Source organism: Cervus canadensis, chromosome 4 (assembly GCF_019320065.1).
Source record: "Cervus canadensis isolate Bull #8, Minnesota chromosome 4, ASM1932006v1, whole genome shotgun sequence".
Taxonomy (NCBI): Eukaryota; Metazoa; Chordata; class Mammalia; order Artiodactyla; family Cervidae; genus Cervus; species Cervus canadensis.
Window position 1 is genome coordinate 100429927 of NC_057389.1, and position 72089 is coordinate 100502015.

Here is a 72089-nt window from a genome sequence, read left to right on the forward strand (position 1 = left end):
AGTAAAAATGAACAATATTAACATGGATCACTAATTCAAAATCAAATTGCCAAAGATTTGGAAGTGAAACAATATAACAAAAGAACATTTGCAATGTGAGGAAGGAGCGGTATCTAAGTTATAATTTTATCTTATATGTAGAGAGAGGAAGTCAAATATGGCTATAGAATGTAAGTCAAATAGTAAAGAATTATGGTCAGAGGTGATGCAGCTTTTAAGAAAAGATTTAATCAGAAGGCCAAAAGGAATAAAAATGAAAACAGATGAGAAACTCTTAATAGAAATAAATATGTATAAGAAATTATCTATCAGCACTAAGGGTGTTAAAGACCCCCACTTTCCTTTCTTGCTTACATCAAGATTTGACACATTAAGAGTATTAAAGTGACAACTAAAGTATTATGGTGAGAAAAATAACAATAAAGAGCAATGAGCTGTATGCACTAGGCAGCATGGTGACTATAGTCCATAACACATTTTTTAGAATAATTTTAAGTTGCTAAGAGACAGTATGTCCTAAAAGTTCTCCCCACAAGAAATAAATTGTAACTATGTGTGGTAACATGTTAAGGAGATTAGCTGTGGTGATCATTTAGCAGTATAAACAAATATTGAAGCATTATGCTGTGCACCTGTAACTCATATATTGTCAAAGATCAGTTATACCCAAATTCTTTTGGAAAAGCAATGGAGAGAATGTTGGCAGATTTGACCAACAAAATTTATCAATTCTTATACAATCCCACAAATAAATCTATGCATATACAAAGAGCTAAATCACAAATGTAAATTTTTTTGTTAAAAAATAGTCCTTCCTATCAAAGAATGCAATTTTAAAAAGGAATAACAGCACTCTGATGCCACTATGTAAAACAAAATTGTCATAGAGACATTTTTTAAATAGAGAAACACTGCATGACTAACAAATCCACAGATCTATTTAGCCTCACAGATAATAAAACAGTTGGAAAGTAAACCTCCCTAGCATACATCTTTTCACTTATATAACTAAGTTTAATTTTTCTCTTAAGTGAACACAAGAGTGAGAGAAGATACTATAATGTGTATCTTGCCTACACAGCTATTGAAAGTGTGTATTTGCAAACAGTCCTCAGTTTAGATCTTTCTCTTCTATGTGGAGGCACAGTCTAACATGCCCCATCTTACAATGAAATGAAATGCCCTCACCTCACTATTGGACCCTCTACAGTTAATACCCTATATGTCTATTCCTGTTAATTAACAAGAACCTTAGACTCATGTTCCAATTTTACTGGATGCAGTTTGCCCCTCCTATTTGTTCTTCTGTGGGGCTTCCACTAGCATGATTTAATTGTCAACACTGACAATCTCATTTTTGAGTTCACTGTTACTTTTCAACATCATAAATAAATACATCTTCAGGAAACCCAGCAAGCAGCCACGGTGACCTCTGCCTCTGGGCTATGCTAGATTGGTCCTCAGATGACCTCAGGTACATTCCTGGTTTCCATCCTTCTGATCCTCTCCTGCAGTGTCTGTGGAGCTCTCAGACTCACCTGTTTGGGAGGTTGGTCTCACTTTGTCTGGGAGGTTTCCCTGTGAAAGTCAAACTTCCCCCTTAAGTAGCTGGTGATGCAGACCCATGTTCTGTCTCTGCACAGGACAGCTAAGAGATCAAGCATTGGTCTCCCATTCAGATGTAGGACCACAAAAGCAATGAACACATACTGCCCAAGCAAAATGGATCAGGCCAAGGGACTGCAGCAGAGGAGATATTTACATCCTCCATGTCAGCTCATTAAACACATTTTCCCTTTGTTACCCCAACATTTAAGCTCGTTATTTCCCTTGATGACACTGGTCTGGACAGAATGCAATTTTTCTTCTGATTCTTTGTTCCTAAGAGACTCCATTACAAGTTAGGTAAATTCAGTTTCCTCACTCCTTTGCCTTTACCTCTCCTGCTTCCAAAGCTCTAAGGCTCCTGGCACCTCATCACATCCCTGAGTTCAAGTTTTCTCAAAAGTATAATATTGACAATTGGTCTTGACTAGGTCCTTTGGGTCTTCAATGATCTGATCTGTTGCAGGAACGCAACCCAAGAAATCTCTGAATATGACCATTACCCTTTTCAAAACAGGGGATAACTTTGCTCCTTTAAAATAAAACTTGGGTATTATAATCCTTGGTTACACGCAAGTTTTGTAAAGCCTAAATTGACTTCCTACTTACAGCAGAAATTAAACAGCTCACTTGCCAATGCAGGAAATGTAAGAGACACAGGTTGGATCCCTGGATCAGGAAGATCCCCTGGAGAAGGCCATGGCAATCCACTCCAGTGTTCTTTCCTGCAGAATCCCGTGGATAGAGAAGCCTGGCAGGCTACAGTCCATGGGGCCGCAAAGAGTCGGACAAGACTGCAGTGACTTAGCACAGAACAGCATACATACTGCTCCTAGGAGTTGAGTTTAACCCTTTGGAGTCAATCAGTGAGCTTCCGTTATATAACATCATTTTATGTTACACTCTGATTTTTAATAGGAGAAAATTTTAGTCATTCTGGAGAGATTTCGCCCCCATAGCTGGTAGAGAGAATTTCACTTTGTCTAAATGTGGATCTGACTCTGAGGCCTTTGGAATTTAAGATAGGAAAAGTAAGTCATTATTAAAATTCAGGTCACACATTCTACCTTAATCTGTGTATTAACATTTCTACATTTTCTTTAATTTATGTTCATTCAAGTGTTTATTTTTTTACTTCTATCCTTCCAACTTTCTCTCATGTTTTCTTTCAGTACAATGGATGGAATTACAAATGCAGCAGTGCATTTAAATCTATGTGTGTTTATTTCAGAGAAAGTGTATACAGATACAGACACATATACATATTCCTAAACTTGAACAATGTTTGGGGACTCAGAGAAGTATTTACATACATTTTATGGCTTCATCACAACCTCCAAGTAAAGTTAGGATTGATCATCTCACATTTCCTTCTGAAAGATAAAACTTAGGCTCAGGGCAATTTCATTATTAACAATAACATTACAAAGAAATTAAAATTTATTGTGGACCTTTTAAAATTATACACAAATGGAACCATGTAGTATATTGCTGGTTTTTGAAATTTATAAAATTGTGTGTTTTAAAAATGTGTAGTTTATTATATTTAATTACACTCTAATGAATTAGTTAAGAATTAAAACTTTCTGTTTGCACATTGTTAAGGGTAGTATGTTCAGTTCAGTTCAGTCACTCAGTCATGTCCGATTCTTTGCAACCCCATGGACTGCAGCATGCCAGGCCTCCCTGTCCATCACCAACTCCTGGACTTTACTCAAACTCATGTCCATTGAGTCGGTGATGCCATCCAACCATCTCATCCTCTGTCATCCCCTTCTCCTCCTGCCTTCAATCTTTTCCAGCATCAGGGTCTTTTCCAAGGGTAGTATATTAATCACACTAATACTGGTGAAAGATAGCTCCTCTAACTGGGAAGAAAGCAAAGTGGCATATATGGATTTAGGAACAGTGAAATTTAAATATAGCATTTAACATTTGAGAAATAAAGGTTTGGTGTTTTTTGTTGTTGTTGTTTGTTTGTTTTTCTTATTAACTAAAAGACTGTTGTTCAATCTCTAAGTCATGTCTGACTCTTTGCAACCCCATGCATGCAGCATGCCAGTCTTCCCTGTCCTTCACCATCTCCCAGAGCTAGCTCAAATTCATGTCCATTGAGTCAATGATGCAATCCAACCATCTCATCCTCTGCCACCTCCTTCTCCTTTTACCTTCAAACTTTCCCAACTTCAGGGTCTTTTCCAGTGAGTCAGTTCTTCGCATCAGGTGGCCAACATATTGGCACTTCAGCTTCAGCATCAGTTCTTCCAATGAATATTCAGGGTTGATCTCCTGTAGGGTTGACAAGTTTGATTTCCTTGCAGACCAAGGGACTCTCAACAGTTTTCTCCAACACCACAGTTGGAAAGCATCAATTCTTTGATGCTCAGCCTTCTTTATGGCCCAACTCTCATGCAGTCACCATCCTCAATAAACTAAAGACTAACTTACTTACATAAAAGGAAAAAAATTGACATCAAGTGGTTCAAGACAGAAGACCACTACAGCTGAACACACCATTGTGGAGGAGCCTTTAAAACACAAAATAGAGTCTGACAGCTGACAGTGGATCCATGAGGAAATAATCATAACTCAGATCAACTCTCAATCATAGAAACTCATTATGTAAAAAATTCATTATACTAAATCATTTGCTTTTAGGATGACTTGTTATGTAGAAACAGCTAACTGATATACACTAATCCAAGTGAACAGAACTGAGAGAATTATAATAATGTGTTGCTTTATTTCTAGGCAATTGTTATGATATCTAAATAGCATTCAAGACATCTCTATTATTCAAGTTTATGTCATACAATTTTATTAAAAAAGGATTCCATTTAGTTTTCCTTGTAGGTCAGCAAGAAAGGTTAAAAAGATATGCCTATTTGTGAGAAACGTATACCTTTATCACAGGAAAGTGAAAATGTGAAAGCCGCTCAGTCTGACTCTGTGACACCATGGACTGTACAATCCATGGAATTCTCCAGACCAGAATGCTGGAGTGGTAGCCTTTCCCTTCTCCAGGGGATCTTCCCAACCCAGGTCTCCCACTTTGCAGGTGGATTCTTTACCAGCTGAGCCATAAAGGAAGCCCAAGAACACTGGAGTGGGTAGCCTGTCCCTTCTACAGTGAGTCTTCCTGACCCAGGAATCAAACTGGGGTCTCCTGCATTGTGGGCAGATTCTTTACCAAATTAGCTATCAGGAAAGCCCATTTATCACAGGACTAGAAGGGAATTTAAGGTCTAATGAGCCATAATGTGGATATATATATAATATTACACATATCGTGCATATCATATAAATATGATATTTAAATTATTCATTCATTCTTTCATTGATTATAGCAGAAATGAAATCGGGGAAATATTTCATCTAGATCAATGGAAGGAGCAATTATTTGTAGGCAACAATGGAAGTTTTCAAGCAGAAGGATATAATTATTCCAAAAACTCCTTCACCCCAACAATAAACCCCTTTACACACAGATACTAAATCACATATGTCAATATGTAAATGGACACCATGAAAAAATCATTTGCAAAGATATAATCTGACACAACTTTTTGTTGCATCATACTTAAGGTCTCTCTGACTCTAGGGCTTATTATGTCAAAGTCCTTATTGAAATTTCTGTTTCACATAGATGTCAGTTAGAGACATACATTTGATGATCAGCTTTACCAGTAACTCCTATAGAGAATGTAGACACTAGGTTAAATAGAAGATTGTACCCTGGGGGGAGGAGCTAAAATGGCAGAGGAATAGGATGGGGAGACCACTTTCTCCCCTACAAATTCATCAAAAGAACATTTGAATGCTGAACAAACCACGAAACAACTTCTGATTGCTAGCAGAGGACATCAGGCGCCCAGAAAAGCAGCCCATTGTCTTTGAAAGGAGGTAGGACAAAATATAAAAGATAAAAAGAGAGACAAAAGAGCTAGGGATGGAGACCTGTCCCGGGAAGGGAGTCGTAATAGAGGAAGTTTTCAAACACCAGGAAACCCTCTCAAGGGCGGGTCTGGGGGAAGTTTGTGAATCTGGGAGGGCAACCTAACTGGGAGGAAAAATAAATAAAACCCACAGATTACTTGCCTGAAAGCAACTCCCAGCAGAAAATTACCCCAGACACTCGCATCCGCCACCAGCAAGTGGGGGCTGAATGGAGATGAGCAGGCGGCATTGCTCAGGAACAAAGGAAGGCCTGAGCAATTCCAGAAAAGAGCTAGCGGGTGGCAGACTGTCCCATCCCCTGCTGGAGGCAGGAGGCAGGGGGGAGTGGAAAGGGGCAAACTCTGCCCCAGAGATGGCATCCCCTACCAAACTGCAAACAGGCTTCCAATTTCTAACCAAAGACTTCCTGAGATTCTGGATGGTTGACATCCGCCGGGAGGGTCGAGGCTAGAGACCAGCTCCCCAGAACAGACACAAGGCGCACCAGACCAGCGCGCAAGGAAACTGAGGCTGGGACCGCGGAGGGGATAAGGTGCATCGCACCCGGGGAGAGTGCTCCTCCGCTGCCTGAACTGTTTGGGCCTGGGAAGGCGAAAAACGCAGGCCCAACCGAGTCTGCGCTTTTGTGGAGTACCCGAAAACTGGAACCACATGCAACTCAGGGCCCGTTCCCTAAAGAGCAGCCTGGAGCCTGAGCAACGTAGACGGGGAAAGCACAAGCGCCGCTAGCGGGGACAAACCCAGTGTGGCCGGAACACTGCGAGTGCTCCCCACACATGCCAGTGATATTTGTCTGCAGTGCCCCTCCCTCCCCACAGCACTGACTGAGCAAGCGAATCTAAACAACAGACCACCTCCGCCCACTTGTGTCAGGGCAGAAATTAGACACTGAAGAGACCTGCAAACAGAAGCCAAATAAACAAAGGGAACCACTTCAGAAGTGACTGGTGCAACAGATTAAAATCCCTGTAGTTAACACCAACTACACAGCGAGGGACCTATAGATATCGAGAAATGTAAGCTGGAACAAGGAACTATCTGAAACTGAACAGAACACACACTGCCCACAACAGCTCTGAGAAATTCCTAGATATATTCTTACTATTTTTAATTAAAAAATTTTTTTTTTATTTTTCTATTTTTTATTTTTTTCTTTTATTTTCTTTTAAAATTCCCTATTACTCCTCTATTACTCCTTAATTTTCATTTTCTTTTATTTTAAAGTCCTCTATTACCCCTTAATTTTCATTTTCATTTCACTATAACTTCGCAAAAAAAAAAAAACCAACCTATTTTTAAAGCGAATTTCATATATATTTCTAATTTTTTGTGTGTTTTTGTTTTTAATATTGTATTTTTAAGAGTCTAACCTCTACTCTAGATTTTTAATCTTTGTTTTTCAGTATTTGATATCAATTTTGGACATTTAAGAATCCAATCTTCAGTACCGATTTTTACTCCGGAGTGTGATGATTACTCTCTCCCTCTTTTGACTCTCCTTTTTCTCCCCCAGATCACCTCTGTTTCCTCCCACCCTCTTCTCTTCTCAGTCCAATTCTGTGAATCTCTGTGGGTGTTCTGGGCTACAGAGAACACTTAGAGAACAGAGTACTGCCTAGATCTGTCTCTCTCTTCTTGAGTCCCCCTTTTTTCTTCTGCTCATCTCCATCTCCTTCCTCCCTCTCCTCTTCTTCATGTAACTCTGTGAACCTCTCTGGGTGTCAGTCACTGTGGAGAATCTTTTCACCATTAACCTAGAAGTGTTATTATCAGTGCTGTATAGTTGGAGAAGTCTTGAGGCTACTAGAAGAATAAGACTGAAATCCAGAGGCAGGAGACTTAAGCCCAAAACCTAAGAACACCAGAGAACTCCTGACTACAGGGAACATTAATTAATAAGAGATCATCCAAAAGCCTCCATACCTACACTGAAACCAGCCACCACCCAAGAGCCAATAAGTTCCAGAGCAAGACATACCACGCAAATTCTCCAGCAGTGCAGGAACATAGCCCTGAACATCAACACACAGGCTGCCCAAAGTCACACCAAACCCATAGACCCACCTCAAAACTCACTACTGGACACTCCATTGCACTCCAGAGAGAAGAAATCCAGCTCCACACACCAGAACACCGAAGCAAGCTTCCCTAACCAGGAAACCTTGACAAGCCAGTCGTCCAAGCCCACCCACTGGGCGAAATCTCCACAATAAAAAGGAACCACAGACCACCAGAATACAGAAAGGCCATTCCAAACACAGCAATTTAAACAAGATGAAAAGGCAAAGAAATACCCAGCAGGTAAAGGAACATGAAAAATGCCCACCAAGCCAAACAAAAGAGGAGAAGATAGGGGATCTACCTGGAAAAGAATTTAGAATAATGATAATAAAAGTGATCCAAAATCTTGAAAACAAAATGGAGTTACAGATAAATAGCCTGGAGTCAAGGATTGAGAAGATGCAAGAAATGTTTAACAAGGACCTAGAAGAAATAAAAAGGAGTCAATTAGAAATTAATAATGCAGAATAACTTCTGATCGCTAGCTGAGGTCATCAGGCACTCAGAAAAGCAGCCCATTGTCTTCGAAAGGAGGTAGGACAAAATATAAAAGATAAAAAGTGAGACAAAAGAGCTAAAGACGGAGATCCATCCCGGGAAGGGAGTCTTAATAGAGGACGTTTCCAGACACCAGGAAATCCTCGCACTGGCGGGCCTGGGGGAAGTGTTTGAATCTCGGAGGGCAACCTGACTGGGAGGGAAACAATAAATAAAACCCACAGATTACGAGCCTAAAAGCAACTCCCAGCAGAAAAATACCCCAGACACCCGCATCTGTCACCAGCAAGTGAGTGCGGAACGGAGAGGAGCGGGTGGCATTGCTTGGGGTAGGGTCTGGGCCTGAGTGCCCTGAGGACAATCGGAGGGAGCTTTTGTGAGTTGCCAACTTGAACTGTGGGAGAGCAAAAGAGAGAGAGAAAATTAACTGGCCCGAACACACTGTCGGCCGTTCACAGAACAAAGGGACCGAGAAAGTCCAGAGAAGAGCTCGCAGGTTGCGGACCGGCCCAGCCCCGCCGGAGGCAGGAGGCAGCGCGGAGGGGAAGGGGGCAGGCTCGGCCCCAAGGACCGCATCCCCTGCCGCACTGCAAACAGGCCTCCAATTTCTAATCAAAGACCTCCTGAGATTCTGGATGGTCGACATCCGCCGGGAGGGTCGTGGCGAGACACAGGGCACAGGCACCCGACCGGCGCCTGCGGGGACTGGGGCTGGGGACAGCGGAGGGCAGAAGGCGCACGCACCCGCCTGGCGCAGGAGGAAACTCACACTGGGACCGCGGAAGGCAGTGGGCGCACTGCACCCGGGGAGAGTGCGCCCGTCAAGCCCCTGGCTGCCTGGACCGCTCTGACAGGGAAGGCACAAAGAACAGGCGCAGCTTTTTGTTTCGCGCTTTTGTGGAACACCAGAGGGCTGGAACCGCGCGCAGCGCGGGGCGCGCTCCATATAGAGCAGCCGGGAGCCTGAGCAGCGCAGACGGAGAAAGCAGCGCCAGCCCCTCTCCGCAGCGCGAGGGCACTAGCTACCTGAATAAGAGTCCACCTCCGCCCGCCTGTGTCAGGGCAGAAATGAGGCTCTGAAGAGACCGGCAAACAGAAGCCAAATAAACAAAGGGAACCGCTTCAGAAGGGACCGGTGCAACAGATTAAAACCCCTGTAGAAAACACCTACTACACCGGAAGGGGCCTGTAGATATCGAGAAGTGTAAGCTGGAACGAGGAGCTATCTGAAACTGAGCCGAACCCACACTGACCGCAAGAGCTCCAGAGAAATTCCTAGATATATTTTTACTTTTTTTTTTTTTTAAGTAAGAAAAAAAAAATTTTTTTTATTTTTTCTTTTTTATTTTTTCTCTTTTATTTTCCTTTAAAATTGCCTATTACTCCCCCATTACTCCTTAACTTTCATTTTCATAGATGTTTATGATTTTTTTAATTAGGGAAAATTTTTTTTTCTTTCTGTTTTTTTCTTCTTTTTTTTCCTTTTTCTCTTCTATTTTCTATTTTTATTTTTCACTTATTTCTTTTAAAGTCCTCTAATACTCCTCTACTACTCCTTAATTTTCATTTTCAATACACTATAACCTTACAAAAAAAAATAAAGAAGAGAAGCCCTATTTTTAAACTGAACTTCATGTATATTTCTAAAATTTTTTGTGTGTGTTTTGGTTTTTGTTTTTAATATAGTATTTTTAAGAGTCTAACCTCTACTCTAGATTTTTAATTTTTGTTTTTCAGTATATGATATAAATTGTGAACATTTAAGAATCCAATATTCAGTTCCCATTTTTATTCAGGAATGTGTTGATTATTCTCTCCCAATCTTGACTCTCTGTTTTCTACCTCAGAACACCTCTATTTCCTCCTTTCCCCTTCTCTTCCCAATCCAATTCTGTGAATCTTTGTGGGTGTCTGGGCTATGGAGAACACTCTGGGAACAGACAACTGCGTAGATCTGTCTCTCTCCTCTTGAGTCCCCCTTTTTCTCCTCCTGCTCATCTCTATCTCCCTCCTCCCTCTCCTCTTCTTCATGTAACTCTGTGAACCTCTCTGGGTGTCCCTCATGGTGGAGAATCTTTTCACCATTAACCTAGAAGTTTTATTATCAGTGCTGTATAGTTGGAGAAGTCCTTGAGACTACAGGAAGAATAAAACTGAAATCCAGAGGCAGGAAACTTAAGCCCAAAACCTGAGAACACCAGAAAACTCCTGACTACATGGAACTTTAAGTAATAAGTGACCGTCCAAAAGCCTCCATACCTACACTGAAACCAACCACCACCCAAGAGCCAATAAGTTTAGAGCAAGACATACCACACAAATTCTCCAGCAACGCAGGAACATAGCCCTGAACGTCAACATACAGGCTGCCCAAGGTCACACCTAACACATAGACCCATCTCAAAACTCATTACTGGGCACCCCATTGCTCTCCAAAGAGAAGAAATCAAGTTCCACGCACCAGAACACTGACGCAAGCTTCCCTAACCAGGAAACCTTGACAAGCAAATTGTCTAACCCCACCCACTGGGTAAAACCTCCACAAAAAAAAAAAAAAAAAAAAGGAACCACAGACCTCCAGAATACAGAAAGCCCACTTCAGACACAGCAATCTAAACAAGATGAAAAGGCAAAAGAAATACCCAACAGGTAAAGGAACATGAAAAATGCCCACCAGGTCAAACAAAAGAGGAGGAAATAGGGAATCTACCTGAAAAAGAATTTAGAATAATGATAATAAAAATGATCCAAAATCTTGAAAACAAAATGGAGTTACAGATAAATAGCCTGGAGTCAAGGATTGAGAAGATGCAAGAAATGTTTAATAAAGACCTAGAAGAAATAAAAAAGAGTCAATTAAAAATGAATAATGCAATGAATGAGATCAGAAACACTCTGGAGGGAACCAAGAGTAGAATAACAGAGACAGAAGATAGTATAAGGGAGGTAGAAGATAAAATGGTGGAAATAAATGAAGCAGAGAGGAAAAAAGAAAAAAAGATCAAAGGAAATGAGGACAAACTCAGGGACCTCTGGGACAATGTGAAAAGCCCCAACATTCGAATCATAGGAGTCCCATAAGAAGAAGACAAAAAGAAAGGCCATGAGAAAATACTCAAGGAGATAATAGCTGAAAACTTCCCTAAAATGGGGAAGGAAATAGCCACCCAAGTCCAAGAAACCCAGAGAGTCCCAAACAGGATAAACCCAAGGCGAAACACCCCAAGACACATATTAATCAAGTTAACAAAGATCAAACACAAAGAACAAATATTAAAAGCAGCAAGGGAGAAACAACAAATAACACACAAAGGGATTCCCATAAGGATAACAGCTGATCTATCAATAGAAACCCTCCAGGCCAGAAGGGAATGGCAGGACGTCCTGAAAGTAATGAAAGAGAATAACCTACAACCTAGATTACTGTATCCAGCAAGAATCTCATTCAGATATGAAGGAGAATTCAAAAGCTTTACAGATAAGCAAAAGCTGAGAGAATTCAGCACCACCAAACCAGCTCTTCAACAAATGCTAAAGGATCTTCTCTAGACAGGAAACACAGAAAGGTTGTATAAATGCAACCCAAAACAAGCAAAGTAAATGGCAACGGGACCATACCTATCAATAATTACCTTAAATGTAAATGGGTTGAATGCCCCAACCAAAAGACAAAGACTGGCTGAATGGATACAAAAACAAGACCCCTATATATGCTGTCTACAAGAGACTCACCTCAAAACAAGAGACACATACAGACTAAAAGTGAAGGGCTGGAAAAAAATATTTCATGCAAACGGAGACCAAAAGAAAGCAGGAGTCGCAATACTCATATCAGATAAAACAGACTTTCAAATAAAGGATGTGAAAAGAGACAAAGAAGGACACTACATAATGATCAAAGGATCAATCCAAGAAGAGGATATAACAATTATAAATATATATGCACCCAACATAGGAGCACCACAATATGTACGGCAAACGCTAACGAGTATGAAAGAGGAAATTAATAGTAACACAATAATAGTGGAAGACTTTCATACCCCACTCACAACTATGGATAGATCAACTAAACAGAAAATTAACAAGGAAACACAAACCTTAAATGTCACAATGGACCAGCTAGACCTAATTGATATCTATAGGACATTTCACCCCAAAACAATCAAAAACACCTTTTTCTCAAGTGCACACGGAACCTTCTCCAGAATAGATCACATCCTGGGCCATAAATCTGGTCTTGGAAAATTCAAAAAAATTGAAATCATTCCAGTCATCTTTTCTGACCACAGTGCAGTAAGATTAGATCTCAATTACAGGAAAAAAATTGTTAAAAATTCAAATATATGGAAGCTAAATAACACGCTTCTGAATAACCAACAAATCATAGAAGAAATCAAAAAAGAAATCAAAATATGTATAGAAATGAGTGAAAATGAAAACACAACAACCCAAAACCTATGGGACACTGTAAAAGCAGTGCTAAGGGGAAGGTTCATAGCATTACAGGCTTACCTCAAGAAATAAGAAAAAAGCCAAATAAATAACCTAACTCTACACCTAAAGCAATTAGAGAAGGAAGAAATGAAGAACCCCAGGGTGAGTAGAAGGAAAGAAATCTTAAAAATTAGGGCAGAAATAAATGCAAAAGAAACTAAAGAGACCATAGCAAAAATCAACAAAGCTAAAAGCTGGTTTTTTGAAAAAATAAACAAAATTGACAAACCATTAGCAAGACTCATTAAGAAACAAAGAGAGAAGAACCAAATTAACAAAATTAGAAATGAAAATGGAGAGATCACAACAGACAACACTGAAATACAAAGGATCAAAAGAGACTACTACCAGCAGCTCTATGCCAATAAAATGGACAACTTGGAAGAAATGGACAAATTCTTAGAAAAGTATAACTTTCCAAAACTGAACCAGGAAGAAATAGAAGATCTTAACAGACCAATCACAAGCAAGGAAATCGAAACTGTAATCAAAAATCTTCCAGCAAACAAAAGCCCAGGACCAGACGGCTTCACAGCTGAAGTCTACCAAAAATTTAGAGAAGAGCTAACACCTATCTTACTCAAACTCTTCCAGAAAATTGCAGAAGAAGGTAAACTTCCAAACTCATTCTGTGAGGCCACCATCACCCTAATTCCAAAACCAGACAAAGATGCCACAAAAAAAGAAAACTACAGGCCAATATCACTGATGAACATAGATGCAAAAATCCTTAACAAAATTCTAGCAAACAGAATCCAACAACATATTAAAAAAAATCATACACCATGACCAAGTGGGCTTTATCCCAGGAATGCAAGGATTCTTTAATATCCGCAAATCAATCAATGTAATACACCACATTAACAAATTGAAAGATAAAAACCATATGATATCTCAATAGATGCAGAGAAAGCCTTTGACAAAATTCAACACTCATTTATGATTAAAACTCTCCAGAAAGCAGGAATAGAAGGAACATACCTCAACATAATAAAAGCTATATATGACAAACCCACAGCAAGCATCACCCTCAATGGTGAAGAATTCAAAGCATTTCCCCTGAAATCAGGAACAAGACAAGGGTGCCCACTCTCACCACTACTATTCAACATAGTTTTGGAAGTTTTGGCCACAGCAATCAGAGAAGAAAAGGAAGTAAAAGGAATCCAAATAGGAAAAGAAGAAGTGAAACTCTCGCTGTTTGCAGATGACATGATCCTCTACATAGAACCCTAAAGACTCTTCCAGAAAATTACTAGAGCTAATCAATGAATATAGTAAAGTTGCAGGATATAATATTAACACACAGAAATCCCTTGCATTCCTATATACTAACAGTGAAAAAACAGAAAGAGAAATTAAGGAAACAATACCATTCACCATTGCAACAAAAAGAATAAAGTACTTAGGAGTATATCTACCTAAAGAAACAAAAGACCTATACATAGAAAATTATAAAACACTGATGAAAGAAATCAAAGAGGACACAAATAGATGGAGAAACATACCATGTTCATGGATTGGAAGAATCAATATTGTCAAAATGGCTATTCTACCCACTGCAATCTATAGATTCAGTGCAATCCCTATCAAGCTACCAACGGTATTTTTCACAGAACTAGAACAAATAATTTCACAATTTGTATGGAAATACAAAAAACTTCGAATAGCCAAAGTAATCTTGAGAAAGAAGAATGGAACTGAAGGAATCAACCTGCCTGACTTCAGACTCTACTACAAAGCCACAGTCACCAAGACAGTATGGTACTGTCACAAAGACAGAAATATAGATCAATGGAACAGAATAGAAAGCCCAGAGATAAATCCACGAACCTATGGACACCTTATCTTTGACAAAGGAGGCAAGGATATACAATGGAAAAAAGACAACCTCTTTAACAAGTGGTGCTGGGAAAACTGGTCAACCACCTATAAAAGAATGAAATTAGAACACCTTCTAGCACCACACACAAAAATAAACTCAAAATGGATTAAAGATCTTAATGTAAGACCAGAAACTATAAAACTCCTACAGGAGAACATAGGCAAAACACTCTCTGACATAAATCACAGCAGGATCCTCTATGACCCACCTCCCAGAATATTGGAAATAAAAGCAAAAATACAGAAATGGGACCTAATGAAACTTAAAAGCTTTTGCACAACAAAGGAAACTATAAGCAAGGTGAAAAGACAGCCTTCAGAATGGGAGAAAATAATAGCAAATGAAGCAACAGACAAAGGATTAATCTCAAAAATATACAAGCAGCTTCTGCAGCTCAATTCCAGAAAAATAATGGAATTATTGACCCATCAAATAAATGACCTAATCAAAAAATGGGCCAAAGAACTAAACAGACATTTCTCCATAAGAAGACATACAGATGGCTAACAAACACATGAAAAGATGCTCAACATCACTCTTTATCAGAGAAATGCAAATCAAAACCACAATGAGATACCATTACACACCTGTCAGGATGGCTGCTATCCAAAAGTCTACAAGCAATAAATGCTGGAGAGGGTGTGGAGAAAAGGGAACCCTCTTACACTGTTGGTGAGATTGCAAACTAGTACAGCCACTATGGAGAACAGTGTAGAGATTCCTTAAAAAACTGGAAATAGAACTGCCATATGACCCAGCAATCCCATTCCTGGGCATACACACCAAGGAAACCAGATCTGAAAGAGACACGTGCACCCCAATGTTCATTGCAGCACTGTTTATAACAGCCAGGACATGGAAGCAACCTAGATGCCCACCAGCAGATGAATGGATAAGAAAGCTGTGGTACATATACACAATGGGATATTACTCAGCCATTAAAAAGAATACATTTGAATCAGTTCTAATGAGATGGATAAAACTGGAGCCCATTATACAGAGTGAAGTAAGTCAGAAAGATAAACACCAATACAGTATACTAACACATATATATGGAATTTAGAAAGATGGTAACATAAACCCTATATGGAAGACAGAAAAAGAGATACAGATGTACAGAACAGAATTTTGGACTCTATGGGAGAAGGCGAGGGTGGGATGATCTGAGAGAACAACATTGAAACATATATATTACAAAGTGTGAAACAGATCACCAGTCCAGGCTGGATGCATGAGACAAGTGCTCGGGGCTAGTGCACTGGGATGACCCAGAGAGATGGGATGGGGAGGAATGTGGGAGAGGGGTTCAGGATGGGGAACACATGTAAATCCATGGCTGATTCATGTCAATGTATGGCAAAAACCACTACAATAAAAAATTTAAAAAAAGAAGATTGTCCACTTTGAGGGAGTAAAATCAGACAACCATTTATGAAATACACTATCTGTTAACATCTACATTTTCAGAAAAAGCAATTATGGTAGTGATGCTCTAAGTTATGAAAAACTAAAGCATGATAAACTGTAGTTTCATATTTTACCCTCCTATGAAATTATGTAATTGGTTTGGTTTCCAAGTTAGTTTTTTTCCCACAGAAGTAGCACAATTCATGATTATTCTTTTAGCAAAAAGAAAGGAAAATTACTCAGTATAAAGTATATCATTTCAGAATAATTTATTCTTAAGAAATGTGTGAAGTATCATGAGATAAATAGGAATTTACATATGTTTCACACACAGTTTTGAATCAATTTGAGAGGGTAGAAAAATAATAAGGGAAAAATCTTAGAGGATAGGGATCAGAAAAGTTAAGAAGGATGCTTTTAAAATTGTATAGAGAAGTTGAAATCGAAGAAATGGAAATACCAGGCTATAAACTGAAGAAGCAATTGCTATTATCACAGTCTAATCAAAGAATCACATATCCCGCATGAGGCTTTGACCCTACTATCATGGGTAGTTCTTCAGCCCAAGGGCAAATGTCCCTTTAACAAACATTTCCATCCCAAAGAATCTTTTTAGAGCCCTCTTTATGTCTTTGTTTCTCAGACTGTAGATGAAGGGGTTCAGCATGGGTGTGACCACAGTGTACATCACCGATACCATAGCACTCATGTGTGAGCTGTAGGTAGAAGTGAAGCTAAGATATACTCCTAAGGCTGAACAATAAAATAATGAGACAACTGAGAGGTGAGATGCGCAGGTGGAGAATGCTTTATACTTCCCATGAGCAGATGAGATTCCACAGATAGAGGACACTATCTTAGAGTAAGAGTAAAGAATACCAGCCAGGGGAGCACCCCCGAGAATTCCAGATCCGAAATATACCGCCATGTTATTGAGAAAGGGGTCAGAACAGGCCAGTCTGATCAGCCATGTTATTTCACAGAAAAAGTGGTGGATTTCCAAGTCTGAGCAGAAGGACAGTTGCAAAACCATTAAGCTGTGTAACAGGGGAAAGAGGGCACTCACGATCCAGGACCCCAGAACCAGCAGTGCACAGAGCTGGGGGTTCATGATGACCGTGTAGCGCAGGGGGTGACAGATGGCCACGAAGCGATCATAGGCCATCACGGTCAGGAGAAAGTCATCTAATGCTGCAAAGAGTAAGTAAAAATACACCTGGATGATGCAGCCTTCATAAGTGATGACTTTGCTCTGTGTCTGGATGTTCCATAGCATCTTTGGGATGATGCTGGACGTAAAACAGATGTCTACAAAGGACAGGTTGGAGAGGAAGAAGTACATGGGTGTGTGGAGGTGGGGGTCTGAGCAGACAGCCAGGATGATGAGCAGGTTTCCAATCACAGTGATCAGATACATGAAGAGGAAAAGCCCAAATATAAGGGGCTGCAATGCCGGCTCCTCTGAAAGTCCCAGAAGGAGAAATGCTGATATTTGCGTCTTGTTCCCTGATGCCATGTGATGGAAGTGACTACTGGGAAAAAAGAAAATAGCATGAATAATTTTCAAACAGGTGTAACTCACATAGCTGAACTTCTGTAATTTCTATTTTGCTGGCAAGAAATTGATGTTAATAAGTTGTACATAGATAAATTCTCCTTGAAGGTATACTCCATTTTACCTCTAATTAGATACTTTTGTCTCATTCTCAGCATATTTCCAAGGATTTCATGCATTTACAGTTTTAATGAGAAAGTCTTGTATGCACTTGAGAAGCATTATGCTGACAGTCAACATGTTCCAAATACATATAGGGGATAAATAGAGACACTTAAAAACAAATCTCTCACAATCCAAGGGTGGTGAAAGATGATACTCAAATAAATATAGAATATGTTAGAAGGTGACAGGTGTTATGAAGAAAACAAAAACATGTATAAAAGAGAATTTAGTAGAAATATTATTCTGTACCAAGTATTCAGGCAAGGCTTACAAACAAGGGGTTCCATGAAGAGACATCAAGAAAAAGAGAGGACGTCCTAGCGTGATACCAGCAGAAGTGTGTGCCTGGCAGAGGGCACGGCCACTGCAGAGTAACCAAAGGAAGAAGCTGGTCACATGTTCAAATGCAAACAAGGAAGCCGGTGGGATGGAGGAATAAGCAGGAGGGGGAGTGGTTAGAGATGGTGTCAAGGATGCTGAGGAACAAGGTGGCTTCCCTGCTACAGCCGAACCTTCAGTCCATAGAGAATCCCTCCTTCCATGTTGTTCCCAGAACTTATGGATTTAGTTGCAAAGGAATCCTGCAAATTATATCAGATCGTCTTCTTAGCACCATCTCTGATGGAGTTTTGGCCTCTGTCACCTTATTACGCCACCTTAATATGTGAGTGCAGGTGCCTTTGCTTTAACAACTGCTCTCACTCCACAAGGCACAAGTGTACACACACACCGTAGCCTCCTGGGCTGTGTTATTGTCATGAATTTCTCACCCAGCACCACCTTCTTTAAGCCATGGGTGGTGACACCTCAAGCTGGCCAGATCAGATTAATTTTCTCCTAAAGAATGTTTAAATAGTACCCAGAAATTCCAGTTCACAAGCTACTGAGCGAATAATACAGTTGAGGTTCCTTTTAGCTACAATGACTTTCTGCCCTATATTTAAATAAATATAAAAAGCATGGGAGAGAGAGAGATAAAGTGAAGGGGAAAAATCAAACAAGCTCAAACGGCCCCTGAGACAATGGGATGAAGAAAAGCGTTCTTGGTTTGGCAACATTTCAACTTCAGCTATATGCCTTGATACCCAGGAAAGATCAGAAAGAAAAATACCTCTTTTCCAAAGACAGAAGCAGTGCTATCTGGAGGGTGTGAAAAACCATACCCATTTGCCCTGTCTCTGTTTTTTTGTTTGTTTGTTTGTTTGCTTGTTTGTTTGTTTAATGTGGACCATTTTTAAAGTCTTTATTGAAAGTGTTACAATATTGCACCTGTTTTATGTTCTAGGTCTTTAGCTGTGAGACATGTGGGATCTTAGCTTCCCAACCAGGGATCGGCCCACACCCCCTGCACTGGAAGGCAAAGTCCTAACCACTGGGCAGCCAGGGAAGTGCCCTTATCTCTGTTTTCTTATGAGATATATTTTATTTGTCATTATTGGGCTTAATGTTTTTCATTTTTTTCATAAATCCACTGGGAACATCCTAATTCCAGTTCTGATTTTGGACAGCATACAAAGACCTTTGCAGACCATACTCTGTGAGTCCGTGAGGTCATGAAATTTCATTCTCTTATTCTGGATAAATTTCTTCACATGATTTAATTCTAAGGACACTGTTTTATTTCAGTATACTGTGACACTGTCACTATAATGCAAGATCCTAAGCATCAGTGATTTCAGCTCCCTTGTTTACTTCTTATTTTCCCATACATACATGAATACATGTGCATTTATTTTAAAAACACAGTTAAGAAAATTATAAATTGTGAATAGAAAGAATGGCAAAAATGTTAAACCAGTTAAGAGTGATTTCATATAAGTGCATTAAACAAAACTGAATGGAACATCAAAACCATTATGTTTCAATCAATTTTTGATGTTCCATTCAGTTTTTAGCAGTAACAGAACAATCACAACAATAATTAATAATGATTAATGATTCATCATTAATAACTAATTTAGAAAAAACCTTGACTCAAGATAATCTAATATATAATCTACCCAGGAATTTCTAGCAAGTAGCAGATGTATTGCTAATATTTGTTGAATGATTAGGAATTAGATCCCCTTAGATATGAACACTACCATATGGAAAGGTTGTACTTCAATTTGATTGAAAGACTGGATTGTTGAATAAAAGTCAGAATAAATGACCATCTATCTGGAAGGAAATGAAGTGGTTTCCTATTTAATGCATCTTTTTAAAAGAGACAAAAGTACCTGTAATAGCGAACAGTCCATTTCAGATGATCATATAAAACCACACACAAAATCTACAGGTGAGAAAAGGTTATTATCAAGGGGAGAAAATCAGAAGTAAGTAGAAAAACAAATTTAACTATGTAAAAATTTTAAATATTTTATGGTCAAAAATACCCACCCCAAAATCAATCACAGAACAGTATTTTGTAAAAATCATTGGAAATGCAATTAACTGTTGAGAAGAAGGCATAAAGTATATTTAGACATATAATAATAATAAGAAATGGCTTGCTGATTGAATCTATGAATCTTGGCTCAAAGTGGGTACTGGTTTAATAAACAGGAAGATATCTAATTCACGACCTTCAGCCAGGGAAAAAACTTAATGTTGATTGAGGTTGAAACTTTTAAACAAGTATTACAAACATAAGGGGAACTCTCTAATTTCACTGGCAGACATATGAAGTGGAGAACATTGTGGAAACTACCTAAGACAGCTATTGATAATAGAAACACAAATATTCTTTAACTCAGGGTTCCTCCATCTCTGCACTACTGGATAGTCTCTGCCAGGTCCTTCTCTGTGGTGGGGTCTGTCTTGTACATTGTAGGATGTTTAGAAGCATCCTTGCCCACCACCTGCCTTTCATCCGTGTGACAGCAAAAAATGTCTACTGATATTGCTCAATGTCCCCTGAGGGACAGTTACCCTTGGCTTAGAAGTGCAATGTTAAATTAACAATATCAAATTTTGTAGCAGTGATATGATAGTCCTTATTGCTAAATAATGATACAGACCATTGAATGTATGAGTCACACAGCCACACCATGGAATTTATACAGACATTGAAATAATGAGCCAGCATTATTACTAGTTGTTTAGCAGCAAGTCCCTGAGTTGTTGCTGAGAAATAAACAAAAGTGGATAAATTGTAGAAAAACATTAAACATAATGGCCATTTATCAGTAAAACATAAAGAAAATTTAATGAGGTATTTAGGATTATATTTATACCTTTGTATAAAAGTATGTGAATATGTATAAGTTCAGATTTTAGAAGAGTGTTTTTAAAGGAAACTAAAAACTTAAGGAATAAAAAATACTTATTCCATAAATAAAAACTTATGGAATAATAAATATACTTAACCTTATGAAGCAAAATAAGGTAAAATACATTGCTTCCTGAGCAACTGTAGGTAAAAAATTGAATGAAAATCTACCATTAACTAATAAAAACACATAAAGAAGTAAGAATTTAATGATACTAGCATTGGTCACTAATTCAAGTTGAAATTGCCAAAACGGGGAAATGAAAGAATATAACAGGACACTTACAGTGAGGAGACGGGACAGTACCAAAGTTGCAATTTCATCTCATATTGAGATAGTTGGACTGAAATACACTTACAGAATATGAAGGCAATGTTTAATATGGTATAGAAGAATGTCTTCCAAATTATGACCAGAGCTGATCCAACTTTTGCAAATAGATTTAATTAGAAGGCTAAAAGGAACAATAAGAAATAACAGTTGTTAAACTAGAAGTAAATATGTACAAAGTGCTATTTATTATTAATATCACTAAGGATGCTGCAGAACTCTCACTTTCCTTCTTGGTTTACAACAAGGATTGAAACATCAAGAATATTAAAGTGATAACTGAATTCATTCAGTAAGAAAAGTGACAATGCAAAAGCAATAAATGGGGTGTACTGTACACAGTGGTGACTATATATAGTTCATAGTGCTTTATAGCATAAACTGACTGAAAGATTTGACACAAAAACTGGCCAAAAATTTGACCAAAAGAATGAATTATTATACAATCCCCAGGCTTCCCTGGTGGCTCAGCATAAAATATGAACCTGCCAATGCAGAAGACCTGGGTTAGATCCCTGGGTCAGGAAGATCCCCTGGAGGAGGGCATGGCAAACCACTCCAGTATTCTTACTTGGGAAATCCCATGGACAGAGGAGCCTGGCGGGCTATATTTCATGGGGTCACAAACAGTTGGACACGACTTAGCGACCAAACAACAACATACAATCCCCACAAATGTATCTATATACAAAGAATGACTTGACATTCAATTTTTGTAAAAAAAAAAAAGAAGAAGAAGAAGAAAGAAAAAAGAAAGAAAAGCAATTTCCTCTTTCAAAGGATTCAATTAAAAAATAAAAAATAAGCAGCAGCACTGACACCACTATATAAAACAGAAGAATTGTAGAGACATTTTTAAACAGAAAAACACTGAATGGCTAACAAATCGTCAACTGTATTCAACCTCACAGATAATATAATAATTACAAACTTAACCTCATTACCGTACATCTTTTCACCTATGTAACTAAGCTTTTTTTTTTTTTCCTTACGTGAATACCTAGCTTGGGAGAAGGTACTCTAATGTGTGTGTCTACTGCACAACTATTGCAAGGGTGCCTTTGCAAACAGTCCTGGGTACAGATCTTTCTCCTGCATGTGGAAACAGAGTCTAACATGCCCCATCTTACAATAAAAAGAAATGCTGTCACTTCACTGTGTGTCCCACCACAGGTAATATCCTGTGTCTCCCATTTCCTCTTCCATTGGGCTTCCAGCAGATTTGTCAAAACTGACATCCTTGTTTCCAAGTGCAATGGTCACTTTTTCTACATCATAAATAAATGCATTATTATGAAAAGAAGCGAACAAACACAGAGATCTCTGCATCTGGGCTATGCTCGATTGGTCCTCAGGTAACCTCAGGCACGCGTTCCTAGCTTCCATCCTCTCTGATCCTCCCCTCCAGTGTCTGTGGGGCTCTCAGACTCACCTGCTTGGGAACTCTGGGGGGATGATTTCTCTGCAAAGGTCAAAATTTCTCCCTAATTAATTGACAAGGCAGATCAAAATTTTGCCCTCAAACAGTAAAACAGGAATGGATAAAAATCAAGCATTAGTCAGGTCCCAGCCAGATGTAGGACTGCAAAAGTAAATAACCACATCCTATACAATCAAAGAGCCACAGGCTGAGGGACTGTAGCAGAGGAAATGTTTACAGCTTCCTGTGTCAGTTCGTTAGGCATGTTTTCCTCTTGTTAATTCAGCTTCTAAGTACATGATTTCCCTTAGAGACACTGGTCTGGATAGAATGAGTTTTGTTTTGTTTTGTTTTTTCCTGCTGATTCTCTGTTCCTAGGAGACTGCATTATCAGTGAGGTGAATTCGGCTTTATAGCTCCTTTGACTTTACCTCTCCTACTTCCAAATCTCTAAGCCTCCCAACACCTCATCACATCCCTGAGTTCAAATTATCTCAATAATATAATATGGACAATTTGTCTCAACTAGGTCCCCAGGGCCTTCAAAGCTTTGGTTTTTGTTGGGAACACAACCCCTGAAACCTCTGAAAGTGACTATTCCCTTCTTCAAAAGGGGATAACTTTTCTCCTTTAATATAAAACTTGGATATTATAATCCTTGGTTTCATGAAAGCTTTTGCAAAGCCGAAAAGGATTCCCTACTCATATTAGAAGTTAAGAGCTGTCATTTAAGAGTCCTCAGTATAAAATATTTGTAACTATGGAAGACATATGTAGATACCATTATGCACTGCTAGCTTAGCTGACTGTCAACTGTAATTTCTCCAACAATGTATTCTATGAAGCAATACTTGACGAACTCCACTCTTCAGTGTAGAAATGGGATTCAGAGGGACTCAATGTTCTGCTTACAAGTGTAAACAAAGCAAGAGATGGAGTCTTGATCGGAATGTGTCTCGGTGCCTCCAGTTCTCAAGCTCTGAGCAGTGATTCTCAGCCAAGGAGATTTTGCCACTGGGGATATTTGGTAATGTCTAGAAAGATAGTACTAATCTCCTACATCCCATAAGACAGAACCTAATAGAAGTAATGTTCCTGCCCCAAATGCCAACAGTAAGAAAACCTATTCTAGACCAGAGCTCCAAGAAGCTCATTGTGCATACAAATCATCAAGGTTTGTGGTTGAAATACAAATTATGATTCTTTGGGTCTCTAGCAGACACAGGAACTGCCTTTCAAACAAGCTCTTAGGTATTGTTGAAGGTGTAGGTCTTGGTCTGTGGATCACAGTTTGACTATCAAGACAGTAATCCTGTGTTAGAGTCAAGTATACACAGTTTCAGTCTCCTCCACCAAGGATCTTTATGTAACTTTGAAAGATATGTTTTTTTTTCATTCACTTTATAAGTCATGATAAATTATGTATTAGATTGTTGAAATACAATAGCTCCTGAGTAACGTGAAATAAAATATATATTAAAAAGGCTTTGTGGTAGGCAGAATGTGAGTGAGTGAAAGTCACTCAGTCATGTCCGATTCTTTGCGATTTAGGCCAAAATACTGGAGTCGGTAGCCTTTTCCTTCACCAGGGGATCTTCCCAAACCAGGGATCAAACCCAGGTCTCCAACATTGCAGGTGAATTCTTTACCAGCTGAGCTACCAGGGAAGCCCCATAAGATATCTCTAATTAAATGCCAAAGAATTTGTTCCACAACTTGAGAAAAGATAGTTGCTTTTCAAAAAATGGGTTTAATCACAAACATAAAATAATGCAAACTAGGATAGTTGGATATGAAATAAGATAGCAATATGCATAATATCTATTCCTTACTACTAAAGGTGCAGAACATTCCATGTTTAAAAGTAATAAGGGGAACACAATGTGACTAACTGATAGATTTGACTAAACAGTTTATAAACTCTCACACAACCCCATTAATGGAGCTACACCTACATAGAAGAATTAAATGGCAAACTACAAACTTGATGAAAAAAGTCTTAATTTTTGAAAGAATGCAAGAAAAAAAAAAAAAAGACACTCAGATTCCAAAACACAAAGCAAAATTCTCGCAAAGACAATTTGCATATAGAAAGTGAATGGCTAATAAACCAAACAGGTGTTTTGGTGATGTTGTTCTGTTGCTAAGTCATGTCCAACTCTTTTGCAACTCCATGGACTATAGCCCACCAGGCTCCTCTGTCCATGGGATTCTCCAGGCAAGAACACTGGAGTGTGTTGCCATTCCATTCTCCAAGGGATCTTCCTGGACCAAGGATCGAACCCACATCTCCTGCATTGGCAAGTGAATTTTTTACCACTGCGCCACCAGGGAAGCCTTAGCCATCCTGTAATGAAATAATTACCAAGTAATACTCCTTGGCATACCTCTCCATGCATATTACATACAATGCTCTTTTTCATGGGAATATCAAGGTGGTAGGCAATATTGTGGAATATGTGTCCCAAATACTGCAGTTGCAACATAGCGTCTACCTCCATAGATCAGGATTCTTCTCATAAATACAGAACATGTTGAAACACTGAGTCTGAAAAAGTTTTTAAATACCCTCCCTCCAAAGCCAATACTCTGCTTTCCTACTCCCATGAACTGCAAAACTCCTCAGATATATTCTGTTTTTACCAGAACCACTTTATTCCTCCCATTCCTTCTTCATTCTCATCCGACTGGAATTCCAATCCCATCACTTATTTGTCAACAATGATGCTTGTATCACTGAGTCAGCAAACACTAATCTTTTCATATATTAAATCAATCAATTTTAAATGTATTAGTCAACCTAGGGGAAAAAAAATGTGGCGATCTCTTGGGTCTGGTTTAGGCTGCTTAAGTTCTCAGGTAGCCAGATTTAGGACTTGAAAACCAGGAAGCATGCCCTGTCTGCCCAAGAATGCACAGGCTGAGGGACTGCAGCAGAGGAGGTATTTGTAACTCCCAGTGTCTGCTCATTAGACACTGCTTTCACGTTACTCTCACCTCTGCTCATATCATTGTCCTGAGGGCCACTAGTGTGGATGGAAAAAAATTTTTTTTTCCTGCTGAATCTCTCTTCCTTGGAGCCCACATTGAAAGACAGGTGAATCCAGTCTTTCTTACTCTTTCTCCATGAACTTTCCTGCCTCCTAGAGTTTTAGCATCACTGCTATGCTGTGCTGTGCTTAGTCGCTCAGTCATGTCTGACTCCTTGTGACCTATAGTCCCTCAGGCTCCTCTGTCCATGGGGATTCCCCAACTTATTGCAATATTGAGACCCAAATCTGAGACTGTGGAACCTTTGTTGACCAGGTTCCAAGGATCTCCAAAGTATTGTCTTGTTGTGGGAAAGTCTCCTGAGATTTCTAGTAAATTGGGATTCCCTTCTTCAACAAGAGATAGAAGTATGCTCCTTTGATATAAATACATAGGTATTATAATCATTGGCTTCATGATGATTTTAATAAATCAACTAGGACATTCATGTTAGTGATACAAGTTAAAAAGTGTCATTTAGTCCTTAATTTTTTTAAATTTTCAGTTAAATGACATGTTTCCATCTAATGGTACACCAGGCACTGACCTTAGAATCTTATGTGGATTGTCTTATTTTATTTTCATGAAACTTTATTCTCTGATGTTTGCTCTATGATGTGTTCTGCACTTGCATAAATGTGACTCAGAAGAGTGAAAGGATCTGCCTAAAGTTATGTCCATTTGACTGAAGAGGTATCTGAAATTGAAAGTCGCTCAGCCATATCTGGCTCTTTGCAACCCTGTGGACTATACAGTTCATGGAATTCTCCAGACCAGAATACTGGAGTGGGTAACCTTTCCCTTCTCCAGGGGATCTTCCAAACCCAGGAATCAAATCAGGGTCTCCTGCACTGCAGGCAGATATTTCACCAGCTGAGCTACTATGGGACCTCAAATCCTAAAACAGAAAAATGCACATATTCTTGAATGAAGATCTGTATGTCTCCCTTAGGAAAATGTCTATTGCATATCTTCAGTCTACTTTTAATAGAGTTATTTGTTTTTTAATATTAATTTGATTTAATTCTTTATATTTTTGGATAGCAACCCCTTATTGGATATATACATTATAAATATATTTTCCCATAGATAGTTTGCAAACAAATGTATTCCATTTGTTTATTTTCATTTCCCTTGCTTGGGGAGATATATACAAAAACATTGCTAAGATTACTCTCAAAGAAGAATCACCTATGGTTTCTTGTAGCTTATTAAACAACTTCATGACATTATCTTGAATTCTCTACTTGTTTGATAACAATCTTCCATGACATTAAGATTGGTTTTTGGAAAACTGTTCATTTTATATTTTCAAACTTTTTTAGAGTATAGTTGACTTGTAGTGTTGTTGGATCTTCCTGTAAAGCAAAATGTATCAGTTACATGCATATACACAATACATCACCTAAAAGATCTTTTGGTCAAACATATCTTGTATATATATGTATATATATATGTGTGTGTGTGTGTATGTGTATATATACATATTGGAGAAGGAAATGGCAACCCACTCCACTATTCTTGCCTTGAAAATCCCATGGACAGAGGAGCCTAGCGAGCTACAGTCCATGGGATCACAAGGGTTGGACACGACTTAGCAACTAAACTACCACCACCATATGTGTGTATATATATATATATATGTCTATATAGAAAGAGACACACACACACAAGTTGACCTTTGAACAAGAAAATTAAGGGTTCTGACTCTTCGTGGTCAGAAATCCTCCTGTAACTTGACAGTTATTTTTCTATATCACTGACACAACCAACAGTAATAAAAATAATATAAAGTATCTTGGTTGTTAAGTGTATTTTTAAATGAATAGTACAACTCGTAACTATTACTTCAGGACATAGGAGAAAAATTACTTGAGATGACTGTCATTTAAGAAGTAATTATTCTTAACAAATCTATGATGCCCCAACAAAGAATGGAATCTACAAAAATTTTTGACCCAAAGGTAGGAAATTTTTGAAGTAGGAAACAACAAAAATGGTCTATGTATAAGACTGAGGAAAAAACTTAATAAAGAAAGTTCCTAAAATTGCATAAAGATGCCGAGTCCAAAGATGAAAAGAAAAATGGAAATCCCAGGAAACAAGTAGAAGGAGCAAATTTTATTCCACAATGATAAAAGAATCACTATTTTTGGTTCAGAGGCTTTGAACTATACAATCCAGGGCACTAGGTATTTGGTCTTTTAAAGTTGGCATGAAGTAGAATCTCTTCAGAGCCCCTTTTATATCTTGATTTCTCAGACTGTAGATGAAGGGGTTCAGCATGGGTGTGACCACAGTGTACATCACCGAAGCAATGGTACTTGAATGTGAGGTGTGAGTAGCAGCAGAGCTAAGGTAAACTCCTAAGGCTGTAAAATAAAACAGGGAGACAACCACGAGGTGGGACACACAGGTAGAAAATGCTATATACTTCCCCTGAGCTGATGAGATTTTACATATGCAGGAAACTATTTTAGAGTAAGTGTAAAGGATACCAGCAAAAGGACCGACACCCATCAGGACAGCTGCAAAATACATCACTATGTTATTAAGAAAGTTGTCAGAACTGGCAAGTTGTACCACCTGACTGAGTTCACAGAAAAAGTGGGGGATTTGCATTTCTGGACTGAAGGACAGTCGCAGCACCATTAAGCTATGTAGCAAGGAATGCAAGGCAATCAGCACCCAGGATATCAGAACCAGTAGTCCACAGAGCCGGGGGCTCATGATGACCGTGTAGAACAGGGGGTGGCAGATGGCCACATACTGATCATAGGCCATCACTGTCAGGAGAATGTCATCTAAATCTGCAAAGAGAATGTGAAAATACATCTGGGTGATGCAGCCTTCATAGGTGATACCTCTGCTCTCTGTCTGGATGTTCCACAGCATCTTTGGGATGGTGGTGGAGGTGACACAGATGTCTACGAAAGACAGGTTGGAGAGGAAGAAGTACATGGGGGTGTGGAGGTGGGAATCCGAGCTGACAGCCAAGACAATAAGTAGGTTTCCAAATACAGTGATCAGGTACATGGCGAAGAAAAGTCCAAATATGAGGGACTGCAGTTCTGGTTCATTTAAAAGTCCCAGAAGAAGAAATCATGAAATTTGTGTGTTGTTACTTGGTTCCATGGGGTGCAGGTAACTACAAGGAAAAAGAAAAATAACATGACTAATTTTCACACAAACTGGCATACTTCACATAGCTGAAACACTGCAATTTCTATTTGGCCCTCAAGAACTTGATGTTAATACTTTATTTATAAGTAAGTTCTCTTTGAGGGTGTGTGTGTGTGTGTTCAGTCACTTCAGTCATGTCCAACTCTGTGCAACCCAATCAACTGTAGCTCGCCAGGCTCCTCTGTCCTTGGGATTTCCCCAGAGTGGGTTGAATTCTGGAGTGGATTGCCATGTCCTCCACCAAGGGTTCTTCAGAACCTAGGGATTGAGTAGGCATCTCCTACACAGTTGCTGCAATGGGGGAGGATTCTTTAGCACTGAGTCACCCTGGAAGCCCCTTTGAGGGTATACTCCATTTCATCTTGACTAGGAATGTTTGTCCGATTCTCATCAGATTTGCAAACAGGTCCTACCTCTAGAGCTTAATTTAGTGCTGACCATGTTCCAAGTACATGGAGCCAATAAGCAGAGTGTTTAAAGGAAAAAAAAAAAAAAAAAAGCTCTCACAATCCAAGGAGGGTGAATGAGGATATTCAAATAAAATATGACAGAATATGTCAGAACGTGACAGATGCTATGAAGAAAACAAAGCCAGGCATAAAAGAGAGAGTGGTAGGAGGTGCTACTTTTTCCCAAGTGCTCAGGAAAGACAAGAAATTGAGATGATGTTTGAACACTTTCCTCCAGAAAGAAGGATAAGGAGCCAGTATGATGTCAGGAGAACTGTGAGCCTGCTAGAGGGAGCTGCAAAGACCCTGAGGAAGATGCTTGTTCCACGTGTTCAAATGAAAACAAGGAAACCAGTGGGGCAGAGGAATGATCAAGAGGGGGAATGGTTAGAGATGGTGTCAGGGATGCTGAGGAGCAAGGTGGCCTCCCTGCTACAGTTGACACTTCAGCACATAGAGAATCCCTCTTCCATGTGGTTCCTTGCACCTTATGAATTTAGTTGTAAAACCATCCTATGAATGATATCAGATACCCTACTTAGTCCCATCTGTTGAGTGAATTCTGACCTCTGTATTGTAAGTCATCTTAATATATGAGTCCAGGTGCCTCCACTTTAAGAACCATTTTCCCCTCACAAGGCAGGGCACACACACACTCACACACACACTCACAATCATGCCTTTCTGGTTTGTGTTACTACCATCACTGGCTACCCAGATCCACCCTCCTTAGGCTATAAGAGGTTACAGATTGGCTGGTCAGATCAAATTATTATTCTCTGAAAGAATATGTAACTTTTACCCAGAAATTCCCGTTTATAAACTTCCCAAGAAACAATAAACTTGGAGTTCACTTTTGGTATGGACAATTTCTGCTCAGTATTTAGAAAAGAATGAGAAGTATGACAGTGAAAGAAAGAGAGAGACATGAAATGGACATTTGGACATTAAGGGAAAGAAATATCCAATAAACTCAAATGACCCCAGAGACAATGGAATAAAGAAACATTCCCCTGCTTCATCAATATTCCAGCTCCAGTGATATCTCCTTGATACCCAGAAAAAAATAATAAAGAAAAATATATTTCTGCCAAGGACATAAACAATGATGTAGATATGACTGGAAAGATCTTGCAGTGTGAATATCCTAAGAGGAAAATAAAACTTTGGGACATAAAGTACCAATTTAAAATCAGAAATAGACAAAATACAGCAGAAGTTGGACATGTTTTATATGAAGCATATGAAACAGTAGAAGGTTTCTTTTCCTTAAGGATTTTCCCTATTTGTTACCTCCTGTTCATAACTAAGATTCTTATACTTACTTTCTAATTTTACTGGAAGCATTTTATGCCTTCTATTCCTACAAAAGAGATTTGCCTGGTGGCTCAGAGAGCAAAGAATCCATTTGTCAGTGCAGGAAACAAAGGTTTGATCCCTGGGGTGGGAAGCTCCCTTGGAGAAGGAACTGGCTACCCACTCCAATATTCTTGCCTGGGAAATCCCACTGACAGAGGAGCCAGGTGGGCTACAGTCCATGGGGTCGCAAGAGTTGGACACAACTTATTGATGAAACCACCACAACCATGCCATCTGAGATTCCAATATTACCATTTTTTTAAATATTTTTTTATATTGTAGCAGTTTTTGCCATACATTGACATGAATCAGCCATGGATTTACATGTGTTTCGCATCCCAATACCCCCCCACCTCCCTCCCCACCCCATCCCTCTGGGTCTTCCCAGTGCACCAGGCCCGAGCACTTGTCTCATGCATCCAACCTGGGCTGGCGATCTGTTTCACCCTTGATAATATACATGTTTCAATGCTGTTCTCTCAGAACATCCCACCCTCACCTCCTCCCACAGAGTCCAAAAGTCTGTTCTGTACATCTGTGTGTCTTTTTCTGTTTTGGATATAGGGTTATTGTTACCATCTTTCTAAATTCCATATATATGTGTTAGTATACTGTATTGGTATTTATCTTTCTGGCTTACTTCACTCTGTATAATGGGCTCCAGTTTCATCCATCTCATTCGAACTGATTCAAATGAATTCTTTTTAATGGCTGAGTAATATTCCATGATGTATATGTACCACAGCTTCCTTATCCATTCGTCTGCTGGTGGGCATCTAGGTTGCTTCCATGCCCTGGCTATTATAAACAGTGCTGCAATGAACATTGGGGTGCTCGTGTCTCTTCAGATCTGGTTTCCTCGGTGTGTATGCCAGAAGTGGGCGTGCTGGGTCATATGGCAGTTCTATTTCCAGTTTTTTAAGGAATCTCCACACTGTTCTCCATAGCAGCTGTACTAGTTTGCATTCCCACTAACAGTATAAGAGGGTTCCCTTTTCTCCACACACTCTCCAGCATTTATATGGACACCTTATCTTTGACAAACGAGGCAAGGATATACAATGGAAAAAAGACAACCTCTTTAACAAGTGGTGCTGGGAAAACTGGTCAACCACTTGTAAAAGAATGAAACTAGAACACTTTCTAACACCATACACAAAAATAAACTCAAAATGGATTAAAGCTCTAAATGTAAGACCAGAAACTATGAAACTCCTAGAGGAGGACAGAGGCAAACCACTCTCCGACATAAATCACAGCAGGATCCTCTATGACCCACCTCCCAGAATATTGGAAATAAAAGCAAAACTAAACAAATGGGACCTAATGAAACTTAAAAGCTTTTGCACAGCAAAGGAAACTATAAACAAGGTGAAAAGACAGAATGGGAGAAAATAATAGCAAATGAAGAAACAGACAAAGGATTAATCTCAAAAATATACAAGCAACTCCTGCAGCTCAATTCCAGAAAAATAAATGACCTAATCAAAAAATGGGCCAAAGACCTAAACAGACATTTCTTCATAGAAGACATACAGATGGCTAACAAACACATAGAAAGATGCTCAGCATCACTCATTATTAGAGAAAGGCAAATCAAAACCACAATGAGGTACCATCTCACGCTGGTCAGAATGGCTGCTATCCAAAAATCTACAAGCAATATTACCATTAAATTGTCAACCTTGACGCTTGCATTTTCAAGTGCAAGGTTCACTTTAGTTTTAGATTGTACATAAGTACATTAATATTAGGAAAACCAGAAAATAACTACAATGACCTCTGGCCTCTGGGCTATAACAGATCTGTCCTCAGGTGACCTCAAGCTCACGTACTTGGCTTCCATCCTCTCCGATGCTCTCCTGCAGTGTCTGTAGAGCTCTCAGACTCACCTGCCTGCAGATTTTATCACTTCTTCCCTGTAGAAGTCAAAATACCTCCCTAAATGATTACTGATGAAGACAGAATTTTGTCCCCAAACAAGAACACAGGAAGTGGTAAAATCAATCATTGGTTGCCAGACAGATGTAGAACTTCAAAAGCAAGAACCAGGTCCTCACCAACCAAAGTGGCAGAGGCTGAGGGACTACAGCAGAGAAGATATTTGGAGCTTCCTGTGTCAGCTCATTAGACATGTTTCCTCTGGTTACTCCAACCTTTAACTACATGATTTCCCTTGGGGACACTTCTGGACAGAATTTTTTTTTTTTTCTAGTGGTTCTTTGCTCCTAAAACATGCATTGTAAGTTAGGTGAATTCATTTTTTTATCACTCCTTCCCCTTTAATTATCTTGCTTTCAAAGCCCTAAGATTCCCAGCATGTCATCACGTCCCTGGGTACAAAATTTTCTTTAAACTGTAACATTGAGGATTTATCTTGAGTAGGTCCCTCTGATCTTTAAGACTTTGATTTGTGGCAGGGACTGAACCACTGAAATCTCCTCTTCAAAAAGGGGGATAACTTTGCCCCTTTAGTATAAAACCATGGTTATTGTACTCCCTGGATCCATGACAGTTTCTCCAGGCCAATTAGAAATTTCCCAGTTATATCAGAAGTCAAGAGCTATCCTTTAGTCCCTCATTACTAAATGTGTGTAATTATAAGAGAGATATTTATATGTTGATATGCACCATAAACTCTCATAGCATATTATGTGTGTGTGTGGGATGTGCTCAGTCTTGTCCAAATCTTTGTAACCCCATGGACTGTAGCCCTCCAGGCTTCACTGTGCTTGGGATTTCCCAGACAAGAATACTGGAGTGGGTTGCCATATCCTTCTCCAGGGGATCTTCCTGACCCAGCAATGGAACCCATGGCTTTTATGTCTCCTGCATTGCCAGGCGGGTTCTTTACCACTAGGTCTACTATATATATATATATATATATATATATATATATATATATATATATATATATATAAAAAATGTGTGTGTGTGTGCCACAGCCTACATGGGTGCTTGGGAACCTAGCTATGAGTCACAGCAGAGGTCAGACATGAAGCAGTGTCTAAGCAGGGCCATAGCACATATCACTGGTGCTTACATAGGCTTCACATCAGAAGCAACACCAATCACTGATGATGGCTTGATGCCACAGCCCACACCCCTATCCATGCCAGAAATCTATGCATGTCTCGAGGCCCTTGTCTTGCAGCCCAATACCATGGCAAGTAAAGCAGCCCCACTGTAGGGACAAAAGAACTCCAGACCCAAAGATGCTTCTGAGCAGGGAACGGTCAACCACTGATGGTGCTTACACAGGCAGCACATCAGAGGCAGTCTGCATCTCAAGCTCTGCCCAGGCCAACAGGTTCCTTGCCCCACCCCATCTAGAGGGCCACACACTAACACTTCTTGCTCCAGCACTGCTCCCCTCTGGGTCAACAGTGCTGGGACAGAAGTGGGGGAGCACACACTTAGGGGGAACAAGGTCAGCTCATATGTGACCCTCAGGGCTTCTGCTCTAGCAACTTGGGACCTGCCTCCCTCCCATTAGGCCAGTAATGGCCACTAAGCTAGAGGAAGCCATATCTCATACCTGGCTCAAGCCCTAAACCCTCCATACCTCTTAGCCAGATGACTGCAACCAGTAAACCCTAAAGAAAGGCATGAATTGTGATAACATCAGATCCAGCTCTTCCAACAAAGCCACTGGGCACACATCAATGGTATATGACTGTTCTCACAGAAAGACACCACTTCAAGCCTGCAAGAGTTAACTGTGGCACATAATTTCAGATAAACAGACAAAGGTTAGTAAAACGAAAAGACAGAGGAACTTGTCCCAACTGAAATAGCAAGAAATCATGCCTAAAAATCAGCAAATGAAAGAGAAACAAACAGTTTACCAGATTTGGAATCAATGCATTAGTAAAGATGATACAAAGCTCCATTTTCTCAAGCTAAAATGATTTGAGGAATCTTCCAAAAGGAGTTTTACTTTCAGTATGCACCCTGTGCATTGTGTTAATAAGTGGAAGACCATAAAATATTTAATTCTGTGAAAAGAAGGACTTATGAGCACAGAGATAATTTTAACAGGGAACTGTAAAATAAAAACTAGTTAGAACTGAACACTACAACAAATGAAATGAGCAGGAACTAGAAGTAATTAATAGTATACCCGGTGATACAGAAGAATGCATGTTAACTGAAATATAGAATCATAGAGATGACTCATCAGAAAAGAAAGCAACAAATGAAAAATGAGAATAGTTTGAGGGATGTTTGACTACATTAAGAACACCAACACTGGCATAATTGGAGTGTCCAGGAAGGAAAAGAGAAAAAGAGAAGGTAGTCAAAATGTATTTGATAAACTTATGTCTAAAAACTTTCCAAACCTGAATAAAAAAGCAAATTCAGGTGTAAGAAGCAAAAAGCATCCCCCCAAAATGACAGCAACAAGACCTATATGAAGATGCAGCAATTTAAACCATGAAGTTAAAGATATGGGTTTCTAAAGGCAGCAAAAGTAAAACAGTGTCATATAAGATGGAAACATATCAGTTTATCGTTTTATTTATTTATTTTTTTTTTCCAGAATCTGTGCATGATAGAACAGAGAGGCATGATATGTTTAAAGTGTGGCGAGGGAAAAACCTGCAAACTAGGGCATTTTACCCAGTAAGATTATCATTTAGAATTGAAGGAGAGAGAAAGAACTTTTCAGACAAGCACAGACTAATAGAATTTATCAATTCTAAACCTACTCTACATGGGAATGATATAGTACCTTCTCTAAGAAGGAAAGGAAAAGGCATAACAAGTGGTAAGAAACTATAAGAAAGAGAATATCCTGCTAGTAAAGGCAAACATGTAGAAAGGCTGAGGATCCAATCACTTAAGCTAGTATGAAAATTTAATCGATAAAAAAATTCTAAAATCAAATATAACTAAAATAAGAATGAGAGGATAAATAGGGAGGGGTCAAATATGGCTACAAAGACACAAAATTAGCGCAGGGAGTTAAAATGTAGTGTTATTGGTATGTAAACGAACTTAAAGGACAACTTGTTTTTAAAAATAGACATTGTTGTAGATCCTCATATAAAGACACTTTCTTTACCATACATCAAAAATCTACACTAGGTAAACAAAAACTAGAGAAAAAGTAACACAAGCATATCACTAAATAAAATCATTAAATCATAAGAGAAGAAACACAAAGGAATAAGGAAAACAAAGAACTACAAAACAGAAAACAAGTTAACAAATTGGCAATAAGTAATACCTACCAAAATCCTCTTTAGCAGCCAGTAGATTAAATGCTCTCCTAAAGAGCCAGCTTAAAACTAAATACTATAAAAAATAGCATCAGGGCATCCAGCCCCATTATTTTCTGACAAGTAGAAGGGGAAAAGTTGAAAGCAGTGACAGATTCCTCTTCTTGGTCTCCAAAATCACTGTGGACGGTGACTGCAGCCATGGAACCAGAAGATGATTGCTTCTTGGCAGGAAACCAATGATAAACCTAGACAGTGTGTTGAAAAGCAGAGACATTACTCTGCCAACAAAGGTCCATATAGTCAAGGCTATGGTCTTCCCAGTGGTCACATGTGGTTGTGAGAGCCGGGCCGTAGAGAAGGCAGAAGGTGGGATAATTGATGCCTTTGAACTGTGGTACTGGAGAAGACTCCTGATAGTCCCTTGGACAACAAAGAGATCAAACCAGTCAGCCTTAAGGGAGATCAACCCTGAATATTCACTGGAAAGACTGATGCTGAAGCTGAAGTTTCAGTATTTTGATCACCTGATGCAAACAGATGACTCATTGGAAAAGTCCCTGCTGCTGGGAAAGATTGAGGTAAGGAGAAGAAGGCATCAGAGGATGACATGGCTGGATGGCATCACCAATGCAATGAACATGAACTTCAGCAAACTCCAGGAGATGGTGAGGGACAGGCAGGCCTGACCTGCTGCAATCCATGGAGTCACAAACGGTTGGACATGACTGGGCAACTGAACAACAACAGGCTAAATGCTTTAATAAAAGGACATTACTCCTAATAAATTCTTCATAAATCTATGATACTCCATCAAAGAAATGGAATTTCCAAACATTTTTGATCCAAAGGTGGGAAAATGGTGGAGTAGGAAAAAATTTAAAAATGTCTATATATAAGAATAAGGATAAAGCTTAATAAGAGAGTTCCTAAAAGTGTATAAAGATGCTGAATTCAAAGAAGAAAAGAAAAATGGAAATCCCAGGAAATAAGTGCAAGGAGCAAACTTTATTTCACTATGGTCAAAGAACAATTTCTGATTCTAATTCTTTGAGTTATACAATCCAGAGCACTAATATAACTGGCCTTTTATGCTAGGCATTAAATATAATCTCTTTAGAGCCTCTTTTATATCCTGGTTTCTCAGATGGTAAATGAAAGGATTCAGCATGGGTGTGACCACAGTGTACATCCCCGAGGTGATTGTACTTGAATGTGAGGTGTGGGTAGCAGCAGAGCTAAGGAACACTCCTAAAGCTGTAAAATAAAATAGGAAGATAGCCGCGAGGTGAGACACACAGGTAGAAAATGCAAGCTGATGAGATTTTACACATGCAGGAAACTATTTTAGCATAAGAGTAAAGACTATCAGCAAAAGGACCACCACCCACCAGGACAGCTGCAAAATACATCACTATATTATTAAGAAAGTTATCAGAACTATCAAGTTGCACCACCTGATTGAGTTCACGGAAAAAGTGGGGGATTTGCATTTCTGGACAGAAGGACAATCGCAACACCATTAAGCTGAGTAGCAAGGAAAACAAGGCAAGCAGCACCCAGGATATCAGAACCAGCAGTCCACAGAGCCGGGGGCTCATGATGACCATGTGGTGCAGGGGGTGGCAGATGGCCACATGCCAATCATAGGCCATCACTGTCAGGGGAATGTCATCTAATCCTGCAAGCAGTATGTAAAAATACAACTAGATGATACAGCCTTCAGAGGTTATGACTTTGCTCTGGGTCTGAATATTCTGTAGCATCTTTGGGATGGTGGTGGAAGTGAAGCAGGTGTCTACAAAGGACAGGTTTGAGAGGAAGAAGTACGTGGGTGTGTGGATGTGGGAGTCAGAGATAGCGACCAGGATAATGAGCAGGTTTCCAAACACAGTGATCAAGTACATGGAGAGGAAAAGCCCACAGATGAGGGGCTGCAATTCTGGATCCTCTGAGAATCCCAGAAGAAAAAATTCAGAAAATTGTGTATTATTACCTGGTTCCATGTGGTAGAGGTGACTACCAGGAAAAACGAAAATAACATGACTAAAGTTCACACAAATAGGCATAAGTCTCATAGATGAAATAGTAAAATTTCTATTTTGCTGTCAATAAAATACTACTAATATCTTGTGTTTAGAAAAGTTCTGTTTCATCTCTACTTAGGCATTTTTGCCCCACTCTCAGCATATTCCCAAAGAAATATGCATTCTACAGTTGTAATGAGAAATACTTTCATATATTTGTAGAATATATATTGAGTGTCAACCATGTTCAAAACACATATTGCTGTTTAATCACTAAGCCATGTCTTACACTTTTGAGACTGCCCCCCCCGCCCCCAGACTATAGCCGGCCAGGCTCCTCTGTCCATGGGATTTCCCAGGCAAGAATACTGGAGTGAGTTGCCATTTCCTTCTCCAGGGGATCTTCTCAACCCAGGGATCTAATCTGCCTCTTCTGCATTGCCAGGCAGATTCTTTACCACTGAGCCACCTGGGAAGTCCCTCTAAACAAATATAGGTAACAAGTATATGGTGCTAAAAAAAGGAAGTTTTCACAATCCAGTGATGGTGAAAGATGATGTGCAAATAAAATATTATATGTCAAGTGATTACAGTTGGTATGAAGAAAACAAAGCTAGATATAAAAGAGAGTAGTAGGAAGTATTTCCTATACTGCATGTTCAGTTAAGGCCATCAAACAAGGTGATAACTGAACAGATAGTTCAAGAAAGGGAGAGAAGGATCTAGTATGATATCAAGAGAAATATGTGCCTGGTGAGGGAATGGCCACTACAAAGGACCTAAGGAAAATGCTTGTTCCTTGCACTTTATGAATTTAGTTGCAAAAGCATCCTGTGAATTAAAGCATCTCCTATCCTTAGTACATTCTGCTGACTGAATTCTCGGCTCTGTGATTTAGGGCACCTTAATATATGAGTCCAAGTGCCTCTGCTTTAAAAACTGCTCTCAAGGCATAAGCGCCCACACGCACACACACACACACACACACACACACTCCCACCATGTCCTCCTGGGCTATGTTCCTGCCAGGCATCTCTCACCCAGAACCACCCTCCTCACACCAGATACCATTATAACTCAAGCTGATCAGATCAGATCATCTTTCTCCTGCAGAATGTATAAATGGTATCCAGAAATTCCAGTTCACAGACTGCCCATAGACCAATAAACTTGGGGTTCGTTTTTATGATCACTTTCTGCTCTGTACTTAAAGAAATATAAAAATTATGTGTGTGTGTGTGTGAAAGAGAGGCAGGGGGAGAGAGAACAGAGGGAAATGAAATAGACAATAGAGGGTAAAAGATTTAATAAGCTCTAATGGTCCCTGAGACTATGTGATGAATTAAATCTTCATTTGTTTGGCTACATTCCAATTCCGTTTATCTCTTCTTGACACGCAGCAAAAATAATTTTCAAAAAGAAAACTACATGTTTACCTTGACAGAGCAGTTATACTTTTATAATGAAAGAAACCTGATATATTTGACTACCCCAAAAGAAAAATGGGCAAATAAACCAACAAAAATGAATATACAAACAAAAACAGCAACAGCTGAAAATGTTTTATATAAAACAATAGAAGACATTTTCCCTGAACCTTTTCCATTTATTTGACCAGTTTTTTACTGTTCTATAAGGAATGAGGCAAGCTCTTTCCCAGTTTCCTTCTGGGGCATCTTGTGTTTGTTATTCTTGGAGCTTACGCAGTATCATATTTTTAAAATAAATCTGATGAGCATATCCCAATACTATTTCTGGCCTTTGTTCAACATGCAAAGGGTATTTCAAACTGCATTCTGTAAATTCTACAGACACCACGTCAATCCAACCTTTTGCCCTAAAAAAATTTCTTCATAGGATTCATGCCTAGACATTATATTATATAAACAATTATTTCATTGTACTATTACTTCACCATGATAATGCAAAATCCTAATCATCAGTGACTTCAACTGCTCTGGTCATTTTCAGAAAGATATGTGAATACATTTGCACTTATATAAAAACACAGGCTTCCCAGGTGGTGCTAGTGGTAAAGTACCTGCCTGCCAATGCAGGAGGCATGAGACACAGGTTCAATTCCTGGGTCAGGAAGATCCCCTGGAGGACGGCATGCAACCCACTCCAGTATTCTTGCCTGGAGAATCCCGTGAGCAGAGGAGCCTGGTGGGCTACAATCCATAGAGTCATAAAGAGTCAGACACAACTGAAGCAGCTTAGCACACATGTAAGCAAAGAGAAATGTATTTAAATACATCTGAAGTTACAAAATAAAGGGAACTGAAGGAAAAATAATTAAATAAATTAGTTCCAAAGAAACTGTATTTTTAAAAATTGAATGGAGCATCACACACTAACTCAAACAATATTAAAATAGTAATGATTTAATGATAGCCAATGAATTAGTAATTAAATTGGGAAATGCATAAACGTGAATATAATATATAATGTTCCTGAAAATTATGGCACATATTAGATTCTCAGTTATTGCATATTGAATGAATCAGGAATTATGTCTCTATTATAGATTTCATTAAATACATATAAGGTTGTACTTCAGTTTGGGAAGATTAGATTATAGAATAAATCAGAGGGGTAATCTATTCAGTATAAAAACCAATCCTTTTTGGTGAATACCTAGAAAATTATACACTAAAATCCACAAGTGTGCCAAACTATCTTAAAGCAATAAATCCAGCAGAAGATAGATGTATTTAACCAAGCAAAATGAAAAAACATTTTAATGGCAAAACAGTCCCCTAAAGGTCAACTGAGAAACAGCTATTATTAAAAATCATTTCAAAAGTTGATAATGGTAGTATTAAGAGGCATATATTATGTGGGCATATAATAATAAAAATAGACACATCAAAAATGGCTATTCAAGGTATTAATTTTTTATCAAACTCAGTAATAGTTAAGAAAAGAACACTTTTTCACAACCATCAGTCTGGGAAATTACTTAGAGTTGTCACACAGTTTATAGTGATACTCCAAAACAGGGAGCAAAGGTGCACTATCTGTTTGCAGACAGAAATTTAAAATGTTACATTGTTAGGAAAACCGTCTGAACAATGGTACAGATATTAAAAGTCCAGTTCTTTAACTGGAGGCTTCTCAACCTCAGCACTATTGACATTCTCAGGCAGGTTGTTCTGTGTGGTGGGGTCTGTCCTGTCCCTTGCAGGATGCCCAGAGCATCCCTGACCTCCACCCACTGTTCTTGGAGTATAAGACAGATATTTCTACAAGCATTTTTCAGTGTTCCTGAGGAAACAAATTTGCTCCTGCTTAGAACAACAGTTTAAATTTAACAATCTCAAATATTTTTGGAGAAATGATATAATAGGAACTCAAAGAGAAAGATTAGGAAAGACCATCAGCTGTGTGAGTCCCTTATGAAATACTAAACAGCTATTCAAATAATGAACCCATATTGCATTGAATACTAGTTGACGGGAAGAAAGTCCTGGGGTATTATTGACCAATAAGGAAGAGGCAACACAAGTAGAAAAAAAAAAAAAGACTGCACTGAGTCATCAAGAGTATCTGTGATGTGCATAGAATTCTATTCATGCATGTGTACAAAAGTGTATGAATAGGTATGTGTGCCTCATATAGAAAGAAAGGTTTAAAAGAAACCAAGCACATATGGGACAATGTTACTGAGAATAAAACTAGGTTATGTGGTAGTGGTTTTAAAGTAATTGAATGTAACAAGATTGAATGAATATCTGTAAGTTTCATAAATATGTGAATAGTAGTAATTTAATGATAACAACATTAGCCACTAATTCAATGTGAAATTGCCAAAGACTTGGAAATAAAAGAATATAAGAGAAGACATTTTAAAATGCAAGCAGGAAACAGTATTCAAGTTAAATTTTTTTTCTTAAATATACATGGATTCAAATATGTTCATGAAAGACAAAGGTGACATTTAATCAAATGGTTAAAAAAAATGATTTCTACATGGTGTCCAAAGGTAATACAACTTTCAGAAATACATTTAACCAAAAAGATTAAAAGGAACAATAAGGAAGGAGAGAGTAAAAGTTAGAAATATGTTTAATAGGTGGTTGTGTGTGTGTGTGTGTGTGTGTGTGTGTTAAGTTGCTACAGTCATGTCTGACTCTTTGCAACCCTGTGGACCACAGCTCACTAGGCCCCTCTGTCCATGGAATTCTCCAGGAATGAATACTAGAGTGGGTTGCCATGCCCTCCTCCAGGGGATCTTCCAGTCCCAGGGATCTAACCTGTGTCTCTCACCTCTCCTGCACTGGCAGGGGGCTCTTTACCACTATCGTCACCTAGGAAGCTCATAATAGGTGATTAATTAGCACTAAAATATATGTAAGAAAACATTCACTGTCATTTTTTTTAAAACAAGTATAGCCAAGTGAAGAATATTGCAGTGACAGCTCAATTATTTCAATTTAAAAAAATGTAAAAAGCAATGGAGAGAACACCATATGACTGACTGACCACATACATTTTATAAATCATCAAACATTCTCACAAATATATCTATACATGCATAAAATAACTAAATGGCAAGCATTTTGTGGAAAAAAATAAAACCTCCAATTCTTTATGAAAAATGTGAGCAAAGACAGTAATAAAAGCACTCCAACTGCAGTATGCAGAGGGTTCTCACAGACAATTTTTGATTAACAGAATAAATGTTAACACACAGATAAATATATATCATATATATATATGTATGTTTGTGTGTGTGTGCTCAGTCATTCAGTTATGTCCAACCCTTTATATATATGTAAGCATATATAACTATCCAGCAAAGGGCTTTCCCATTGCCCAGTGGGTAAAGAATCTGCCTGCAATGCAGGAGACAGGAAATGTGGCTTTGATCCCTGAGTGGGAGTGCTCCCATGGAGGAGGAAATGGGAACCCACTCCAGTATTCTTGCCTGGAGAATCCCATGGACAAGAGGAGATGGCAGGATACAGTCCATGGGGTTACAAAGAGTCAGACAGGACTGAGTGACTAAGCTTTCCAGCAAAGCGAAGTCACTATCTTTCAAGAATTTTTTAAAATTTGTCTATTTTTAATTGGAGAATAATTGCTTTAAACTACCGTGTTGGCTTCTACCCTACATCAACATGAATCAGCCATGACATACATATGTTAGGAGGGTTATATTTTCAAGAAATTCTTGGTCCAGATCTTACTCATTAATATGGAAACAGTCATATATGACCCATCTTAAAAAAAAAATCCTTACTTCACAGAACATCTGTCCACATCTAATAACCTATTTCTCTACTCTTGTTACTTAGTATGTCATAAGCTTATGTTCAAATTTTACTGGAAACACTTTATGTCTTCCATTCTCTCTTCTAATTGGACTTTCATTTTTATCAATTAATTGGCAACACTGAACTGTACCTTACTGAGGTCAGTGTTTGCTTCTCTTTTGCATGCCTGCTCAGTTGCTCAGTCATGTCTGACTCTTTCTGACCCTAAGAACTGTAGCCCATCAGGCTTCTCTGTCCATGGAATTCTCCAGGGAAGAATCCTGAAGTGGGTTGCATGTCCTCCTCCAGGGAATCTTCCTGACCCAGGGATCAAACCCTTGTGTCTTATGTCTCCTGCATTGACAAGCAGGTTCTTTACCACTAGTGCTGCCTGTGAAGCCCTTGCTCCTCTTTTAGTCCTAAGTCAATACATTTATTTATGAATTAAGGTTTCCCGAGTGGTGCTAGTGATAAAGAATCCACCTGCCAATGAAGGAGATGCAAGAGACTCAGGTTCAATCCCTGGGTTGGGAAGATCCCCTGAAGGAGGAAATGGCAACCCACTCCAGTATTCTTGCCTGAAAAATTCTAAGCACAGAGGAGCCAACAGGCTACAGTCCTTGGGATTGCAAAGAGTCAAACACGACTGAATAACTGAGCATGCACACACAATAATCAGGATAGCAAACTACCACACTAATCTGGTGTCTGAGCTGGGCTGGACTGAATCACAGGTGACCTCAGATAAATGCTCAAGGTTTGCATTGTATTTCTTTCCCACAGTGTTGGGGCTCTCAGACTCACCCAGATGGGAACTGAAAGAAAGGTCTTTGTGTGGAAGTTCAAATGCCTCCTGGAGGGTTGATAATGGAGACTGAAACTCTGTCCCCAAAAGACAGCTGGAGGGAGTGAAGGACTGGTTTCCCAGTCAGACTCAGATCTTCAAAGTGAGAGGGTCAATTCTTAGGCAGGTTGATAAGAAGTCTGGGGGTCCCCAAGGAGAGAGGGGTCTGGAATTCTCAAGGAGGAAAAAAAGACATTTTTTTTTTCCCTCTACATTCCTTAGGACTATACAACAATAATAAATCCTGCTTGAGGACAGTTTCTGGAAAAAACCTTCTAGCTAATCCTGTTATCTTAAAATGTAAATTATAGGAGTGGGTCTAGTAAGGTCTTTACAACCTCCAGACATCCTTTTGATTCGCTGTAATAACTAATTAAAACGTATATAACTCCATTGCTAACACCAGCGAGGGGGCACTCTTTCTGTCCCCTTCTGATGTCTATGTCAGAAGCTTTCTCTATTTCACTTATACTTTAATAAAACTTTATTACACAAAAGCTCTGCACGATCAAGCCTCGTCTCTGGCCCCAGATTGAATTCTTCTCCTCTGGAGGCCAAGAATCCCAGCATCTTTCGTGGTTCAACAATAACCTTTCAAAAGGAAACATGTTCTGTGGTGTCCAAGATTTCTCATGCTGAGGGGACCACAGCAGAGAGATTTTATAGCTCACTTAGCTTCTCATTAGGCATCTTCCTGCTGTAACTCCCATACTCTGTATCTGATTTCCCTGGGGCACAGGAGTCTGGACAAAAAGGAAAATTTTCCTATTCATTCTTTGTTCCTAAGAGACCAGTTTACAAGGCAGGTGAATTCTGTTTTTATTACTCCTTTCCCTTAATTCTCCTGTGTCCAGAGGTCTAAACCATCCCTGCAATTTATCCTAGTCCAAGCTAAAATTTCCTCAAAGTCTAAGGTTAAGAATTCTCACTTGATTAAGTCCCTCAGATCTTCCAAGTTTTCACTAGTAGTGAGTACATAACTCCTAATATTTCTAAAAAATATTTTATGAGTATAAGTTTGTCCTTTCATATTAAACCTTGGGCACTACACTCCTTGGCTCCCTGACATTTTTGTCAGCTCAATTAGGATATTTATGCTTACATCATCCTTTAGTACTTCACTATGAATTTTTTAATTATGAGACGAATTTAGATATTTTTGTACACTGTAACCTAACTTAACACATTAGAGGCACTGTCTGCTTTAATTTTAATATAAGTTCATGCCTGGAAAATTCCATGGATGGAGGAGCCTGGTGGGCTACAGTCCATGGGGTTGCAAAGAGTCGGACACGACTGAGCGACTTCACTTTCATCCTTTCTTTCTTTCTATAGTGTGATGTAGTCTTCTTATATATTAACACTTTATTCTCCATTATAGAAATGACACACAGAGGGCTTTAATGTTCTGCCCAAAGCTATAAACCAAGAAAGGGATGGAGTCTTGATTGGGAGTCTTAATTGCTCAAATGCTTTTAGTTCACAAGATCTGTGGCAGTGATTCTCAATCAGAGACGACTTTGCAGCTGGGGATATTTTTCAGGGTCTAAAGGGATCCTACACATGTAATGCATAGGGCAGTATTCAATACTTAAAATTATACTACCTCAAATACCATCAGCGAAAAGGTATAAAATTTATTCTAGTCTAACACTTTCCTAAACTGATTGTTCTTAAAAATTACCAAGAACTATTGGTTTTTGAACTAAGTTCAAATGCAAATTATAATTCAGCAGGTCTAATTCAAGGTACCAGGGACTCTGCATTTCTAACAATGCCCCACAAGTTCTTAATGCTGCAGGCCCTTGTCTGGGTATGACAAGAAAATGACTCTGTTAGATTCAGGTGTAAATGGTTTTAGGTCTTCATCAAGAATCTTCCATGTATGTAATTTTGAACGATACATTTCACTCACTTTGTAAGCAGTGGTAAATTCTGTTTGATTTTTTTAGTGGGAGAAGTAATAGCTTATGGTGAATGGTGTTGGATTCATGATCTCCTAAGATTTAACTTCAGGACCAGAGACCAGGCTTGATCACTCAAGAGCTTTTGTATATCAGAGTTTTATTAAAGTGAAAGGGGCAGAGAGAGCTTCTGACATAGACATCAGAAGGGGGACGGAGAGTGCCCACCCCCCTCTAGTTTTAGCAAGCTGTTTTATGTCTGTTAGAAAGCTATTAATCAGATGAGAGAGACACCTCAAGGCTGCTGGAGTTTCACCAGGCCCCTCTCCCACAATATGGATTTTTGTGATAGGATGGTACCAGGTGTGTCATCCCCCATCCATAAAGCAATTGATATGAATACTGGTTTGTTGAGCTATTATCAGCCCAACGTTTGAGAAAAGGAAAAAAAGTTAGTCTTTAGATGGAAACATCTTGAAGAAAGGCAAATTCCAAAGCAAATACATAGCTTCATTAACATAGCTTAAGAAAAACACTTCCATAAGAAAAAAGCATTGGTTAGCTCAAGGTTTGAGAAAAGTTAAGTTCAGGTGGAACCAGGTGTCGTCATGGCAACAGAAAATTTTAAGAGAAAAAAAAACTGACACCTCTAATTTGTTTCATCCTGCCACATAAGGGAGAGAGAAAAAAATGTCTGACATTTGCAGCCTATTTCCTCCGTTTGGTGACCCTTGGCCTTCCTGCCTGTTGCCCTCTCAAAGGCAAGGGTGGGATGATTTGAGAGAATAGCACTGAAATATATACATCACCATATGTAAAATAGATGACCAGTGCAAGGTCAATTCATGAAGCAGGTCACCCAAAGCCAGAGCTCTGACAACCCAGAGGGATAGAGTGGGGAGGGAAGTGGGAGGAGGGTTCAGGATGGGGGAGACACATGTATACCTATGGCCTATTCATGTTGATGTATGGCAAAAACCATCACAATATTGTACAGCAATTATCCTCCAATTAAAATTATTTTTTAAAAGAAGTTTTGAGTGACATAAAATGATTTATATCTGAGAAAAGACCCTTTAGTAGGCAGAATAAGATACTCAAAAGATGACCACACCTTATTCTCAAGACCTTTTGAATATCTTATCTTAGTTAGCAAGAGAAATACTGGAGTGGGTAACCTATCCATTCTCCAGGGGATCTTCCCATCCCAGGAATTGAACCAGGGGTCTCCTGCATTGCAGGCAGATTCTTTACCAGCTGAGATACCAGGGAAGCCTGAAATTACATTAGCAGATGGAATAAAGTGGATAATCATTGATCTTGATATCAGATTAGCATGGATATTCAGCTTGGAATAATGTAATCACAGTGATCCTCTAAATGTGGAAGAGAAAGGAAGAAGAATTAGAGTCAGATAGAAATTTTTAAATGCTCTGCACCTGGGTTTGAAGATGGAGGAAAGACCATGAACCAAGAAATGTTGGTGGCCACTAGAAGTAAAGCAGGAAAGGGAATGCATTGTCCTCTGGGGTGTCCAGGAGGATCACAGTCCTGCAGATATCACAATTATAGTTCAATGAGACTTCAGGCTTCTGAAGAATTTTAAGATACATATATGTTTTAAGCCACTAGCATGGTAATTTGTTATAGAACTTTAAGACAGGTATTTGTTTTAAGTCACTAGTATCGTAATTTGTTACAAGAGCATACATGCATGCTAAGTCGCTTGAGTCATGTCTAACTCCTTGTAACCCTATAGACTATAGCCCTCCAGGCTCCTCTGTCCATGGGGTTCTCCAGGCAAGAATACTGGAGTGGGTTGCCACGGCCTCCTCCAGGGGGTCTTCCCAAACCACGGATGGAACTTGAGTCTCTTGCAGGAGCAACAGAAATTTAATACAGACATGTGTCCAATCAGACGTTGTTCTTGGAGTTGAGTTTAAACCTTTCAGTTCAATCAGTGAGCTACCCTTAGCTAGAGGCATTTTGTGTTGAAATCATATCTTAAACAGAAGGAGAAGATTGAGTCCTTTTTAAGGTATTCTCATTAGCTTCTATAGAGAACTTTTCATTGACTAAATATAAATGTGGTTCTAACTTTGAGGTCGTTGAGGATTTAAGATGAGAAAAGTAAATCATTATTATTATTAAAGGCACACATTCTGCTCAAGAACTTTCTGTCAAAATTTCTAAATTCTTCTTATTTTCTGTTATTTCAAGCATCTGTTCTTTTCACTTCCATCCCTCTAACTTGTTCTCAAGGTTTCTTTCAAACTGGGATGGAATTACAAATGAGACTTCAGGCATGTACATATATGTGTGAGTATATTTATTTAAGAGAAAGGTATATACAGATGTGGGCACATATATACATACATGTACTCCTAAACTTGAACATGGTTTGTGGACTCCCCAAAGCATTTCTGTATATTTCATTCATTTTTGCAACATCCATATGAAGTTAGGGCTTGTTATCTTATATTTTCTTCATAAATAAATAAAACTGAGATCCAGGTCAATTACATTATTAACAATAACATTTCAAAGAAATTAAAACTTGCTCTGAACCTTTTAGACTATCAAAAAATGGACCATGTAGTATGTACTGCTAGTTTTTGAAATTCATAAAATTGTATACCTTAAAAATTGGCAGTTTATTGTATGTAATTACCCTTCAATGACTTAGCTAGAATTTCAAATTTGGGGTTTTGCATGGCTCAGAGAAATAAGTAAAGTCCATGTAGTTGAATCACACCTGATATTGAGAGATATCTTGTTAATCAAGGACTAAAGCAAAGTGCCATATATGGATATGGGAATAGTGAAATTAATATAAAGAAATTGCCTTTTGTAAACTCAGTTTTTTTCTTGTAAACTAAAGACTAACCTACATATATAAAAAGAGGGAATTGACATGAAGTTGCTCAAAACAGAAGAGCACTACAACTGCACACACCGTCATGGACGAGACTTTAAAACACAAAATAGAGCCAGACAGCTGACAGCAGACCCATGAAGAAGAGACCATCAGAACTCAGCTCAAGTCCCCATCGTGTACTCCTATCTGAGACTAAAGACATTATGTTAAACCATTTCCTTTTAGGACAACTTATTATGCAGCAACAAACTGATAAAATAATCCAAGTGAACAGCTGAGTGAAATGATAATAATGTAGGGCTTCTCATTGTAGGTATTTGCTCTGATATTTGAATAGCATTTATAATTACTCAGTTATCCAAGTCTATTTCATATAACTGTATCAAAAACTGATTCCACTGAGGTTTACATATGGGTAACCATGCAAGGTTAAAAGGATATGCCTGTTTGTTCAAAACTCTGAGACTCTGAATCACAGGTCCAGGAGGAATTTAAGCTCCCTAGTGAGCTGTACTTTAGATATATATATATATATATATATAGAGAGAGAGAGAGAGATATATATATATTTATATTGCTCATTTAACACCCTTAGTGGTTATGATAAAACTTAGAACGGGGAAGATATTTCATTTAGAACAATGAAAGGAATCATATTCGTAGGGGAAAATGTAAGTTTTCAAATAGAAGAAGAAAGATAATTCAAAACAAAATATAATTTCACCAAACAATCCTTCATGCCAATGATAAACCCCTTTATATATGGACAATGATCTTACTTATATCAGTAAGTAAATGTACACCAGAAAAAATAATTTGCATAGTCAAAATCTGATATAAATATGTGCTTCATTTTAGTTAGGGTCATCTTAGACTCTAGACTTTATTACATCAAACTGTTTATTGAAGTTGGTGTTTCACATAGACTAGCATCAGAGGTGTGCATTGATGATTAGGTTTCCTGGTGACTCTGATAACGATGCCTCAGCAGGTAAAGAATCTATCTGCAATGCAGGAGATGCAGGAAATGCAGGTTGGATCCCTGGGTCAAGAAGATCCTTTGGAGTAGAGAATGGTAACCCACTCCAGTATTGTTGCCTGAAAAATCCCACAGAGGAGTCTGCTGGGCTACAGTCCATGGGGTCGCACAAAGTCAGACATGACTGAGCAACTGCGCACACCCTGGTAACCAATATGCACACTGAGCTAAATACAGAAAAAGATCCTAGCGGGAATAAAATGGAATGCTTTGTTATGAAACACACTAGATGTTACAGTCTACAGTTTTGGGAAGAGAAATTATGGTAGTGATGTGCAAAAGGAATGATGAACAGAAAGTGATAACCTGAGGTTTCACACTTTACACTCTTATGAAATTACGCCATTGGGTGGATTCAATCATCAAGGTAGTTTTTCTTTTCCAAAAGGTAACAGAACTCATGATTATTCACTCAGTAAAATGAAATAAACTTGATCTGTACATAACATTTCACAAATAAATTATTCTTAGGAGATGCATCCAGTCTTATGAGATATATGGGCATTTCCATATATTTCACTTAAGAATGTGAATCAATCAGGGAGAGTATAAAAATGACGAAGGATAAAGCATAGATGACAGAACAGAAAAGTTAATGAATCGAGTTGCTGAAATTGTATAGATAAGTTGAAATCAAAGAAATGGAAATAGCAGACAATAAACCGAAGGAGCAACTGCTATTTTCACAATCTGATCAAAGAAGCATAATCTGTGGCCCTGAGGCTTTAACCCTGCTATCATGTGCATTTTTTTAGCCCAAGGACAAATTACCTTGATATAGTTTCCATCCCCAAAAATCTTTTCAGAGCCCTCTTTATGTCTTTATTTCTCAGACTGTAGATGAAGGGGTTCAGCATGGGTGTGACCACAGTGTACATCACTGAGGCTGCAGCACTTGAGTGTGAGCTGTGGGTACCAGCAGAGCTAAGATACACTCCTAAACTTGTACAATAAAATAAGGAGACCACTGAGAGGTGAGACGCACAGGTGGAAAATGCTTTATACTTCCCCTGAGCTGAAGAGATTCTACATATAGAGGACACTATTTTGGAGTAAGAATAAAAGATACCAGTCAGGGTACCACCACCCAGAAGTGCAGCTCCAAACTGCATCATCATGTTATTGAGAAAGGTGTCAGAATAGGCAAGTTGGACCAGCTCTTTTATTTCACAAAAAAAGTGAGGGATTTCCAAGTCTGTACAAAAAGACAGTCTCAGCACCATTAAGCTGTGTAACAAGGAATACAGAACACTCATTATCCAGGATATCAGAACCAGCAGTCCACAGAGCTGGGGGCTCATGATGACCATGTAGTGCAGGGGGTGGCAGATGGCCACATACCGGTCATAGGCCATCACAGTCAGGAGAAAATCATCTAATCCTGCAAAGAGAATGTAAAAATACATCTGGGTGATGCAGCCTTCATACGTGATAACCTGGCTCTGTGTCTGGATGTTCCACAGCATCTTTGGGATGGTGGTGGAGGTGAAACAGATGTCTACAAAGGACAGGTTGGAGAGGAAGAAGTACATGGGGGTGTGGAGGTGGGAGTCTGAGCTGACGGCCAAGACAATGAGCAGGTTTCCAAACACAGTGATCAGGTACATGAAGAGGAAAAGCCCAAATATGAGGGGCTGCAATTCTAATTCCCCTGAAAGTCCCAGAAGAAGAAGAAAATTTGAGTTTTTTGTACCATTTCCTGATTCCATGTGGTGGAGGTGACTATTGGAGGGAAAAAAGAAATAACATGAGTAGCTTTCACTCAAACCAGCCTAACTCGCATAGCTGAACTATTTTAATTTCTCCTTTGCTGTCAAAGAATTGATATTAATATGTTATATGGAGATAAACACTCCTTGAGGGTATAACTCATTTCACCTCTGACTAGAAATTTTTGTCCCATTCTCAGCAAATTCCAAAGGCTTCTTGTATTTACAGTTTTAATGAAAACTCCTTTCATGCATTTCAGAAATTCTTGCTGAGAACCAACCATGCTCCGAGCACATATAGGGAACTGTGGTGATAAACAAAACTTCCACAATCAAAGGGTGGTTAAAGATGATATTCAAATAAATGTAAAATATAATATAGCAGGAGATGACAGATACTATGAAAAAAATAGGTATAAATGTTATTTTGTACTGAGTCTTCAGGTAGGGCCTGCAAACAAGATGATAATTGAACTGATTCCTCAAAAAAAGAGAGAGAAGGAACTAGTGTGATGTTAGGAGAAGTGTGTGCCTGGTAGAGAGAGCTGCCACTGCTAAGGACCTTAGAAAGATGCTGGTGCCACCTGTTCAAATCCAAATAAGGAAGGCAGTGGGGCAGAGGGGTAAGCAAGAAGGAGAGTGACTAGACATGGTGTCAGGGATGCTGAGGAACAAAGTGGCCTCCCTGTGACAGCCGACACTTCAGTCCACACAGAATCCCTCCTTTCATGTGATTCCTTGTACTTTATGAATTTAGTTGCAATGGCATTCTGTGAATTGTAAACATATCATATCCTCTTCTTAGTTCCATCTTTTGACTAAATCCTGGTCTCTGTATTATGTCACCTTAATATAGGAGGCCGTTCCCCTAGAGGGTCAGACAGTAAAGAATCTGGCTGCCGTGCAGGAGAGCCAGGTTCAAACTCTGGATGCAGAAGATTCCCCTGGAGAAGGGAATGGCAATCCACTCCAGTATTCTTGCCTGGACAATTCCATGGACAGAGGAGTTTGGCGGGCTACAGTCCATGGGGTCACAAAGAGTCAGACACAACTGAGTGATTAACACTTTCACTTCACTTCCTTTGCTTAAAGAACTGCTCTCATCCCAGTCACAGACACACACACCATGTCCTAGTGAGCTGTGTCACTACTATGCATTTCTTACCTAGAACCACCTTCTTTAGGCCTTGAGTGGGTACAAGTCAAACTGGTCAGATCAGATTATCCTTCATTTAAGGAATATATCAGAGAAGACAATGACACCCCACTCCAGTACTCTTGCCTGGAAAATCCCATGGATGGAGGAGCCTGGTAGGCTGCAGTCCATGGGGTCGCGAAGAGTCGGACATGACTGAGCGACTTCACTTTCACTTTTCACTTTTATGCATTGGAGTAGGAAATGGCAACCCACTCCAGTGTTCTTGCCTGGAGAATCCCAGGGATGGGGTCGCACAGAGTCGGACATGACTGAAGTGACTTAGCAGTAGCAAGGAATATATAAATGCTACCCAGAAATTTCAGTTCACAAGCTTCCCATGGACCAATAGACTTGGGGTTCCTTCTTGGTATGGCCACTTTCTGCCCTACATTTAAAGAAATATTTTTAAAAGTCTGAGAGAGACAGAGAGAGAAAGAGAGAAGAATGGACATATGGGCCTTAGGGGGAAATTATATATTAAGCCTGAATGGCCCCTTCAGACAATGTGATGAATTAAAACTTCCTTGCTTTGGCAACATTCCAACTCCAGTTATATCTCCTCGATGCCCAGAAAAGATAATTAAAAAAAGAAAAAATACCTTTATGACTTTGATAGAAACGGCGATACATTTATGGCACAAGACACCTAACAGATTGAACACCCCAAAAGAAAAAAGAGTAAAGTGCATAAGAAAACAATTCACAAAACGAGCCATACAAACTGCAACCAAAGGTGGGTATGCTTTATATGAAGCAGTAGAAGACCTGTTTTTCTTAAGCCTGACTCACTTATTTGAACAATTTTTTTTTTTTTCCATCCCATAGAGAAAGAAGTGAGCTTCCTAGGTGGCACTAGTGGTAAAGAACCCGCCTCCCAGTGCAGGTTAGACCTAAGTGATGCGGGTTCAATCCCTGGCTTGGAAAGATCCCCTGGAAGAGAGCACAGTAACCCACTCCAGTATTCTTGCCTGGAGAATCCCATGGACAGAGAAGCCTAGTGGGCTTCAGGCCATAGGGTCGCATAGAGTTGGACACAACTGAAGAGACTTAGCACACAGCACACTCACACACAGAAGGAGGTAAGCCCTGTCTCAGTTTTCTTGTGGGGCATCTTGTGTTTGTTTTTCTTGAACTTCTGGCTTTATCTTACTCCGTAAGTAAATTTGGTGGGCATATCCCAGTTCTCACCAATTAACATGCAAAGGGCTTTCCAGACCATACTCTACAATTTCTACAGACTCCATGACAATTCACCCATTCACCCTGGATAAATTTCTTCATATGATTTATGCCTGAGGACATTATGTATGACATCATTTACTTCATTATACTGTGACTTTGCCATTATAATGCAAAATCCTAATCATCTGAGACTTCCTTCACCTGCTTTGTTCACTATCACATTTTCAAAAAGGTATGTGAATACATGTGCACTTGTATAGGAACATATTTAAGTATAAATGAAGTTACAAAATAAAAAGAATGGCAATGAAAATAGGTCTGGCTTAAATATAATAGTAACGAATCAACCGTATTATTTTAAGAAATCAAATACAGCATCAAAAACTAACTGAAAATTATATTTAAATGGTAACTATTTAGTGAAATCACATAGATTAGAAATTAAATTGGGAAATGTGTAGACATGAAATGATATAATATATAATGTTCCTAGAATCATTAGGCTTATGTTCAAATTTTATTGAATGTGCTTTATGCATCCCATTCCTTCTTCTAATTGGACTTTAATTAGCATCATTTCATTGGCAACACTGAGCCTTATGTTACTGAGGTCAAACTTTGCTTTTCCTTTAGTCCTAACTAAATACATTTATTTATGAATCAGGGTAGCAAACTATCACACTAACCTCTGGTGTCTGAGCTAGGTTGGATTGGCTCACAGCTGACCTCAGATAAATGTTCTAGGCTTGCATTCTCTCTAATTCTCCCACAGCATCTACTGGGCTCTCAGACTCACCTGGATGGGAACTGAGAGAAAGGTCTTTGTGTGGAAGTTCAAATGCCTCCTGGAAGGTTGATATTGGTAATTGAAGCTCTGTCCCCACAAGACAGCTGGAGGGAGAGAAGGACTGTTTTACAGTCAGACTCATGTCTCCAAAGGAAACATGTTCTATGTCATCCAAGATTTCTCAGGCTGAGGGGACTGCAGCAGAGAGACTTTATAGCTCACTTAGCTTCTCATTAGGCATTTTTCGGTTGTAACACCCATACTCTGTACCTGATTTCCCTAGGGGACAAGGGTCTGGACAGAAAAGAAAATTTCCCTGTTCTTTCTCTGTTCCTAAGAGACCAGGTTACAAGGCAAGTGAATTCTGTTTTTATTATTCCTTCTCAATTCTCCTGCACCCAAAGGCTTGTCAACTACAAATTGGCACTTGCCAGTCAACTACAAATCGGCACTTGCCAAAAGCATTTGTCAGTGACAACAGCATGGGATTTGCCACCTGCCTCTGCTGACTTTGAACCCTGTGTTGTTGCAGCTGTTGACCTTCAACACCTGCTGAGGGGGTTTAGGGCGGAGTGAGGCACTCTGTGCTCCAGGGAATCTGGTGGGACAGGTCTTTAGATAGCTAAATATTCTCAGGAACTGATTTCATGATCCCAATCTTTGCATCTTCTTTATATCTAGAAAAGCACTGAATCCCTCTGTGGTAACATCAGCTCCTCCTGACTAGTAGAAAACTTTCTGTAAAGTAAGCAGTTGGTTGCATTGAACTCCCCCTTCACCAAAATCTTATATTTTGACCTTCCCCAACTGCCTCTATGGAGCAGTCTCTCAGAGATATCTGAGGTGCTGTCTCCTGGATTGCAGTCCTCATCTTGCCCCTAAATAAAACTTAACTAGCAGCTATCACATTGTGCATTTTTTTAAGTCCACACTCTAATATTAAAGGCAAAAAGTTGACAGACTTGAGATGAAAGTATACACAATTAGCATATTTAAATGGGCATTATAAAATGGTTACATCTCTTTTGTTTAATTATATTGTGGAATAAGCATGTTTCACTGGTAATGCTTCCCCTGTGTGGTACTATAAGACAAGGCATATAAATCTACATCTCAACAACTCTTAATTGAACTTGCTAAAGGAAACCAATAGGGTGACCTGAGTCATGTGTGCATGTGTGAGTATGTGTGTGTGTGTGTGCTCATTCACTCTTGTCTGACTCTTTGCAACCCTATGGACTGTAACCCACCAGGCTTCTCCATAGAAATTTCCAGGCAAGAATATTGGAGTGGGTTACCATTTCCTACACCAGGGTATCTTCCCAAACAGAAATCAAACCCTCATTTCCTGTTGCTCCTGTGTTGGCAGGCAGTTTCTTTACCACTGAGCCACCTGAGCCATACAAGCAAGTAAAAAATGGAAACTAACATTCAAGACTAATAAAGATTAAAAAATAATGATTTTGCTCTGGAATGAACTGGTAAACTTGGAAGATCTTTGCTGAATGCCTTAAACAAACCTTTGACAGTGAAAGTGTTAGTTGCTCAGTCATGTCCGACTCTTTTTTGACCACATAGACTGTAGCCCACCAGGCTCCTCTGTCCATGGAATTCTCCAGGCAAGAATACTGGAGTGGGTAGCCATTCCCTTCTGCAGGGGATCTTCCTGACCCAGGGAGCAAATCCAGGCCTCTTGCATTACAGGCAGGTTCTTTACCATCTGAGCCACCAGGGGAGGCCCAAAACCTTTGAAGGTGTTGGAGGAGAGTGTCATTTCCTCGGGTTTGTCTCGCTGCAGCAAAAATTTGAAGTGACAGATGGATCTGTGTTATAGCTCAGTTTTATTATGAAAAACAAAGGATAGTACACCCTCGAGGAGTGAGGGTGGGCAGACCCAAAAGACTAAGAGAAGAGAGGCTCCAATCCTTCTAAGCTTCCTCCTTTTATACATTTGTCTCCTCCCCACAAGCCTGTCCTATGTAAATTGGGCTAGCCAGGAGGGCTGTTTGTTTTACCTGAGGTCCTCACTCTGATCCTTAGACCTGCCTTTGTTCTATTTTTGCAGGCTTTTCCCTTCTTTGTCTTTTAGCCACCACCATTGTGGACTCCTTTTTCCTGTTCTAACTACCTATTATTCCCCCTTCAAAAGATGGGAGGCCCAATTCTTTGGAAACACAGGCATCGAGGTCTCTATGGCTACTTCCTGTTGAAGATGGATGGTGAGGGGCATTGGGCCTCCCCCTCTTGCTAGTCTCGAGCTTCAGAGTCCTCATATCTGTGTCCATCTAAGGATGAGTGATTTTCCATAGTCAGGTGGTTTTATATATCCTTGTTGAACTAGCACTGCATGTTGTAGCTTGTTGACCTGGGCAGAGACAAAATGGGTTAGACAATTGATACTACATGAAGCAATCATGTGGTGATAATGGGGATTAGGAGGGCCATTAGCCAACTTCAAATTTCCCCTTGCCAGGAAAAGGATCCCCCAAAGAGACTGTAGTCAAGAACTCTCCAGCTCATTCTTTGAGATCCTGTAGGGCCTGAATGTTTTTCTTGAGGACTGTGAGACTCTTTAACTTGGCTGGAGGTATTTACCCAGAAATAGCATGTCTCATTCAAGATGGCTCAGGTCCCTCCTTGTTCAAGGATCAGGAGATCTATCTCCTGTCTATTTTGGAATACAAGCTCCAAGCTGTGTTGGCTCTTTAGAGCTGACCTCAGAAATCTTATCCCCAGAAACTTAATTCTGGGGACATTCATTAGAATGGCACTCATTTGTAGTCCTGGAAAGGTATCTGAGATCTCCTAGGGGCTCACAGTGTATTGAGTGTGTTTTCTTCTGTTTTCTTCCATGGCTTGACTCGTGAGTAGTGAATCCAGGAGTCATGTCCTGGCACCTTGACTGCTGTGGGAGTAGAAAGTATTACAGGGTAGGGGCCCTTCCATGTGGGCTGGAGTTGAACCTTTGGGGATCCATTCTTCCAGACTCTAATTAGGACTTGAGTCCCTGGAGCATATAGCAGTGACTCTTTAGAATCTTTTGGGTCCTGGTTGATACCCCACAAGCGTATATCCTGTTGGAATTGCCCAATGGCCATGGTATAAGACCAGAGAGTCTGAGCCTCTGAATCTAGGAAGAAGTCATTGACATAAGAAAAAGGTCTCCCATATAGCATCTCATAAGGACTAAGACCAACCTGTTCCTTAAGGGCCTTATGGGTGCAGAGGAGAGCTACTGGTAAAGCCTCCTTCCATCCCAGGGAGGTCTCCTGGGTTATCTTTTTATAGCTGATTTTAAGAATTGGTTGACTCTTTTTACTTTTCCTGAAGACTGAGGCCTCCAGGCACAATGGAGGTAACAAGTAGTGCCCAGTACTTTAGAAACCCCTTGGGTGACCTTAGAAGTAAATCATGTCTCATTGTCATTCTGCAATGACCTGGGCAGACCAAATCTTGGAATGATTTCATGGAGCAGCTTTTTACCACCTCCTCAGCCTTCTCAGTCCAGGTGGGAAAGTCTTCAATCCATCCTGTGAATGTATCTATCTTAACTAATAGGTATTTATACCCTTGAGAAACTGGCATCTGGATGAAGTCCATCTGCCAGTCCTCTCCTGGGTAGGTCCCACAATGTTGGATGGGCTGGGCCGGCTGGGGTCTTCAAGCTCCTTGGGGGTTGTTTAATTGGCAAGTGGGACAAGAGGAAACCTGTTCCTCTGAAGGAACTTTCTAGTAATCTTTGGAAGGCCTTTTCCCCAAAATGAGTGGTAACATGTAAGGAGTTCACCAACTTCCACTGGAGGTTCCCAGGCAGAAAAAGGAGTCCCTCCTTTTGGAACCACCCCATATGATCTTCTTGAAAGCCTTCACTCTTAGCTTTAAGAGTCTCACCTTCAGTATAGGAAGGAGTTTCTGGCAAGTTAGTCTGTGGAACTAAGGTGGCAACCCCTATTAGGTCATGGTTCTGTAACGCTGCTCTTAGCTACCTGATCAGCTGCTTGGTTCCCTTGTGCCACTTCTGTGCTCCCTTTCTGGTGTCCTTTATGGTGGGAGACTGAAATCTCAGTGGGCAGATGGACTGCCTCCAAGAGTCTAAGGATTTGATCACCATACTTGATTGGGGACCCCCAGGTGGTCAAGTGGCCCCTTTCTTTCCAAATAGCTTGTGCATGTAGCATCAGAAAGGCATACTTGGAGTCAGTGTAAATGGCTCTTCTTTTCCCTTTTCCCAGCTCTAAAGCTCGAGTCAGGGCTATGAGCTCAGCTAATTGGGCTGAAGTACCTGGTGGCAGAGGTTTAGACTCTATGGTCTCAAAATTGGAGACTACTGCATACCCAGCTCTTCTTTTTCCATCCAAGACAAAGCTGCTTCTATCAGTGTACCAGATTTCCTCAGAATTGGTCAGAGGATCTTCTGGCAATCCCTCTTGGGGCTTTGTCCAGTGGCCCAAAGTTTCTAGGCAAGAGTGAAAAGGCAGAGAGGCCTCGGGGATAGGCAGGAGGGTAGCTGGGTTAAGAACCTCACAAGGGGACATAGTCAAACCTGGATTTTCCATCAGCACTCCTTGATATCTGAGGATCCTTTGATCTGACATCCATAAATGTCCTCTCCCATTCAGAAGTTGTTTCACTTGGTGGCTGGTAAAAAATAGTTAGTTTGGCCCCAGGAGAGAGTTTTAAAGCATCTTCTATCAGGGCTGCAATAGCTGCAAGATTTCAAAGACAGGAAAAGATCTGTTCCCAATAAGGGAGTAGGACACTCAGGGACCATCAGGAACTGGTGGGAAAATATTGGTCCATCCCAGCAACAAAGTGCTCAGGTGAATCTTTTTGTTAATTGTTTTTCCTGTAGCACCCAAAATGGTACAGGTTTGGTGGGAGAAGGCTCTGGAGCAGGAGGTCAGGACAGAGTAGGTGGCCCCTGTGTCAACCAAGAAATTCTCAGGCCTACCTGCCACATCCGGTTGCACCCTTGGCCTGATTCTTGGCACAAAGAAGATTGAGGACAGAAGAACCCCCACCCGCTTGGGCAACAGCTACTAGGGCACCACAGATAGTGGAGCCTTTAGGACACCCTGGGGCACCCACTGCTGCTCACCTATTCACAGGGGGTTCGAGAAAACAAGAAACAAGAGATTGTAAAGGAATTAGGATTTTTTTTTAGCCATATGTCCTTCCAGCCATAGTGGTGAGGCCTTCCTACTCCAACCAGAGGTCTTCTGGAATCTGAGACAGCCACGTGAGCTTTCTGCTGAGTTTGCTTTGGCTGTTCTGGTTTCCAGCACGCAAGGCTTCTTGTCACTTCCACTGTGCTGGGTTTTCTTTACATTCAGCTTCCACCGCATGAGCTTTCGTGGAGTTGGGCTTCTGCTGTGCTTGGCTTCTGCCTCACAGAAGCCTTGGAGCCAAGGCTGTTTCAGCCAGATTAAAGCCAAGAAATGGCACCATAGATGTCTGGGGAGTGTGTAATTTCCTCGCTTCTGTCTTGCTGCAGCAAAAATTTGAAGCAATGAATGGACCAGTGTTATAGCTTAGTTTTATTAGGAAAAACAAAGGATAGTACACCCTCGAGGAGTGAGGGTGGGCAGATCCAAAAGACTAAGAGAAGAGAGGTCCCAATCCTTCTAGGCTTTGTCCTTTTATACATTTGTCTCCTCCCCACTGAGCCTGCCCTATGTAAATTGGGCTAGCCAGGAGGGCTGTTTATTTTACCTGAGATCTTCACTCTGGTCCTCGGACCTTTCTTTGTTCTATTTTCATGGGCTTTTCCCTTCTTTGTATTTTAGCCACCACCATTTTGGACTCATTTTCCCTATTCTACCTACCTAACAAAGGCATGATATATTAAACTCTAAAGTTCCAGAACATGCAACACATAAAATTCTGTTTAGTTAGAAATCTTGTCACTGAAAAAAAAAAAAAAATCGTTTAGCTGACAGACATGCTCTTTGAGGAACTAAAAGCCACTGTCCTTGTTATAGCCACGCTTTCCGGGAAACAGACTCACTCAGAAGGACAATGCAGATAGTGGAGTGCAGTTTATTACGCCGGCGGGCCCAAGGCAGAGTCTCCTCTTAGCCAAGGACCCCGTCCCGCATTTGTGAAAATCTTTTATACCCCATGCGTACGTGTCTAAACCCACCTCCTATCCCATGTGTACATGTCTTAACCCACCACTTGCCCCATGTGTACGTGTCTTAACCCACCACTTGCCCCATGTGTACGTGTCTTAACCCACCACTTGCCCCATGTGTACGTGTCTTAACACACCACTTGCCCCATGTGTACGTGTCTTAAACAGTCAATAGTCAATAAGCCCGCAGTTACATTCCAACCAGTTAATAATCGATAAGCCTGTGATTACATCTTGACAGATGCGAAAAAAAGTTTATGACCTGTCCGGAGACAGATGTGATTACGGTATGCTTCCTCTTAGGCAATGAGTAGCCTGGATGTGATCTTCAGGATTCTTCTGTCTGGAGGGGGTCTTATCCTTCCATTGTCGTCCTCACAGGCACTAAGCAGAGAGTTCGGAGTCCACTGGAGAGGCAGTCGAGCACAGCCAGCACGGACAGGCCTGAGATCGAGTTCAGGCCCTATGAATTCCTTCTTCATCCTTTCTCTTGCAAATCTCTACAAACCAGAATGTAAATATTGCAGGGAAGAGCCAATTCTGACTTCAGGTCAGATCCTTTACTTTAACATTTGCTTACCTTTGCTTTTGTTCACTAAAAGGGTCCTGTTTATACACAATGACCTGCCTCAAGGAACCCTGCCCCTCTGCCTGAATATTAACTCAAAGTGCCTTTGTTCAGGACTCTGTTCACCTGTGGGTGGCTAGAGGAAAGAAGAAATTAACTTATCCCCTTCTAAGGCTTGCCATTTTAGGAGATATTTTCAAGATTATTGGACTTTTTACTTTGCTTCCTCACCTCCCCCCACCATCTTTATTCTATAAAAACAAAACCTGGCATCCAGCTCCCATAAAACAGTTATTCTGAGCATTAATCTGTCATCTTCTTGGTCTCAACACTTTCTCTTTCAGATTTATTGGCAGCAAGTAGAGTGAGGTCAGACTCAATAACAGGTACACTCCACAAGGACCCGAGACTGAGCCTAATTAGCTCTTTCAGCGAGACCTGAAACCTACAGAAAAGGGGGCAGTTTTAAAATTGAAACTGCTAGGAATACTCCCTCAGCCAAACCTCACAAACAGTAAAGCCTTAGTCATCTGAACAAGCAATTTTAATTTGTCTTCCAATTGTTTGTAAACCAGTAAGTTTAACACATGGACTATATAGTCCATGCAATTCTCAAGGCCAGAATACTGGAGTGGGTAACCTTTCCCTACTCCATGGGCTCTTCCCAACTCTAGGATCAAACCCAGGTCTCCCACATTGCGGGTGGATTCTTTACCAGCTGAGCGACAAGGGAAGCCCAAGAACACTGGAGTGGTTAGCCTATCCCTTCTCCAGGGGATCGTCCTGACCCAGGAATCAAACCAGTGTCTCCTGCATTGCAGGTGGATTATTTAACCACTGAGCTATCAGGTAAGCGGCTTCCCAGGTGGCTCAGTGGTTACAGAATCCACCTGGAAATGCAGGAGATGTGGGATCGATCGCCGGTTCACCTTGGGACGGTCCCTTGGAGAAGGAAATGGCAACCCACTCCCGTAATCTTGCCTGGAGAATCCCATGGACAGAAGAGCCTTAAGGGTTACAGTCCACAGGGTCACAGAGAGTTAGATGTGATTTAGCGACTAAACAATACAGGTGACTTGAAGCAGTTGATCAGATATATAGTTTTGTGTTCGATCAGTGATTGTAATAGTGCAACTCTAGATATGGGAAAATGCAACAAAGGAAAACATTTCCTGGATCATCATAGATAAGTAAGACAGGATCTAGAGAATCTTCTAATATACCAACAGGACCTGGAGAAGAGGAAAACAAGGGAACTAGAAATATCTTGTGTTCTAATCAAAGCACACACCTTGCTCAGTTCGTAACTTTGGATCAATCACCTAGTGTCAAAAATTTAGAAGGGGGATCATAACAGCAGAGTCTTCATAGGATGGACTTTTGCAAGAAATAAATGAGACAATATCTATAAGATTCTAAGCCCAGTCCACAGTGTATTAAATGATCTAAATTTATCTCATATAATTACCAAAAGTTCTAAAAATAAGGGACTAAATGCCAGCTCTTCACTTCTATTATAGTAAAAGCATGAAACTCCTAATTGATGGGTCAAAAGCATTATGAAGCCAAAGTTTATTTTACCATGGTTTTAAAACAAAGGAACACAGCTCGCTAAGTTATTGAAGAATAAATAGTAAGTTTCTGGTGGTATCAGGAGCTGTGTTCCCATCGCAAGTCAATACTTTTGAGACCCAAGTGAACTAGTCCAGACAGGTTCTCAGCCTTAGATTTGGATAAAACTTGGACTCAGGGTTGTGGAAAGTTAAAATGTTAGACCTCTGAAAGCCAGAAGAGTTCATGGAGTAGTAAAAAGAACTGGATTTACCTCACTTTTAACTTGGTCTCTTGAGAACACAAATCAGCAGGAAAAATTTCCAGTTTTATTCAAACAAGTTCCCTTGGGGAAATACGCTCAGAGCTTGGAGTAACAGTGGAAAATGTATTAATGAGCAGATGTAGTCAGCCAATACAGTTAACATACAGAGCTATAAATATCACCACATCTACAGTATCTGAGTGTGTTCAGCCTTAAGCTGGGGAAGGTATGGTTTTTGTATTTGAATTCCTGAATCTGTCTCAGGAACCCATGCTTCACTCCTTTCTTCTTTCTCGTCTGGAGACAGAGCTTCAGTCTCCACCATCCAGGGAGGCACCAGCTTCCACACAGAGACCTTCATCTCAGACTTCCCCTCCAGGTGAGTCTAAGAGCTCCATAGACACTGCTGGAAAAAGTCAGAGGGAATGAAACCCAAGAACATTTACCTGAAATCACATGAAAACCCAAACAGCTGACCAACAGCTGAGAGATCTCCATGTTTATTTACTTGATTGACTAATTTATAATCAATTTATTTATTATGTTAAATAGAGAAATATCTATTGGATTCATCAATTCAAGGTTTTTTGTTTCCAATTAAATTTGGGAATGAAAATTTAGTTGAATGAGACTCACGAAGGGAGGCATAGTGCTGTCAGTAAAATTTATAATTTCCAAGAGATTTGCAGTTTAGGGAAGTAGGAAAATAGACTAGCAGACATGGAGAGATTTGCAGTGAAGTGATGACATTTTATTAATTTACTTTTAATATTTAAGATAAGGTATGTTTGAGAAGGCTCTATATTCATTAGGAAGATCCAGATCAATGGACTTAGCTCCTGTCTTGTAACTACAGTTCTTGAAATACACTTCTCATAGAATCTTCTCTCACACAGAGTATTCACTTGAAAATATTGCATTTAACTGTATCTCTTTTATGTTTTGGGGGGGTTTGTGTAATTTTTATAATGTTGTGTTTTCTGCCATACAACAATGCAAACCAGCCATAATTATGCATACATCCCCTCCTTCCCAAGCCTCCCATTTGACCCAGCAATCCCAATTGGATATATACCCTGAGAAAACCATAATGGAAAAAGACGCATGTACTCCAGTGTTCATAACAGCACTATTTACAATAGGCAGGACATGGAAGCAACCTAGATGTCCATCAAAAGATGGATAGATAAAGAAGATATAGTACATATTTACAGTGGCATATTCCTCAGCCATTAAAAAGAATGAAATACTACATTTAATATGCAAAAGGTCATATGGTAAAGGGCCTTGCTTCACAATTATTTCATTACTTGCGAGGCTGAATATATTTAGGGATTTTTGAGCCCTTTATTTTCTGTACTCAAAACTGTTTCTGCATGTTTTTTGTTTTACATACTGGTACTTGAATGCTGTTATTTTTTCTGTTTCTTTTTTCTCTTTTCCTTCTTTTTTGCTGTATAATTTCCTTTATAATTTATTTCATCTCAAGCTGTGAGATAAAAGCCCAGGAACTGTATTCCATCCTGCAGAAGAAGGGGAGAATGAAACATATTTTAAATACCTTGAGGAGTCTTCTTGCTAAAAAAAAGAAATACATGCAACTTCTCTCTCCTCACTCTTTCCCTTCCCATCACAGGTATATCAGACACCGTTTCACCCAAAACTGCTAACCCTGGTCTGAATTCCCTATTCCAGTCTCTCTTTTTTTATGTTTTATGCATTCTTTCAAACAATTATAATTTTTGAAAGACTTTGCTAATTTCCATTTAATCCTTGTGTGTATGTGTAATGTATTTGTTGGGTGTGTGAGTGTTTATAAATTGTGAGTGGTCAAATCTATCAGTTGGTCACATTTCTTCTTTCCTCCCATTGCTCTTTAAACATAGAAAGTTCTACATTTACAGTAGTGTAAAAAAAAAAAAAAACTTTAGATTCATTGCTTCTTTTTTTTACTTTTATTCTCTTTTTTATTTTTAGTTGAAGGATAATTGCTTTACAGTATTGTGTTGGGTTCTGCCATACATCAACACGAATCAGCCATAGGTATACATATGTCCCCTCTCTCTTGAACCTCCCTCCCACCTCCCACCCCATCACAACCCTCTAGGTTGTCACAGAGCACCAGCTGTGGATTCCCTGCATCATACAGCAAATACCCACTGGCGATCTATTTTACATACGGTAATGTATATGTTTCCATTGCTTGTTATTCACTTATTTTTTTTCTTACTGCTACCTTTTGCCTTCAGTAGATCTATTTCTAAAATATTAATCAAGTGCTTCCATCTTGTGGAACATATTCTTTTACATTCAACAAAGATCACATGTATTTCTCATGAGGATGTTTAAATACATATATATTTATACTGACTGAAATTACAATTTTAGTTACTGCTTCCCCTGTGTGCATGTGTGTGTGTGTGTGTGTGTGTGTGTTAGTCACTCAGCCATGTCCAATTCTTTGCAACTCCATGGACTGTAGCCCACCAGGCTCCTCTGTCCATGAAATTCTCCAGGCAAGAATACTGGAGTGGGTTGCCATTTCCTTCTCCAGGGGATCTTCCAAGTCAGAGATCTGTAATGCAGGCAGAATCTTTACCATCTGAGCCACAGGAAAGCCCACTGTTCCCCATATGACTTTTTAAAAATATATATATTTCATTTGCTTGTCCATTTCAATTATATACAAAACTAGTATTAGTGTGACCATGGTTATTTTATATTTTTCTTTCATGATTTCATCTTTTATTATCATAATTTCATCTTTTATTATATCATATCATATTATCATAATATCATCTTTTATTCATCTTAATTTTTAGTTCAATTTTGTTTAGCCAAGTTGTTTCCAATGCACTCTAATTTAAACAGGTTTTATTTCCAGTGCCATTCTTTTTATTTTATAAATTTCATTTTCTAAAAATGTGTTTCTTTGTCTATGCATACACTGGTGAAACCAGAGTGAACAGAGCAGGTGAGGTCCCTGCCCATCTGTTTCTCACATTTTAATGGAGGAAGAAGCTGTGGTCCCTTGAGTCTGAACACCTTGCTGCTGTTCTCTCTGCAACCTGTCTCTTCTGCAGAAGTCTTTATTCATATTGCTTTTCCCTCAGCAGGAACTTGTCTTTTAAAAAACAAACAAACAAAAAACAAACTATTCCTCAATGACTGCAATTGATTAGAAATATTTTGGACTATATCCTAGAGCAAAATATACCTTTTACATGTGATCCAGCATGCATAGACATTTAAGCAAAAAAATATACATGCATCATATGCCAACACACACAGAGCTGAACAAAGTAAACCAAAACACCTTTACTATGTTCGAGGCATTCTGAATTTCTCACTAACAGTGTAGAGTACATGACTACTAGAGGAAAAGCAATGTGGAATAGGCATTCCTATTCTGAGATGGCACCAGGGATCCCTCGAAATGGAAATTCCATACAAAAACTATGTATATGAATTTTTGAGTGCAAAATATAAATCATAGAATTTCAACTGTGTCTGAAATGCCAATCTTTGAGAAAATTAGCTGTAGTATTTCATCTTTTCTTCCTTTCAAGTTCACCACATGGAGCCAGGGAATGAGACACAAATTTCAGAATTTCTTCTTCTGGGATTATCAAAGAAAATAGAACTTCAGCCCCTTATATTTGGACTTTTCCTCTCCATGTACCTGATCACTGTGATTGGAAACCTGCTCATCATCCTGGCTGTCAGCTCAGACCCCCACCTCCACACCCCCATGTACTTCTTTCTCTCCAACCTGTCCTTTGTAGACATCTGCTTCACCTCCACCACCATCCCAAAGATGCTGAAGAATATACAGACAGAGAACAAAGTAATAACCTACGGAGGCTGCATCACCCAGATACACTTTTTCCTGCTCTTTGCCACAATGGAGATCTTCCTCCTGACCGTGATGGCCTATGACCGCTTCGTGGCCATCTGCCATCCTCTGCACTACACAATCATCATGAACCCCCGGGCCTGTGGACTGCTGGTTCTGATGTCCTGGATAATGAGTGTCCTGAATTCCTTGTTACAGAGCTTAATGGTGTTGTGGCTGTCCTTCTGTACAGACTTGGAAATCCCCCACTTTTTCTGTGAGATTACTCAGGTGGTCCAACTCGCCTGTTCTGACACCTTTCTTAATGACATTGTTCTGTATTTTGCATCTGTGCTGCTAGGCAGTGTTTCCCTCACTGGTATCCTCTACTCCTACTCTAGGATAGTTTCCTCCATACGAAGAATCTCATCAGCCCAGGGGAAGTATAAAGCATTTTCTTCCTGCGCATCTCACCTCTCAGTTGTCTCCTTGTTTTACTGTACAGCCTTAGGAGTGTATCTCAGCTCTGGTACTACCCACAGCTCACAGTCAAGTGCCACAGCCTCAGTGATGTACACTGTGGTCACACCCATGCTGAACCCCTTCATCTACAGTCTGAGGAACAAAGACCTAAGGAGGGCTCTGAGAAGAATCATTGGCATGGCCCTCTATACGGGCCAATTGTCCCTGGGCTGAAGAAGTAAGTACCCATGACTATAGGACTCAAAGCCGCAGAGGCGGAAATTGCTTTTCCTTAATCAGATTGCTAAAGTAGAACTTGCTACTCCTATTTATAACCTGGAATTTTCATTTCTTTGGATTTAACTCCTCTACACAATTTGTCACTCACTTCATTAAGTTTCAGATCTGTCTGATACATAGACAGCTTTCCCTTTGTTCATATTCATGCAGTCACAAAGTTTTTTCTCAATTTTGGGCCAAGAACATTTGAAGATTTCAGTATCTTACCTGGGGCAAATTGGATTATTTAAAAATTGTTATTGTTTAATCACTCAGACTCTTTGCAACCTCATGGACTGTATGTAGCCTGCCAGTCTCCTCTGTCCATGGGATTTCCCAGGCAAGAATACTGAGAAATGGGTTGTCATTTCCTTTCCCGGGGCATCTTCCCAGACTAGGGATTGAACATGCATCTCTTGTGTTGACTGATAGGTTCTTTATCACTGATCCACCAGGGAAGTCCATTCCTTAAAAATTATTTCTCAATGATACATATCATACCAAAGTAATTTTACTTTTGTTTTCTGTATGAATGTATTACTTACATGGGGAAAACAAACTAGACTTGGCAACTAAAGCCATTTATGTTATTTCATTGTAGAGGAAAATATGAAGCTACAGATTTTACTTTAATCCATTATTTTTCTATTGCCACTTTAATTTCTGTTCTTCACCATGTAGATTTGAACATTAATCCATTTAAACTTTAACTTCTATTCTTCACCATGTAGATTTGAACATTAATCCATTTAAGTCCAAGCCTACTGATAGTGATACTCTTGGCTAGGAGTGTCTGAGGTGCTCACCTGGCTTGTATTACTTATTTCAAGAAAACACAGACATCTTCCTGACCAAGTTTATGCTGCTACTGGACAGGTCCTTCTGGTATTTATTATGATTGAAAGATGCCTCTCAGCAATATCTATTGGGAAACTTAAAAAAAAAAAAAAAAAAAAAACACAAAGTTTGTAATCACCAATCCTGGAGTGTACATAGCATGCCATGTACTTAGGTCTTAGGTAGAGTGAAAAGGAGAGCACCAACTGGGGGCTCTGCCTTTATTGGGTTTTGTGGGTGGGGGTGGCTAGGATTCTGCTAGTTCACTCATTGTTGGTGAATTTAAAACATAAGGTGGAAGAAGGGCATGATCAGGAAAAAGCAGGTTCACTCATGTGCTCAGTCATCTATTTACTCAGGCTTTCTAAAAGGGCAACTTCATTGGTGGGGGTGACTTGAATGCTTCTCTAGTAGCTGTGTCATACAGCTGACAATATGCAGATGACACCACCCTAATGGCAGAAAGTGAAGAGGAGCAAAAGAGTCTCTTGATGAAGGTGAAAGAGGAGAGTGAAAAAGTTGACTTAAAACTCAACATCAAAAAAACTGAGATCATGGCATCTGGTTCCATCACTTCATGGCAAATAGATGGGGAAAAAATGGACACAGTGGCATATTTTATTTTCTTGGGCTCAAAAATCACTGAGGATGTTGACTGCAGACATGAAATTATAATACACTTGCTCCTTGGAAGAAAAGCTATGATAAACCTAGGCAGCCCATTGAAAAGCAGAGACATCATTTTGCCAACAAAGTTCCGCATAGTCAAAGCTGGCATAGCTTTTTCCAGTGGTCACGTATAGATGTGTGTTGGACCGTTAAAAAGGCTGAAAAGTGTGAAACTGAAAGTCACTCAGTCGTGTCCGGCTCTTTGCAACTTCATTGACTATACAGTCCATGGAATTCTCCAGGCCAGAATATTGGAGTGGATAGCCTCTCCTTCTCCAGGGCCTCTTCCCAACTGAGGGATCAAACCCAGGTCTCCCACATTGCAGGTGGATTCTTTACCAGCTGAGCCATGGGGGAAGCCACCAAAGAATTGATGCTTTCAAGCTGTGATATTGGATAAGACTCTTGAGAGTCCCTTGGGCTGCTAAGAGATCAAATTAATAAATCCTAAAGGAAATCAACCCTGAATATTCATTGGAAGGACTGATGCTGAAACTGAAACTCCAATATTTTGGCCATCTGAGGCAAAGAGCCAATTCATTGGAAAAGACCCTAATGCTGGGAAAGATTGAGGGCGGGAGAAGGGGGTGACAGAGGATGAGATTGTTGGATGGCATCACCGACTCAATGGACATGAGTTTGAGCAAGCTCCTGGGGATAGAGGAGGACAGGGAAGCCTGGCATGCTGCAGGCCATGGGGTTGCAAAGAGTCAGACACGACTTAGTGACTGAACAACAACAGCAGCTGACAATATGTTTATTCCACATGACTGTCTTTGAAATGAATGCCTTGGAAATCATAAGTTGAATTTCTGGCTCTTAAATTGTAGTCAAAATCTTAGTATCAGGTATTAAAGCTACAAGCCTGCTACTGTTTTTTATAACTGTTCTTCTGTCTTATTCAATTATCCACCTTGGTGTCCAGAATGCCTACCACAGTCACTGGCAAAAATTGATTATCAAATACATATCTCTCATGGAAGTTTACATGGAAAGACAAATTTGAAGTGATACTGTGGGAAATGAAGCCACTGGCCCAAACCCCAGGAAGGAACTTAAAGACACAAGGTGCAGGGAGAAGCGAGGCTTTAATGACAGTCTTACAAGACCGGGTGTCTGGTGGGCAGGCAAACCCAGAACTGTTACAATGGGGTTTTTATCCCCTCCTCATGCAAGGCCACTCTCGCAGTTCCTCATTGGCATGAGTAACTACAGGGTCAATAATCTTCCCAAGGAAGTCACCTGGATTTGTTACTCTCCCTTTGTCTGGATTTTCCTGTGAAAGTATCCTAATGGCTATTACATCAGCAGGTTGTCACTCTAGGCTAGTTGTCCTTGAAAATGGACCACTTCAAGTTGTTTTTTTTTTACAGTATGATTTTAGTATCATTGCTGCTGCTGCTGCTGCTGCTAAGTCTTTTCAGTCATGTCCGACTCTGTGTGACCCCATAGACGGCAGCCCACCAGGCTCCTCTGTCCACGGGATTTTCCAGGCAAGAGTACTGGAATGGGTTGCCATTGCCTTCTCCGTTTAGTACCACAGATGGCCATAAATATGAGGAAGCAAAATGTCAAGTCATACATGCTGTTACTGTGCACAATATTTTTCATGTTGTACATCTATTTATTAATGCATGGAAGGTGTTTTATCATAAGTCGGGGATTATATTCATTGAGGTGAATGATTGGTTACTGTATTTTATGTTTTACTACATCATTGTTATCCTGTTTCTGCTTGGAAACTTATAATCCTACTAACTATTAGGAATCTTTCTCTTGTTCTATGAACTCTCTCCCCTTTCCAGACTTTTGCTAAAAATAAGGAATGGTGAATGAATAATGTCAGTTCATTCATTTCTCATCTCCTTCATGCTCAGGAATCCCTTCATTCTTAATGATCAGAGGATCATCCACAAGAGAGTTTGATATCCTGCTCAGTCATATGGTTCAAGGTCATCAGTTTTTCTACACAAACATACATGTTCCTATGTGTGTCCTAGTTACCTAGAAGGGAGCCTCAAGATTGTCACTTGTTACTACAGTTATATGAAATAAACTGAAATAACACAATGACCATGTGTCTTTTCTTCAAATATCAGAATATATGCCAAAATTTTAAATCTCCAGATTATTATAATTGTACTCATTCTGTTCATGCTCATTATTGAGTGGTTAGTTAATGATACATAACAAACCATTCTGTGTCAATGGGATCAAATAATAATATCTTTATCTTTAGACAAATGTATAAGCTGTGGAGTCATACTAATTTCTTTGTGCCCGTCATAAGCATGTAGTCAGCTGTCACACTGTGTTTTTAAGACTCATTCATGGAGTTGCTGCTGGACAGGGAAGCCCGTGGGGCTGAAAAGAATCAGACACAACTGAGTGACTGGACTGAACTGATGACGTTAGTATGACTGTAGTGCTGTTCTGTCTTGAATCAAGTTTTGCTCTCAGTTTATCATAGCTTTATCTTAATATTTAACTTCTATTTACATAAAAAATTAGATTATCACATGAACTCCTTAAATTTAATAACACTGTTTCTATATCTAGAACATATATCCCAGTTAGAACATATATCTCACAGCCCTGTTAAGTGAGAACCTGCTGTCTTTGCTTATAGGCTCAACCCTTATCCATGCACCATCAGGTTTTTCCCATTTAATTAAATTATTGGAGTATAATTATACAGAACAAACTTCATAAAGTGTACAAATTAATGAACTAAAAGAGTTATACAAAAATAAGATAATCTACTAAATATTTTCATTTGTGGATAATTTG

The 72089-nt window shown here is 39.6% G+C and overlaps 3 protein-coding genes and 2 pseudogenes across 3 annotated transcripts; 1 reads left to right on the forward strand and 4 right to left on the reverse strand.

The window, feature by feature from the left end:
• Positions 1 to 16451: 16451 nt before the first annotated feature.
• On the reverse strand, positions 16452 to 17423 carry LOC122439346 (olfactory receptor-like protein OLF4). Its single transcript, XM_043464419.1, has one exon. It carries the CDS (start codon positions 17421 to 17423, stop codon positions 16452 to 16454), a length of 972 nt encoding a protein of 323 aa, XP_043320354.1.
• A 10392-nt stretch (positions 17424 to 27815) lies between these two features.
• LOC122440999 lies at positions 27816 to 28793 on the reverse strand (annotated as a pseudogene).
• Positions 28794 to 36946: 8153 nt separating this feature from the next.
• Positions 36947 to 37880, reverse strand: LOC122439488 (annotated as a pseudogene).
• Positions 37881 to 50591: 12711 nt separating this feature from the next.
• Positions 50592 to 51533, reverse strand: LOC122440632 (olfactory receptor 7A10-like). The gene has a single exon (XM_043467112.1). It carries the CDS (start codon positions 51531 to 51533, stop codon positions 50592 to 50594), a length of 942 nt encoding a protein of 313 aa, XP_043323047.1.
• Positions 51534 to 66791: 15258 nt separating this feature from the next.
• Positions 66792 to 67748, forward strand: LOC122441001 (olfactory receptor 7A17-like). Its single transcript, XM_043467635.1, has one exon. The coding sequence runs from the start codon at positions 66795 to 66797 to the stop codon at positions 67746 to 67748; it is 954 nt and encodes a 317-aa protein (XP_043323570.1). The 5' UTR covers positions 66792 to 66794.
• Positions 67749 to 72089: the final 4341 nt, after the last annotated feature.

Bases quoted from the DNA above. Each gene is read 5' to 3' on its own strand.
- LOC122439346 (XM_043464419.1), bottom strand. From the start codon at position 17,423: ATGGCATCAGGGAACAAGACGCAAATATCAGCATTTCTCCTTCTGGGA.
- LOC122440632 (XM_043467112.1), bottom strand. From the start codon at position 51,533: ATGGAATCAGGAAATGGTACAAAAAACTCAAATTTTCTTCTTCTTCTG.
- LOC122441001 (XM_043467635.1), top strand. From the start codon at position 66,795: ATGGAGCCAGGGAATGAGACACAAATTTCAGAATTTCTTCTTCTGGGA.